This window comes from Pinus tabuliformis, chromosome X (assembly GCF_031772625.1).
Source record: "Pinus tabuliformis cultivar Carrire ecotype Pingquan chromosome X, CPIR1, whole genome shotgun sequence".
In the NCBI taxonomy this organism is placed as follows: Eukaryota; Viridiplantae; Streptophyta; class Pinopsida; order Pinales; family Pinaceae; genus Pinus; species Pinus tabuliformis.
This window is the reverse complement of record NC_142308.1, coordinates 1,593,409,670-1,593,481,758: the sequence shown is the minus strand read 5'-3', so window position 1 is coordinate 1,593,481,758 and position 72,089 is coordinate 1,593,409,670.

Below are 72,089 nucleotides of genomic sequence, written 5' to 3'. Positions count from 1 at the left end.
CAGAGGGTGTGCCAAACTTTTCGCAAAACCACAGAATACATTTTACGGTACGAGTGGTCGATCTTCGTGAATGCTGTGTTCACTGCATTGCGATCAGTAGGGCGGCCGACACGGTTTTCTAAGGATAAAAGATATATGCCTATAGGGGTCTCCCAATATATACGCGACGGTACGTGGGAGCACAAATCCGTACTAGCGCTACCGTCTCTCAGGAGGAATCACCCACCTTCTTAGAGATCGACAGTCACTAGGCTTAACGACGCCGGAACACGTCTCTAGCCTAGACCTCTATGTTGTGCGTTATGTTACAAAGCGTTGTTAGGTTCATTCAGTTTATTTTAGCTTGATCTTTTTAAAGTTTGCCTTTCAAGGTTCACCACGAGATGTATGATACAAATTCCTAAATGCAGTCTAAGATGATAAGCAAGCTTTACAATCTTTCAACTTTGAAAATCCTAGCTACTAAGGGAAAAGAGAGCGACTATCTTTTCTCAAAGAGCAATCAGCACACTCTAATGCACTTTCCCTAAATCCAACATGCAAACTATCAAATGCAAAATGCACAATGCAGGTGTTTGTTTTCACTTTCTTAGTATAAATGCCTACAAATAAAGCTTTTTGCACAACTTTGAATTTGCTTTTACAATGATCAAAATAAACAAGTTCACTTTCTTCGAAATCAACAAGAGTAGAAGAGATTACAATCACTTTTCGATTTTTCGAAATAAAGACTTGTTTTGATACTTTGAAAAGAACAAATTCAAACCAAATAAGCAAAAGTAAAACTATAATCAATCTGAACAAACAGCCAATGAACTCTCTTCTAAGATCACTTTCAATCAGATCTGAATCAAAGGCTACAGAAAGACTACTTTACCCATGCAAAGGAAGACTGTAAATGACGCCACAAACACATTAAAACATTCACAATCTTTTTGTACAAAAATGGGGCGGAATTCAGGCAAAGAAAAGGGTTATCAGGCTAGTACCTATGCTGGTTAAAGGCTGCAAAAAACAGAGATCAAAACAGGGCAACAAAGGACAAAGAACCCCAGTTGCTCAAGGCCACACTGGTTCAGCGTAGGTCCAACACTGTCAGTTTGACATTCAGCGCAGGTAGCCCCTTCGGGACCTACGTTGAAATGCAGACTGCCTTCACAGTGCCTGCGCTGAAGAGAGAAACTCTCGTTTCCCTTGGTTTCTGGGTCACAAAATGCTCAAAAATCAACTGTTTCAGGCCAAATTAGAAACACAAGCAAGGTATAAACAGAAGGATGCTTTGATAGGGTACTAAAGACTATCACAAGGATCAATCAAATCATTTGTGGATCTAGTTTAGATCATAGACAAGTCCAACATACTGGATCAAAGCAGCAACTTTTACTTTGCATCCGGGAAAGATGTAGTTCAAGAGTTGCTGTCAAGTCTATGAAGTAAACAAATGACGGAAACACAAATGAAATGAATAAACAAGTCCTTCCCCAGTATGGTCGCCAATTTGTTGTGGGGAAAAATGCCTATTTAGGACGATCCTATCCACCTAAGGTGTGACAGCGCCTTAGCAACAAACAAACACAGCTATTATGATTTCTTCCTTTATGAAATGTGAAAGAGGGGAGATCGGCAGACTTACCGTTGTCTTCCAGTTGTCCCTCGAACTAGATCCTCTTCTCTTTGTGTGTCCACAGCTACTTGCCTCCTCGCTTGATCAAGAGAACAGCTACTTGAATCCCACGAGATCACAAGAGAACAGCTACCTGTGACAAGAGAACAGCTACTTGCAACAAGAGAAGGACACAATACAAAGGCAAATATACATATTCATAAATGATTCAGGATTAGAAGTAAATCAAATATACTAATGCAATCATACAAAATACACCAGCATATAGGAAAGAATCAAGATATCTTTATTGAAAGTAACAGGGTTCAGGAAGAGATACAACCCATAGGGCTCCAACCCAGCATCTCCTTCCCAGCAGAATGGAATTCCCTCTTCAGCTCCCTTCAAAGCATAACACACCCAATGTTTCTAACCACAAACCAACAGCAATTCTTTGCAAATACTAAATTCCAGCCTCCCCTGACCTCATGGAGAGAGATCTATATATAGGAGTTTTGGAGAGAAGATGAGTCAGCTTCATGCTGGTATAAAACTGACTAGTGTCTTCTCCCACTTCAGTTCTTGAGTCCACTTGGAGGTTCTTGCTTCCACTTGGAGATTTGGAACCTCTTACTCATTACCAGTCGAATTCCCTGATCCAAGTGTCATTTTGGAAGCTTCTTGGGCATTGACACCTTGAGGAATGACTCTGCCACTTGTCCAAACTCGCTCAGCGCAGGTAGCCTTCTTTGCATTTGACATTCAACGCAGGTAGATAGTGGAGCAGTTGACATTCAGCGCAGATGCTCAGTGGAGCAGTTGACATGATCCAGAATTGCCTTGTTTTGAGTGTTTTCAGGTGGAGAACTTTTGTGAATTGCTGTGGTTACTTGGCCTTGTTCCTCTAGGGGTAGGAACAACATGTTTAGGGACTTTGGATCCCTTGATTATTGACATTTCATGCTCAGTGATGCAAGGCACAAAAATGTCTATAACAGTTGCCCCCTAAAGTATGAGGCTGTTTATCGGGTGAAATGCTTTATCAGGGGGATTCGAAGTTCATCCAATGCTGAGAGGAGACCTGTAATAAGATACGATACAATACATTATTTTTCATTCTGCTTTCATGATCTAGCTGAGGTGGGCATTCCCATGCTCAGCTTTATAAATTCATTTTTCTGTACATAGAACAGACAATTGTCTGATGGTAGACTGATAATTTTGATGAAATTATCATCCTTTGAGTAGGATGATTATCTGCTGCAATGATGTACATGTCAATGTCTTTATCTTTCCTGAATATATATCGCAGCCCGGATGGATGAAACTAGATCCGGGGTCTTCAAACTCGTTCGATCTTCACTCTAAGTACAAGTCGATCCATGTGAGAAATGTTCTGAAGTCGAACATGGAAAGACATCGCTTGATTACCGGTCAATGATGTAAACCGTTAACAAGCGCGAGAGGAATCACCGATAATGATAATGACCCTCAAGGTACTGCAGTACAATTCACGTGGTGTGAATAAAGGACTTGGCGTCGAACACCACGCAAAATCTTTCGGTCGAAGGTCATTGATGTATACCTGTCGCCGGAAGTGAGAAACTTGCCATTGAGGCATGCAAGCTTCAAAGTACTGAAGGGGTTGTTCCTAGATCAACTTCTTGGATAATGAGCTGATGTCGACAAGAAGCGATCCGTCACAGGAGGGCCTTAATGAATCCCACATCAGTGACACGGAACGGAGCTAATGATTTTAATGGAGGTGAAAACGATCTGTGACATATGATTCAGGGTGGCGGTCATGAAAGGATGAAGGATAATGTATGGCAGTGGATGGGACATGGTTGACTTTTTCTAAACGACTTCTCTTGAACATGTGGCGACACTGATACGATGGATCGGTAGCATTACCCCAAATATGGATGGTATGGCGAGACCATGGATGTGACCGGTGAATGAAACAACCCAACCCGATTGTGGTACGGAGGAAAAGTGTCATGTTCAAGAGCGACTTGCTACCATCAAAGTTTTCTTTAGTTTCTCCCAATTTTTCCCCAGTCATTGCTGACCAGTACCTCTTTATTTTTGTCAAGCTTGAGGAGGATAACATATGCTTGTTCTATAACCTACACTTCGGGCAAGCCCATCACTATGTTTTAACGAGCCTAGCGATAGTGAAACTCGTTCTCGTCTAAAGACAAGTTTGTCGCTATTTAATGATTTTAACGAGTCTAACAACAAGGAAAACTCGGTCCTTTTCATTTTTAGAGAGTCTGAAAAGGTACATAAAGTTAACTCCAAAAGTCCTTTTTCGTCATCTAATCCCTTAAGTCCGAAAAAGTATAAAACAATACAGAAGGGATGAGTTTTCGATAGTTTTAACGAGCCGAACAAAACAAGCGCTCGATCTTTTTGTGCAATAATCCCTCAGGTCCAAAAAGATTAAAATCTAGAGGAGGGATAGCTCTTCCTGTCCTTTTAACGAGCTGGAAGGCCAAGGACTCGACAATCTTTTCATATTTTACGAGTCAGTTGAAAAGAGCTTAAAGGAGACTCGTCTTTTGAGGAACGAGTGATAAACAGGGTTAGCAGCTGATTCCAGGTACAGGTTGGAATTTTCCAATCACGACAGTGTCACAAGGATGTCTAGGTGAAATCACTCTTCGCAACTGTTCCTCAAAATGGGTAAACAAACATATGGAGGTGAACGATTGGCCAAATGAAAAGTGGAGGTGACGGTGCAAACACGACCAAGGCTTCAATGGCTGATGATATTACATTCACAGTGGTTATTTACCGGGATAGTTCATTTTTTAACGAGCTTAAACGCGGGTGGAAACATTTGCTCGGTCTTGTGTTTATTTTTTAACGAGCATGAACTATGTGCTAAAACTGCTCGAAATTATATGGTCAAATTTTCGATTTTTTCCATAACTAGCTTTGCCCTTTTCAAAGATAGTACTGTATCCTCAATTGCTGCATCAAACTAGTTAGAAATGAATAACATTTGCATGAAAATGAGATTAGAACCCTAATATTTCACTTTGAACTACGTAAAAAGCAATTAAAAGGTGTTTTTACCTCTCATTTTACCATTTCATTTGAACTTGGTTTGTTGGAGCTTTGGAGGTGCCTCTTCCCCCTTGATTTTCACCAGCTGATTCCAGAAGATTTTGCGGACGATTTTCGGCGCCGTCTGGAGTAGGTAGGAGCTAAACTCTAGCTCTTTCTTTTCATGGTTTCCTTTTTCCATTCTGTGCCTGTTTTCCTATTCCCATGAGCCCCTGGGGTTTTGCTAGGGCACTCTGCCATCAGCGCAGGCAGTCCATTCGAAACCTGCGTTGAATGTCAAGTTACATGAAGGCAGTTTGACCTTCAACGTAGGTGGGACACTAGCCAGTTGCGTTGAGCATAGAAAAACAGTTCTATTGCACAGTTTTTGATGAAAGTTTGCCAGTTTCTCATCAAATCCAGGATCTTACTCTTTCTCTTGTTTGTTTTGCAGGGACTTTTGAGCAAAATGACCCTCACATGGCGAGAACGAGAACATGAAGAAGAGGACATGATTGCCCTCCATGACCCTGTCACGGTGAACGCGCTGCGGAACTGTGGCCTGCTGAAGTTCTTTTGTATCTCTAGTATGAGAGCACAGATCTCTTTACTGCAGTATATGCTTGATGCTTGGGATCCTATTAACCAAGTATTTCAGATCAGGAGCAAATCCATCCCTTTGACCGTGGTAGACATTTACTTCTTGACTGGTTTGTCGAGGCGGGGTACCCCCATTTCTTTGTCAGGTTCGGCCCGAGGGAATGACTCCGTGAGAGATTATGTCCGCCAGTATTGCAGGGAAGGATCCCAGCCGAGTAGAGACGGCAAGGTTGTTATCCGTGAGATTACTGACAGGTCTCTCAGGTCCATTCTGTATACTATTGGTAGGATGGCCGGTAGCGCATCTCTTCATGTTGCCAACAGATCTTATGTGCAGCACGCCTTGGAGTGTCTCCAACCGAAAGTATTCAACTGGTGTGATGCAGTACTTCTTCATATGAAAAGTCATTTGAACAAGGTAAAGGACAGGAAGCTGAAGAACTTTGGATTTGGTTCTATTCTGACTGCCTTTGCCTTGGAGAAAATACCACTGATGCAACCTCAGTATATCGCACTCGACTTGCCTTCTCCTACCGAGCCACGCATGCAGAGATGGGTTGATCACATGTCTAGGCATGCTGGTCAATCTCAGATTTCTTTCACTGATACCTTCTTCAGGTGGTTCGAGCGTCAGGAGATGGTCTATTCCGAGTATCCATATGTTGGTATGGATTTCGAGGTGATCCAGACTTGGTACTGACGGATGGCGAACAGTGGGGCGCTATTGGTAAAATCTTTGACCATATTACTGTTTACTGTTCTTGTTTATAATGTCCTTGTGCTTTATTCTATCAAGACTTTAATCAAACTCATGTGTGCATGCAGATGTTGGTCCTGTTCGTCCAGCAGTTCGCCCGAGAGCGCCAGTCGCTGCCCCAGCAGGGGAGACTGCTGGGAGGGTTATTCTCCGCGACCTTGACGTGGCCGAGACCCTTACAGCTGTGCAGGAGCAGGTTGAGAGCCTTACTCTCGGCATTCCCGATGTGAGGATTGATGAGTTACCTTTACAGTTGCAGCGGCATACTACTGGTGTGCCTAGACGATGGACTCGTCTCTTGCGCATGATTGCACAGGTCGTGACATGCTATCATGAGCATCACTAGGCTAGGGTGCCCCCTAGCATTTTTGAGTTTTTGGGTCATATGACCGATTTTTGTCTTGGTTACAGAACATTATGTATAAACGATAAACAGCTTATATATATATTTTGATTTTCGAGTTTTATTCTGGTTGAGTTATATGATCCATATGTACAACATTGATGATGTGTCTCTTTTTATAAATGTCGCAAATGTCTATCTAACACATAGTTTGCTAATGAGTCGGTTAATGTGTTTAAGTTTCTGGAAATATGCTGGTATTGAATTGAATCAAATTGTCTTTCCAAAATCTTAACCCTTAGGAACATGCGATAAATAGCTGGATTGCGAACGGAATATATACCATTGAGTTGTAGTATTACGAGTTGTGAGTCTAGCCTGACAATTAGTCGGCGTATACCATGGGTGATGGCATCAGATAGTAGTTCTATCAACGTGCTATACTCAGCGATGTTATTCGTTGATTGCCCAATATACACACCTCTGAAACTTACTAACTCGCCGCTTGGATCAAAAATGGCCCAGGCTGCGGAGGATAGGTTCCGCGAACTACGACTCGCTCCGTCGGCGTATCCAACACATGTCTCCAGAAGGTTTGACATCTGCAATAAATGTAAAAAGGTGGATTACTCGACCAAAACAAATACTTTAGCGAAAACAAAATACAACAAAAGCATACAGGTTACTATTTAAGCATAGTAACGCTTGAGGTACAACCCATTACGGGGTTGCGCCAGTGGAATTCCGTCATAATCCATTAACTCGTAGGCTCCTTTTGCTAACACTCATTTAACAATATAGGGGCCCATCCATAAAGAATTAAATTTACCTGCTCCCAATTTATCGGATTCTTGGTCATAAAGCAAGACCAAGTCACCTTCTGAGAAGACACGGGGTTTGACATTTTTGTCGAACTGCGCCTTGACTCGTTTCTTATGGGCTTCATTAGCCAAAGCGGCATCACGACGGGTTTCATCCAATTGGATTAATTCCAAGAAACGAGCCTCTTCTTCCGAAGTTCCGGGGAGGAGATCAATTGCGAGTTTAAGCGACGAAATTTCACACTGGATTGGCAAGACTGCTTCTAGGCCATACACCAGTTGGAAAAGTGTGAACCCGGTCGCATTCCCCATCGATGTTCGATAAGCCCACAAGGCTGAGTACAGGATTAGGTGCCACCTTCTTTTGTGAACCCCGATCATCCTTTGCAACATACGCTTCAGGACCTTGTTGATTGCTTCAACTTGTTCGTTGGCTTGCGGATAATACAGGGTAGAGCTGTCGTGAGATAGCCCTAGCTTGGAAGCTAATTCAACCATCATGTGATTGCTAAAATGTGACCCATGATCTGTAACTATGGCCTGTGGTATGCCGAACCCTGGCAACTACATGATTGAAAAAGAAAAGGGCAGTTGTTTCACCAGTGTTATCTAATGTAGGCATCGCCTCGGCCCATTTGGTAAAATAGTCAACATCGACTATAATATACCCATGCCCCCCGGTCGAGGTGGGGTTACATGTCATGAAATCGATGCCCCATTTGGCGAAAGGCCCAACAGCAACTATTGGCTGTAAAGGTGCGGGTGGTCTTCTGGTTTTGCTATCGAAAATTTGACAAGCATGGCAACTTCTGACTGCGGTTATGCAATCTTTGAACATGGTTGGCCAAAAGTATCCTGCTCATAATATTTTATGTGCTGTAGCATATCCAGATTTATGCCCCCCACACGCGCCTGAATGACACTCATTCAGGGCTTTTTCGCCCTCTTCATGGGTGAGGCACCTCCTCAGAACTGTATCGATACCACAACGGTAAAGCGTATCACCGACGATCATGTAGTATTTCACTTGGTATCGTATACGTTTTTGTTCTGAGTGAGAGGTGTCAGGCCTGAATTTTTGGGTTTGGAGACAAATTATTATATCTCCATACCACTCATTGCTTGCAGATATGAGAAACAAACTTTCGTCCACGATTGACTCTTCTGATGTTTCATCGTTGGACGATGATGGGAGATCGCACAATAATTCTGCGAAAACTAAAGCTTTCTTTGATTTGGATTTGACAAATTCCAGATCAAACTCTTGAAGGATCGCTATCCATTTTGAATACTTGCCCCCCAGCAACTGTCGCGACAATATATAAGTCATGGGGTTTCAATCTGATAGAATGTTGGTTTTCCGAAAGAGGACATAATGTCGAAATCTTTGTATCGCTTGAACAGCAACGAGTGCTAGCTTTTCAACATAAGAATATTTGCTTTCTGTATCATTCAAGTTTTTACTTAAATAATATATAGGATGTTCAATTCCATCGACTTCTTGAACTAAAAACATCGCAATGGTCGTATCTGCTGCAACCAGATACAGGTTAAAATCTTTTTGATAGTCCAGGGCATACATTAATGATGCTTTTACTAGAGAATCTTTCAGAGCATCAAAGGAAGCTTGCGCCACCTGATCCCATACGAAAGGTACATCTTTTTTCAAAAGACGAGTATAACCTTTAGCAAGTTCTGCTTAATTTGGAATGAACCTCCTCAGAAAGTTTGCTTTCCCTTGGAGTTTCTGAATCTGAAGCAAATTTGAAGGTGGAGGCAAATTAATGATCGCCTGAACCTTGCAAGGGTCAAGCCGAATCCCATCCTTAGAGACTAGAAAGCCAAGTAAACGACCAGAACCGACGCAAAACACACATTTGTGTGGATTGAGTCTTATCTTGTAGTGTCGGCAACGTAGAAATATCGCTCTTAAATGCTGCGGATGATCAGTCCGCTTTCGCGAATGAGCCGGAAGGTCGTCGAGATAAGGTTGAACGATGTTCTTGATGTCATGGAAGGCATAATTCATTGCCCTCTGAAACGTCGCCCCTGCGTTCTTTAAACCAAAGGGTAATTTTCGATAAGCGAATGTGCCCCATGGACAGATGAATGCAGTCTTTGACTGGTCCTGTGGGCGGATATTTATTTGATTATACCCGGAAAATCCATCCATAAATGAAAAGATTTTACATCCGGCGCATTCATCAATTTTCTGGTCGATGAAGGGTGTAGGGTAGTTGTCCTTCGGACAAGCTTGGTTTACATCCCTATAATCGACACACACTCTAATTGTCCCTTGTTTCTTCATAACAGGGACAATATTCGATACCCAATCGGTTAGAGGAACCGGGTAGATGAAACCAGCATGGAGGAGCTTTTCAACTTCTGCTTTAATGGCAGCGGCTTTCTTGGGGTGCACTTGCCGAAGCCGTTGTCTTACTGGTTTGACATCAGGATACATTTTAATTTCATATTCAACGATACTCGAGTCAATGCCTGGCATTTCATCATATGACCATGCAAAGACATCTCTGAACTCGCGAAAAAGAGCGTTATATATTTCCAGTTCTGAAGGAGAACAACCTTTGCCAACATAAATATTCTCTACAACATTTGTTTTAGTCGAGATATTTATGGCTATAGTCTCTTCAATATTGGATAAGTTTCGCTCGGAATCCACCGTCTTTACAGTATTTGATAGGAATTCAAAAACTGAAGGGTGGTAAAGGTCATGTTGACTGTCTTCTTCATATTCTAGAAGAAGGGAACGATGGTGGCAATCATTCCATGGTGCCCCCTCAATCAACATTGATTGTAGAATTCCTTCGTCAGTCCCATGTACTTTCAACCAAGGATCTAATGGGGTACCATATTCTCTAGACCTATCTACCCAAACGCTTGATGAGCGTTGACTTGGGTTCGCCTCCCATGCCCGAAACATTGATTGCTACAATATTTCTAAAGGGCTTGGGGGCAAAACCATTTCATGATCCATGTTGATATCGTCTTCTGAGATCTTCGTGGAAGATATCATGTTGCAGGCTCTTACCAATGCTACTTCTCCTATATAAAATGGAGGTGGAAGTGCGAAAGTTCCCATTAATGTGGGGTCTTTCAGTAGGCCTACTCCGATGTCTTGAAGCGAGTGGTTGCTTCCATGGATCATGGGAATGCTTCCTGTAACTTGTGAACCATTAGGGAGGAAGTCTTGTTGGTCGACGATCGTAATCCCCCCTTCAAACGGGAATGCGATCTTCCTAAAATAAGTCGACACAACAGCTGCCATGGCATAGATCCATGGTCTTCCTAGTAGGATGTTGTAGTCAAGATTTCCATCGATGACTTCAACATCAATTTCTACTGTTTTTCCTCCCAGTTCAACTTTCAAGTTATTAAGGATACCGCACGGGATATATGTCCTTCCGTCGAATGCTTTTAATGTCGTCGAATATCGCGACAAGGTTGGAGATCCTAAAGTTTTCCAGCAACTCATCGACATAATACATGTAGATGCCCCCTCATCAATAATCGTTCGGTGAACAGTTTTGTTGAGGGCTTTCACTTGAATAAGGAAAGCTAGTTGAGCCGGTAACTGAGGATCGTATCCTTTGTGGTCGAAGGATACAAGATTGGAATCCTTAGGAACAACCCCACCAATAGCCGATAACAACACCTGCCTTTGGGATGGGCAATTTTGTAGTACTTTAAGAGTCAACATAGCGGATGGCGATTGGGCCAAATCTTCCACTATGTTATAATGCTGCGCTGCTCTGGCGCGAGGATTAAATGTCGACTTGTGTACTACTCCCTTTGGCGGTTTTATTGTTAATTCAGGAATGATGGGTGGTACAACTTCTGTCGAAGTTGTTGTCGAACTACTTGGTTGATCTTTACCTTTGTCGTTCGACAGCTGCGGATTCCCGTAATCTTTGTTCCTTTTCGAAATCAAAGCATCATTCTGCTGTTTTGAAACCGACAACATGAGCACTTGCGACGGGGAAGCATTTCCACTATCAACCAGATTTTGACCTGGATTGGGAAACGGATCAGTTAACACAGCTGAGGTTTGCGAACTTTTGAAGAACCTTTTAAGCTCAGCTTTGTATGGACAATTTCCTGTCCGATGATCCTCATCACATATTTGACATGGATATTTCCTATTTCCAGGAGGGTTTGAAGAAGTTTTTCCAGGGGATGACTCACCCTGTTTCTTCTTCTTCCCTTTGTTTTGCTTCTTCTTGCTCCCTGGTTGTTTGGTTTCTTTGCCCTTATCTGCTGATACGGCATTTACTTCCGAAGCAAGAATCTCATCTTTTGCATTTTGATCCGAATTCTTAAGGGCTTTCTTAGACGAAGCCTTTGTCGATTTCGCGTTTGCCGTGCCAATCACACCATCGTCGGCATGAGAGTCACTATTCGATTTAGGAGGAGGAGGAATTGAGAATTCCGGTCTAGGGGCGTCAGGTATTTTGTCGTAGAGCGTGCCAGACTGAGTATAAACTAAGTCTAGATATTGTGCACGAGCAATGACTTGCTCCTCTGTTACGACTCCCCCCTTTGCCACATCTTCTGTTATAGCAGGAAGTAATGACTTTATAAACCATTCAGCTAACAGCTAATCGAGAACGTATGTTTTCACCATCCTACGGCGACGACGCCATTCATGTATATGATCGGATATATGAGTGGTTGTTGTCTGCTTGAAGTTGGTTAATATTTCTGTTCCCGTTTCATACCTTATCGGTAATTGAAAATGGGTTAAGAAAGTCGTGGCTAGGGAGCTGAAATTGTCAAACGAGGCTCTAGGTAATTCAATATACCATTTTGCCGCTGGACCCGTTAACGTCCTCTGGAAAAGGCGAAGCCTTATCGAATCATCATTTAGGGTGTTTGATGAACACCACAGATGAAAAGTCATCACGTGATTCGATGGGTCTTCACCTGGATTTCCATTGAATTTAGGAATGTCAGATGGAAGTTTGTGAGGAATCGCTGGCCACCAAGGGGCATAAGCAATCGGATCGTTGGTTAACCGGTGTAAATCGGGTAACTCTAAAGTTGCCACGAATGGTAACTGTTGATTCAGGTTAGGTGAATCATACCCAGGGTACGATGGAATCGCTTGAGCAGTGGGCCTTTGCATACCAGCATAATGTAATTGATGTTGGTATGACTGATACGGTTGGTGGACTTGACCACTGTAAAGCGGTTGGTTTTGACCGTTTTGAATATATGGTTGTCCACTATTCGCAAAGATCTGCTGCTCAGAACCTTGGTACACTGGCTGGAATTGTGGTTGTTGGTATTGCACCAGCCATGGATGTGAAGCCATGTTCTGTTGTGCTATACTAACTGCTGGACCAAGGGTTGGGGTAATTGTACCCGTTTGGACCTGTGTCGCCCCACCAGTTGGCGATTGTGGTTGTGTCCCAGGGTCAAGGGGCTGTTGCCTTACAACCTGAGAAATCTGAGGTTGACATACAACAAGCAACGTTTGAACTTGCGACACTGTCACAATAGCCGGTGTGCTCGGGATGTTCGACATAGGTACACACTGTTGCATAGAATATACAACCCTTGGTTGTTGAGGTAGCATAGGTACCCAACCACTTGATGTAATTCCAGTATAACCTGAATACTATTGTGAACTCCCGTATGGATACCCTCCCGGAGGGGGTAATGAAAGGGCATACTGCCCCCCATACGGTAGCAATCCGGAACTCAAGGGGATTGTTTGTCCTTGGGGACTGGATTGCCCAAATTGACCTCCAAATGGATCAATCTGGCGAGTCTCAACATAAGAGTTGCCGGATATTATTCCGGATGAACAAACTGGAATGGACCACACTGTCGAAATAGTCCCTTGGTGGACTCCTTCTAGCGGTTGTGAGCTAGTCGGGACAGATGGTATGCCGGCAAACATTGTCGGAGTGACGGCAGGGGCTTCTGCTGTCGCTGTGTCATTCGACACAGTCCTAGATGTTGACGGTTGTTCATACATTTTGAGTCTATCCAATAGATTGCCTAGCGATTCTACAGGAACTTCCACTTGTGGTGGATTAACTTCTGATGAAGGAAATAGAGTGACCCCGACTCCAAAATGGGTTGGAGTACTTGCTTGCGGATCCTCTACAATTTCCTCTATCGCAATCAAACCCGGTGGAAGAGGAAGACCGTCAAGTCTGTAAAACATTTCTGGTGCCGAAGAAGGGGTTGAATCGACAGCGACAGTTGTTTGAGGAGCAAGACTCTCTGAACCGGTCACAGATGGGACTGGTTCAGTAAGGCAAGTATTTGCCCCCAGACTAGGATCAGTGTTACTGTCCCTCTGTGGCTGTTGAACTTCTTCTATAGAGGCAGGGTTTCCAGAAATGTTTGGAGTAACCGGAATCTCAGATGTTGTTGGAACACTTGTTCTAACTTTGATAGGAGATTTCGAACCGGTTAAACGAGTTCGCTTTGTCCGTACTGTTTTCGATTCTGGAGACAAAGACGGTTGACTCGTAAGCCTCCGCGAATGACGGGGTTTCAATTGACTTTCTTCCACGATTACGGATTACTCGATCAACCAAAATACAAAAAAGGGAAAGTGTGTTTCTGAATTAAATGAATTTTTTAGACGCTTTTAGACACAACTTGCTTTTTCAGTTTTAAAGAGTCGAGAAAAAGCTAAAGATGACTCTAGTCTCCTTCGATGTTTTAACGAGCCCGAAGTGACAAATGCTCGGATGGACTTTTTCTGTTATAGAGTCTGAAAAAGGCCAAATGGAACTGCTCTGGAGTTCTAGGCAGAGGGTGTGCCAAACTTTTCGCAAAACCGCAGAATGCTTTTTAGGGTACGGGCGGTCGATCTTCCTGAATGCTGTGTTCAGTGCATTGCGATCAGTAGGGTACCCACCAATCCACGAGATCGACAGTCACCAGGCTTAACGACGCCGGAACACATCTCTAGCCTAGACCTCTATGTTGTGCGTTATGTTGCAAAGCGTTGTTAAGTTAATTCAATTTATTTTAGGTTGATCTTTTTAGAAGTTTGCCTTTCAAGGTTCACCACGAGATGTATGATACAATTCCTAAATGCAGTCTAAAGATGATAAGCAAGCTTTATATCTTTTCAACTTTGAAAATCCTAGCTACTAAGGGAAAAGAAAGACACCATCTTTTCTCAAAGAGCAATCAGCACACTCTAATGTACTTTTCCTAAATCAATCATGCAAACTATCAAATGCAAATGCACAATGCAGGTGTTTGTTTTCCGCTTTCTTAGTATTGATGCCTACAAAGAAAGCTTTTTGTACAACTTTGAATTTGCTTTTAAATGATCAATACAAACAAGTTTACTTTTTCGAAATTAGAGAGGGTAGAAGAGATTACAACACTTAACGATTTTCGAAATGAAGACTTGTTTCGACACTTAAAAGAGACAAACTCAAACCAATAAGCAAAAGCAAATGTATAATCAATCTGTAAACAGCCAATGAACTCTCTTCTAAGATCACAATCAACAGATCTGAATCAAGGGCTACAGGATGACTATTTCACTCATGCAAAGGAAAACTGTAAATGACGCCACAAACACATAAAAACACTCACAGTATTTTTGTACAAAAGGAGTCGGAATCTAAGCAGAGAAAAGGAGTTATCAGACTGGTACCTATGCTGGTTACAGGCTGCAAAAATCAGAGATCAAAACAAGGCAAAATAGAGCAGAGAACCCCAGCTGCACAAGGGAAAACTGGTTCAGCGCAACCTCAACACAGGGGTTTTGACATTCAGCGCAGGTAGCCTTCACGGGACCTGCGTTGAAATGCAGAATCCCTTCACTGGGTCTGCGCTGAAGGAGAAACTCTCATTTCCCACAGGTTCTGGGTCACAGATTGCTATTTAATTCACTATTTTAGGCCAAATAAAAGCAACAAGCAAGGTGTAATCAAAGGGATGCTTTGAGGGGGTACTAAGATCTATCACAAAGGATCATCAAATCATTTTTGAGTCCATTGTTCAGATCATAGACAAGTCCAGTGATTGGATCAAAGCAGCAACTGTCTACTTTGCATCCGGGAATAACAGATGCAGTTCGATTGTTGCTGTCAAGTCTATGAAACAAACAATGATAGAAACACAAATAAAATGACTAAACAAATCTCCCCAGCGGAGTCGCCAATTTGTTGTGGGGAAAAATGCCTATGCAGGACAATCCTATCCACCTAAGGTGTGACAGTGCCTTAGCAACAAACAGAGACAGCTATTCTAGTATTCTTCCTTTATGAATTAAGAATGAAGAGATAGATAGATGGACTAACCGATGTCTTCCGTTTGTCCCTCGATCCGGCTTCTCTTCTCTTGGAGAGTTCCCAGCTACTTGCCTTCTCGCTCGCCCAGCTTCAAGAGGTTTCTGCAAGATCAGAAGAAGAGAACACTACATAAGACATGGATTCATATTCATAACTAGTTCAGGATTAGAAGTAAACTAAACATACTAATGCATTCATACATCAAAAATACATCAGCATATAGGAGAAACCAAAATAGATTTATTGATGAATAACAAGGTTCAGGAAGAGATACAACCCAGAGGGCTCCAATCCAGCATCTCCTTCCCAGCAAATGGAATTCCTATCTTCACCCCCTTCAAAGCATTAAGCACCCAATGATTCCAATCTCAAACCAACAGCAATTCTTTGCAGTAACAAAATTCCAGCCTCCTAGATCTCATGGAGGAGAGATCCATATATAGATGTTTGGAGAGAGGATGAGTCAGCTTGAGATCTGACTAGTGTCCTCTCCCTCTATCAGTTCTTGAGTCCACTTGGAGGTTCTTGCTTCCACTTGGAGATTTGGAACCTCTTACTCATCACCAGTCGAATTCCCTGAGGCAAGTGTCATTTTGGAAGCTTCCTGGGTTTTGACACCTTGAGAAATGAGCCTACCACATGTCCACTCTCGTTCAGCGCAGGTAGCCAGTGTTCCATTTGACATTCAACGCAGGTAGCCAGTGTTGGCTTTGACATTCAGCGCAAACAGCTAGTGTAGCCACTGAAATGATCCTGAATTGACTTGTTTTTGAGCAGTTTCTGGTGGAGAACTTCTGTGAATTGCTGTGGTTTGTTAGCCTTGTTCCTCTAGGAGTAGGAACAACATGTTTAGGGACTTTGGATCCCTTAGATTATGGACATTTCATGCTCAATGCTGTAAGGCACAAAAATGTCTATAACACAAAGAGGAAGTCCTCAAGGCCAGATTGGGGCCTTGGTTGGATGAGGCATATGTTATCCCTACCTCCATTGAAGAGAAGCTGGCAAACCTACAAAGGACACAGCAAAACGTCAAAGAAGACAATGCAGGACCAGTGACCGAGCAGCTGGTCGAGCACATCAAGCAGGTAGCCACGCAGAGCGCGGTCGAGGGAGTAGTAGCACAAGTCGAGTTGGGAGGTCTTCACAGCAAGATCTCCATGCCCTCAAAGTGACTCAAGGGCGAGTCACAATATTTGTGTTGGGGGCCTGTTGGGACAGGGTCCCCTACAGTCAATTTTGGGGCAAAAACCCAAGTTTTGGGGCAGAAATCCCAAGTTTTTGTGATGTAAAGTGTAAATTCTCTGCAAGTTATGGTCGCAGAGTGCGTAGATAGTAAGTGTCATAAAGGGATTTTCCCTTCTTTTATGTAAGTTGTGTCGGCTTGTATAGACCTACCCATGGTCCGCGAACCATGGGATTGTATAAAAAGGAGTCTCAAAGAGTCTAAGTTAAGTTAAATCAAGTTGATGATGAATGTAATGGGTAGTTAGAAGTGAAGAGCAAAGAGTCTTATAGTAGAAGAGAGGCTCTACAACTATGTGTGCAGAGGCCTAGAGTAGAGCCCGCAGCTGAGTGTGCAGACCCCTACAGCTGAGTGCACAGGGTAGTCTTGAGTTTATAAGAAAATCTGAAGCATCAATAAAGAGATTATTCTAGAAATATATGTGTTTTTCCCATTTACTTCTATTATGAATGAATGTGTTTATGTTATGATGAATATTGGGTTTATGATTTAATATTGTATTGATGCACGATTCTGCATGGTTTACATTATTATATGAATGCAAGTAATAATATCTTTTTACGCGAATAATATCTTAATGCATGATAAAGATATCAGACACTTAAGTCAATCTGGGTAAGAACAGACTTAGGAGTGATTACAGAGGTGTCACACGGAATAAGTCGATCTTGCAGACAAGATAGACCTTCCTAGAATCTAAAGAAGACCTAATGACAAGCAAACCAAACAGACACTATCTTTCTCTAAATATGCTTTAATAAACAATGGAAAAAAAGTGTTTTTTAGGGCCTACCTTAGGTCCAACGCAAGCTTGTGGATGCCCTCGCTCCTTTGATCCAAATGAGCTCCTTTTTGCGAATCTGCAAACACAAACAAGGCAAACAAATTAAATAGCACCTGAAAAGCCAATTGCATAAAACATATTTAACATGAAAGTCAAGGAGTCCATGAAACAAATAACATGAGATACTTGTTGAGAAAAATGAGTTTGATTGTATTAATTCAAAAGAAGAAGAACTTTACAACCTTTGCCTTGACGTTGTACAAGCTCCTCCCAGGGTCCAGCAAGAAGTCTCCTCTACTTTGACAAGTTTCACTCACTCCCCAATGAAGCCAAAAAGGTATGTGATCTCTCCTCTTAAGCTCAACTAGGAAGTCTTGATTTCACCAGCATTTACCCTAAAAAATGTTCAGCTTCTAACCCCTTTAGAAACCAGCCCAATGCCTGTATTTATAGTGCAATGGAGGGAGGTTACTAGGTCCTTCTTCAAAGGGATAAAGCCCTCCTTCAAAGGGATAGCTCCTCTCATCAAGGGATTAGCTCCTTCTCTTTTGGGATGCATGAACCACCTCAGAGCGAACAATCCACGTCAAAATTCCTTCTAGAAACCTCTAGAATTAACCCAAAGTGAGTTTTTTTAAGATAAAACTTGCGCCTTTTGACTTTCACAGGGGTCCGCACCTACACCGTTAGGGACAGAGCGGGCAGGTCCACAGTTTTTGTACACAGAAGGTGCGGGACCGCAGGTGACAGTGAGAGAAAGTGTGGAACCAGAGTTACATTGATTTTTAATGTCTTTCTCTCATTTCCAAAGCTTGATTTGAAGAGCTGAGGTCTGAGACTTGCTTAGGAGGACAGTACAAGTGATGATAGACCCATACTGACTGCAAATAATCATGGTGACGATATTTTTGTAGTAGATGAGGATTTCATTTATCATTTAGGAAGAGTGAAGTACTTTATCATTTCAAGGATCATCTTGTGGAGAGCCCGGTTGGAACCTGTAAAAACATTCAATGCAAGATATATAGATGAGATCATATCATCGCTGAGGTAGGCATTCCCATACTCAGATCAAAACTGACTAGAAAACTAACTACTGCTCTGATATAGGAATGATCTTGTAAAACATCACAAGTATAGACTCATGTGGACATAGTATGGACGCAGCCATCTGTTTATGAATAGTCCATTATATAATGAATACAAAATTCCTCGCAGCCTGGATTGTGGAAACTAGATCCAGGGTCTTCATTTCTACTTCCCGAAACAGTACGATTCTATCCATGCGAATGAATGTGTTGATGTCGAACATGGTAGAAACCACTTGATTACCAGTCAATGATGTAAACTGTTAACAAGTGTGAGAGAAACCACCAGTGATGTCAATGGCTCTCAAAGTACCCAGTACAATCCATGAGATGCGAATAAATATGTTAATGTCGAACATGTCACGGAATCCTTTGATCGAACGTCAATGATGTAAACTGTCGTCAAAGGCGAGAAACCTGCCATTGAGGCATGAAGATTTCAAGGTACTGATGATTCTAGATCATCTTTCTAGATAATGAGTTGATGTCGATAGAAAGCGATCCGTCGTAGGCAAGCCCACAACACGAAATCATAGATCAAGTTGAAGAAATTTATTTGCAAGGACTGACTCAGGGATGGTCAAGATGGATGACAGATATTTTGCAGATGAATGGCTTATTGGCAGTGACCTCTTGAACACATAACGACACGGCAGATGGTTTGGTGACAATTGACCCAAAGTTAATACCCAGAAACCGGCTGAAGACTTTCAATGTGGTTTGATCAACTGTTAGGCAAAGGATTTCCCAACCCAGGTGAATGAAAGTGTCATGTTCAAGAGTGGTTACAAAGTATGACAAACAGACTCATTTTTCTCTCTTTTCCCCCACCATTTCTGGCAAGTACCTCTTTATTTTTGACAAGCTTGAGGAGGATAACATTTGCTTGATTATAAGCTCATCCTTCAGATGAGTCCAACTTAGTTTAAATTCGAACCCTAAGAAGGAGTGGTTCGTTCCTGTTTGTAATTGAACAGGTCCTTTACTGTGAAATTTTAACGAGTCCAGTATAGGAGAAACTCGGCGTTTTTCAATTTTAGAGAGTCTGAAAAAACTTAAGAAGACTCCAGGGTTGACCTTTTTCGTAAATTTGTGTCTCCCAAGCCCGAAAAAGTATAAAATAATACTTGAGAGAACCGCTTGATCTTTTACGACCAAGGAGTGTTATAGACATTTTTGTGCCTTACAGCATGAAGCATGAAATGTCAATAATCTAAGGGATCCAAAGTCCCTAAACATGTTGTTCCTACCCCTAGAGGAACAAGGTCAGCAAACCACAGCACTAAATATCAGTTCTCCACCTGAAAACACTCAAAAACAAGCAAATTCTGGATCATGTCAACTGCTCCACTGAGCATCTGCGCTGAATGTCAACTGCTCCACTTTGTACCTGCGCTGAATGTCAACTGTAATGAAGGCTACCTGCGCTGGGCGAGATTGGCCAAGTGGCACAGTCATTCCTCAAGGTGTCAATGCCCAGGGAGCTTCCAAAATGACACTTGGATCAGGGAATTCGCCTAGTGATGAGTAAGAGGATCTAGATCTCCAAGTGGAAGCAAGAACCTCCAAGTGGACTCAGGAACTGAAGAATAACTGAAGTGGGAGAGGACACTATTCAACTTCATGCCAGCCTCAAGCTGACTCATCCTTTCTCCAAAACTCCTATATATAGAGCTCTCTCATGAGGTCTAGGGAGGCTGGAATCTTGTGAATGTAAGGAAGTGCTGTTGGTTTGAGTATAGAACTATTGGGTGATTTGCTTGAAGGAGGTGAAGAGGAGATTTCTTTCTGCTGGGAGGTGTTGCTGGATTGGGCCTCTTATGGTTGTAACACTCTCAGAACTTTACTTCTTCCATTAATAAAGCATTTGAGGTTCTTCTATATGCATGTGTCTCAATGGTGAATTGTTATACTTGTGTATTTGATTTATTCTAATCCTTGAATCAATTATGAATGTATGCTTCTTGTAGTTTCCCTCTCTTGCCCTTTTGCAGGATCTTTGTGTAGCTGGGCCAGTGAAAGAGCAAGGAGCTGGGAGCAAGCAGCAAAGAGAGAAGATTGGATCAATCATTAGCAGAAGACAACGGTTAGTGGATCTCTTTCTCCCCTCTCTTACATCTCATAAAGAAGTAATCTCGAATAGCTTTGCATTCGGTTGTTGCTGAGGTACTATCACCCTTAGAGTGGGATAGGGTCATTCCGTATTGGATACTTTTCCCAACAACAAATTGGCGACTCCACTGGGGATCGTATCTTGTTGGTTGTTTGTGTTTTTGCTATTCATTTCATAAACACAAGGAGTACCGAATCGAACTGCATTTGGATCTTTCAAATGCAAAGTAGAGGGCAGCTACTCTAGCTCAGTTGCTGGGCAAGTTTATGATTTGAAGAGCTGATCCACAAGGACTCTAAACAGCTCTTAGTGATAGCTTTTCATCCTCCTTTTCATCCCTTAGTGTGTACTTGACTGATAGCTTCTGATTTGGCCAAAAACTGTGAATTTTTTAGCAATCTGTGACCCGGAAACCAAGAGAAACGAACGTTTCGTTCTTCAGTGCAGGCTGTGTGAAGGCTGTCTGCATTTCAGCGCAGTTCCCGAAGGGGCTACCTGCGGTGAATGTCAAACTGACAGTGTACCACCTGCGCTGAACCAGTCTTGCCTTGTGCTACTGGGGTTCCCTACTGTTTCTTGCCCTGTTTTCACCCTTGTTTTTGCAGCCTGTTACCAGTCAATGTACCTATCTGAAACCAACTTTCCTTGCCACTATTCCGCCTTGGTTGTATAAAGAAACTGTGTTTGTTCTTTGTGTATTTCTTGTATCATTTACAGTTTCCCATAACGAAAGTGAACTAGTCTTGTTGTGGCCTCTTAGATCTATACCTGTGATAAGTGTCATTCTGATCTTAAGAGTTAGTTTATTTGCTGTTCATAGCTGATTGAGCTTTTGCTTTCGTCATATGGTTTGAATTTGTATATTTCTAGTGTCGAAACAAGTAAATCTTAAGGTGTCTTTTGGTTTTGGACAAGCTTGTTTGCTTTCACTTGAAATTGAATTCAAAGTTATACAACAACTTTCTTTTTGTATCGCACCAACATTAAGAAAGAGAAAAGAAATACCTGCATTGTGCATGTGCATTATGACAGCTTGCATGTTGATTTAGGAAAAAGTGCATTAGTGTGTGCTCTATGATCTGTGTGAAAAGATGTTGTCTTTCTTTTCGCTCAGTAGTTAAGATTTTCAAAGTTGAAAGATTGAAAAGCTTGCTTATCATCTTAGACTGCATTTAGGAGTGTTACTATACATCTCGTGGTGATCCATAAAGGCAAACTGCTAAACAAGATCAACCTTAAAATAAATTGAATTTACATAACAACGCTTTGAAACATAACGCAAACACATAGAGGTCTAAGCTAGAGACGTGTTCCGGCGTCGTTAAACGTGATATCTTAGCGTTGAGTGGTTGGGTGATTCCTCCACGGTGAAGCGATAAGTATCAATACGGACTTGTGCTCCCACGTACCGTCGCGTATATATTGGGAGACCCCTATAGGAACAAAGCCTTTATCCATAGGAAACCGTGTCGGCCGCCCTACTGATCGCAATGCAGTGAACACAGCATTCACGAAGATCGACCACTCGTACCGTAAAACGTATTCTGTTGTTTTGCGAAAAGTTTGGCACACCCTCTGCCTAGAACTCCAGAGCAGTTTCTTTTGGCCTTTTTCAAACTCTATAACTGAAAAAGTCCATCCGAGCATTTGTCACTTCGGGCTCGTTAAAACATCGAAGGAGACTAGAGTCATCTTTAGCTTTTTCTCGACTCTTAAAAAGTGAAAAAGCAAGTTGTGTCTAAAGCGTCGTTATAAAATTTATTTTAAACGGAACATAATCACCTCCTATTCCTGCGTTGATCTGTAGGTTGAGAACATGGAACGCCCCAACCAAGGAATTCCACATGATGGAAATCCTAGTCCTTTCTCCTCTTGGGGAGAAGTTGGTGCGCCCCACATGGCCACATTGTCGCTTCCAGGACTGACAATTGGCCTGCCTATTTGGCTATTCTCAACCAATGTAGTTCAGAACACCATGGTTCCTGAACAGTCGAGTCAACAGTTAGATCAGTCTAGAGCTGCCCACCAGCCTTCTACTTCCTATAACTCTTCCTCCGATCCTTCATCTTCGCAAGGTAGAGCCGGCAAAAGCCAAGCTCCCATGAAGAAGAAGGAGAAGAAGGAGAGAGAGAAGAAGAAGAAGGAACCTAAGGCGACTGGGGGCAAGCAAAAGACATCTGACAAAAATCCACACACAGCACAAATTGGGCCTAAATCGCCATGTGTCATATGTAGAGGAGACCACTTCCATAGAGATTGTCCCTGTATTCCCCGGATACTAAGGGACTGGTCACCTCGTTTGCACAATTCGGGAGCATCAACCTCTGATAGCCATGTTGAATGCTTACCGTCAACCAGCGAAAGTGAAGGTTCAAGACAAAGAGGGGGAGCAAAATCCCCCTGCAAACTGTGTAAAGGCGATCACGCCATCCACCGTTGTCCCTTCTTAGACGAAGCGAAGAGAGTTTTGGAAGATCGTCCGGTTTCACCGTTGAGACTTCCTCCTGGATACAAAAAACTCGTGCCAAGTCCTTCGTTGGTTGAAAATACAGCTGGCCCACTCAAGTGGTCAGCTGAAGCGTCAGTCATTGAAAATGAACCTACTGAATCCAGACCAGACGAAAGTCTAAAGGTCGATACGGCAGTTGACCCGGTTCTTCCTTCAGAGGTTTCATCCTCAAATGACACCGTCACTGAAGATTCATCTTCAAATGACACCCTCACTGAAGAGAATAAGGATGACACCATCCAGATTCTTTTCATCAACACAGACTCTGATGAGCATCAGGGCAATGCGCCCATTCCTTTATCGCAGGAAGGAACATCGTCAGGGTCATATCCGGCCGTGTATTCGGTCCCACCACCAAGCAACCTGGTTGTATCCTTTGATTGGAACCAACTAGGCTGATCCGGATTTAAACAGGAACGCAATAGATTACAGAGATAACCATAAATACAGAGAAGCGATAACCATAAATACAGAGATGCGATAACCATAAATACAGAGATGCAGTGGAAATAATACTTCATTTCATTACTGTAAAATACTGAAATATGCTTACAAACAGAAATGGAAAGAAGCTAGCTAGGGCGATGGTAGCTTATCTCTGAGAAGAGATGTGGCGGCTACATGCCTCTGAACTATTCTGAACTGTATTACAATGAGGCTCGAAGGCCTATTTATTGTTGAGAAACAATGGAAAACCCTTCACATTCCAAAACCTAGCCCTAGAAGATGAAACGCCAAATTGTGGGCCCCGTTTGGGTAAATTGGTACATCAATTTCCCGGGGTCGTAACTTTGGCATACGATCTCTGTTTGACGCGCACGATAGCTCGTTAGAAAGATCTATCCGAGTACTACCACTTTGGGAGGCAACATCAGTCCATGGACCCATGTTGCCCCAGAATCCCAAAAAAAACGTCGTTTAGGGCCTCAAAACGGCTCCGGAAGTTCAGGACCCGAAAAACTGCTAAAAATAGTAAATTGTGCTGCAATTTAGGAAACGTAAAAGACTGAAAGAGACAGTTGTGGGGGTCCAAATGGGTTGGTGGGTGGCCACCAACATCCACCTGGATCATTCCTCCCCCCTTAGGAAGCAATGGTCCCCATTGCATTGAGTTCCTTCATCTGCTGAACTTGTCCTGCAATCTCTGATGTGTCCAGTGATGGTGGGAAGCATGGTCGACGATGGTCCACATTGAACATTTGATGCAGGCGAAGGAATGGAGGAATGATGTGCTCCAAAGCATTGTTCCCCATAGCCTTGGTACTGCTGTAAGGACCATGTCGGAGTGATCTGAGCTTCTGATGGGTTCTGGTAAGACGTTCTTTCTGTCGATGCAACCAGACTTTGTTGCCCACCTGAAACTTTTGTGGTACCCATGTGGGTGAGGAGAAGTTGTTCCTGTGTTTTGTCATGACCGTATCCTTTTGCTACTGCTGCTGCGTGGAGGAACCCTTTGCAGGGGTCATGGATGTAGCAACGATCTTCTCCTTACTTTGGGAGTGAACCAGACAGATGAATTTCCTGGTCTGTGATATGAGCTTGCTGCCTTTTTTGGTAGTGATCAAAGATGTGGCAGTAGGTGGGGCTACCTCTGGTATCCTGTATAATGAATTATTCAAAGAAATAATGACAGCACGAGGCCTTGACTCATACACAGCATGTCGCCTCCACAAGTATGGCTGGCCTAATAATACATCACAAACATCCAGAGGTGTAACATCACACAATACCTCGTCTGTGAAGGGTTTGATGCTGTAGGGAAGGCGGCACTGCTGGCGAACTTTCAGATCTCGTCCTTCATGAAGCCACCCGATACTGTACGGCTGTGGGTGTGGTGTAGTCGATAGGCCCAACCGCTTCACGACCTCTGCTGAAACGAGGTTCTTTTGGCTGCCACTGTCAACAATGAATTGTAGCGGCGAACCCTTCACCCACATCTGTGAGTGGAAAAGACGCTCCCCTTCCTCTAGATTTTCGGGCTCATCTTTCTGGATCTTGGCGGTGGCAACAGTGGCGCTGGGATCCGCATCAATGATCTGCTTCCCTTTGCAATTCCCCTTGTCGGGTTCTGGCTCAGGGTCGGAACATGCATCTGATTCGGAATCCTTCAACTCAGCCACCAGTGACTGCTTGGTCCGACACTCACTTGTGTTATGAGTGGGACTCTTGTGGAACTCACACCACTTTCCTGTGTCCTTCTTCGGCTTCGTGGTGTTGTTCTTTTCTTGTGGCTTCGACGGGTTGTCTTGGGTCACCCTGCCTTGGCTTTGTCCTTTGGTCTTCGGATTTGCAGATCCAAAGTCTCGCTTCTTCTGTTTGAACTTTTGCTCGATTTTGACAGCGTATCGGTATGCTGTGCCGAGTGAGGAAATGTTCAAGAACACCATCTCTTCCTGGATGTATCTGTGCAGGCAGCCACGGTATTTGAGTACCAGATGCAGCTGAGAATCTTTGATACCCAACTGTGTGCGAAGGGTATGAAAAATGTTTGTGAACTCCGGCACATCTTGGTCTCGTCCCTGCCGCAGTGTGGTCCATTTGATGTATTTGTCCTCATAGGTTCCGACAGGGTAGTACTGCTGCTTGATGGCATCCCGAAAGTCATTCCAAGTGGGTGCGGCTGAAAATAGTGAGCCTGTACTTTCATCCTTCTGCTCGCAGTAGGTTTCCCACCAGTCCTTGACGTGGGGGGCTGCTTTGAGAAGAGCAAAAACAATCTTTTCCCGACTTGAAAATTCGTGAACAGAAAAATACCCATCTAGCAGATTTAACCATTTATCTACGGCATCTGCATCTATTTGACCCTCGAAGATGGGGATTTCAAAATTAACTTGTACCTTGAAGGGTGTGGCATTTCCAGAGTCGCTGTTGGAAGTCGATGCGTCGCCTCTGGGTAGCCGCTGAAGGATTTGCGCAAAGCTATCCATCATCGCGTTCCTTTGCCGCTCGAGCGCTTCTTCGAGCAAGATTTTGATAGGATCTCCTGCCCCCTCGTCTTTCTTCTCATCCGCCATGGGAGGCCGTCGGGATTTGCGAGGCTGGTCTTGCAAAGGTTCGACCAGTTCAAGCCCTAACTCCTTATATCCCGACCTCGTTGGGGACATGCAAAGAAAAACAGAGAAAAAGCAGACCGCTCTGATACCACTGATCCAGATTTAAACAGGAACGCAATAGATTACAGAGATAACCATAAATACAGAGAAGCGATAACCATAAATACAGAGATGCGATAACCATAAATACATAGATGCAGTGGAAATAATACTTCATTTCATTACTGTAAAATACTGAAATATGCTTACAAACAGAAATGGAAAGAAGCCAGCTAGGGCGATGGTAGCTTATCTCTGAGAAGAGATGTGGCGGCTACATGCCTCTGAACTGTTCCGAACTGTATTACAATGAGGCTCGAAGGCCTATTTATTGTTGAGAAACAATGGAAAACCCTTCACATTCCAAAACCTAGCCCTAGAAGATGAAACGCCAAATTGTGGGCCCCGTTTGGGTAAATTGGTACATCAATTTCCCGGGGTCGTAACTTTGGCATACGATCTCCGTTTGACGCGCACGATAGCTCGTTAGAAAGATCTATCCGAGTACTACCACTTTGGGAGGCAACATCGGTCCATGGACCCATGTTGCCCCAGAATCCCAAAAAAACGTCGTTTAGGGCCTCAAAACGGCTCCGGAAGTTCAGGACCCGAAAAACTGCTAAAAATAGTAAATTGTGCTGCAATTTAGGAAACGTAAAAGACTGAAAGAGACAGTTGTGGGGGTCCAAATGGGTTGGTGGGTGGCCACCAACATCCACCTGGATCATAGGCAGACCCCGGTTGCCAGCCAGTGTACCATTCAGAATCATAGTCCAAATTTATAGAATGGTAATGGCTGGAACTATCATTGATGAAGGGGCATCTGTGAGTATCCTTTCCTCTATTGCTTGGAAAGCACTGGGTTCCCCGGAGATTTTGCCTGAGATAAGAAATATCTCGGGTTTTGATAAAGGAACCAGTCGACCATTAGGGATCCTCCCCAATGTACCTGTTACATTGAAAGGGAAGACCGTTCAAATGAACGTGATGGTCGTTCAAGGACCCTTGGATTATAACCTACTCCTTGGACGAGACTATATATATTGCATGGGAGCTATAGTCTCCTCACTCTTTAGAGTAATGTGTTTTCCACACGAAGGAAGAATGGTCAAGCTCGTAGACCAACTTTCATTTCCGGGATCACGCATCGCAAATAGTCACATACCAACCCTCAATGGTCTATTCACTCAAGAAATGTCTCCACCCCCAGTCCTCCTTCCCGATGAATGCGAGTGATTCGGAAAGATGGGACTGGAACCCAGGGGGCATGCATCCTGGTCTGCTTCGGGCAGAGGAAACCTTGGGTATAAGGTAGAATTTCCGCGAAGGAATATGACTAGTCCGTACCCCGTCCGTGGATGGAAGAGGGGTTGTTCTAGAACAGGATTCTTTTGTTAAGGTTACTTGTTTGACAAGGGTCATTCACCATTGTCTACTTTGGTAGACAGTGCCGAGGAAATGTTTTCGTTTGATGGTGTTAACTAAACAATCTTTGGGTAACCAGAAAGAGGTATGCCTCTCTCGGTGAAACGAAATTTTTGGCGAAAAGAAGTAGGGGTAACCTTGAAACTCTGTCTTATACCTAGGGGCATGCAACCTTTTGGAGTGCAAGCAAGGGACGACTATTTATTTTTTAAATTTTTAGGTCCTCCCTTTAAACCTGTAGGTCTAACCCTTTAAACTCGTAGGATTAGCCGTTTCCAAACTTGCATAAAGAAAGGATATGAGGAGCATAGCTTCGTGAGATAAAGCTCCATAAAAAATAGCTATCTCACAGGAGACATTTCTTATCTTATGACTGGTATATCGAGCAGTTTTACCGCGGAATTTATGCTCGTTAAAAAATAGAAAAGCGAGATCCGAGCAGTTTTAACGCGGAATTCATGCTCGTTAAAAAATAAACATAAGCATTGAGCAGTATTTTGGCGCATTCAAGCTCATTAAAAAATGAACCCATCTTGGTAAATAACCACTGTGATCGTAAATTTATTAGCCATAAAAAGCCTTGGTCGTGTTTGCACCCGCCACCTCCATTCCATTTGGCCAATCGTTCACCTCCATATGATTGTTTACCCATTTTGAGGAACATCTGCGAAGAGTGATTTCACCTAGCCATCCTTGTGACACTGCCGTGATTGGAAAATTCCAACCTGTACCTGGAATCTGCTGCTATCCCTGTTTATCACTCGTTCCTCAAAAGACGAGTCTTCTTTGAGCTCTTTTCTCCTGACTCGTAAAATATGAAAAGTTTGCCGAGTTTTGGCCTTCCAGCTCGTTAAAAGGACCAGAAGAGCTATCCCTCCTCTAGATTTTAATCTTTTTGGACCTGAGGGATTATTACACAAAAAGGTCGAGCGCTTGTTTTATTCGGCTCGTTAAAGTTATCGAAAACTCATCCCTTCTGTATTGTTTTATACTTTTTCGGACTTAAGGGATTAGATGACGAGAAAGGAATTTTGGAGTTAACTTTCTGTACCTTTTCAGACTCTCTAAAAATGAAAAGGACCGAGTTTTCCTTGTCGTTAGACTCGTTAAAATGATTAAATAGCGACAAACTTGTCTTTAGACGAGAACGAGTTTCCCTATCACTAGGCTCATTAAAACATAGCGATGGGCTTGCCCGAAGGGCAGGTTATAGAACAAGCATATGTTATCCTCCTCAATCTTGACAAAAATAAAGAGGTACTGGTCAGAAATGACTGGGGAAAAATTGGGAGAACCTCAAAGCTTTAATGGTAGCAAGTCACTCTTGAACATGACACTTTTCCTCCGTATCACATCGGGTTGGGTTGTTTCATTCACCGGTCTCATCACCATGGTCTTCGCCAAACCATCCACATTTGGGGTAATGCTATCGATCCGTCGCATCAATGTCATTATATGTTCAAGAGATGTAGTTCAAAAAGAGTCAACCGTGTCCCATCCACTGCCATACATTATCCTTCATCCACCCATGATCGCCACCCTGAATCATATTTCACAGATTGTTTTCACCTCCACTAAAATCATTAGCTCCGTTCCGTGTCACTGATGTGGGATTCATTAAGGCCCTCCTTTGACGGATCGCTTCTTGTCAACTTCAGCTCATTATCCAAGAAGTTGATCTAGGAACAACCCCCTCAGTACTTTGAAGCTTGCATGCCTCAATGGCAAGTTTCTCACTTCCGGCGACAGGTATACATCAATGACCTTCGACCAGAAGATTTTGCGTGGTGTTCGACGCCAAGTCCTTTATTCACACCACGTGAATTGTACTGCAGTACCTTGAGGGTCATTATCATTATCGGTGATTCCTCTCGCGCTTGTTAACGGTTTACATTATTGACCGGTAATCAAGCGATGTCTTTCCATGTTCGACTTCAGCGCAATTCTCACATGGATCGACTTGTACTTAGAGTGAAGATCGAACGAGTTTGAAGACCCTGAATCTAGTTTCATCCATCCGGGCTGCAATATATATTCAGGAAACATAAAGACATTTGACATGTACATCATTACAGCAGATGATCATCCTACTCAAAGGATGATAATTTCAGCAGAGAATTATCAGTCTACTATCAGAGATCGTCTGTTCTATGTACCAAAATGAATTAAAGCTGAGCATGGGAATGCCCGCCTTAGCTAGATCATGAAAGGAGAATGAAAAATAATGTATTGTATTGTATTTTATTACAGGTCACCTCTCAGCGATTGAATGAACTTCGGATCCTCCTGATAAAGCATTTCACCCGATAAACGACCTCATACTTTAGGGGGCAACTGTTATAGACATTTTTGTGCCTTACAGCATGAAGCATGAAATGTCAATAATCTAAGGGATCCAAAGTCCCTAAACATGTTGTTCCTACCCCTAGAGGAACAAGGTCAGCAAACCACAGCACTAAATATCAGTTCTCCACCTGAAAACACTCAAAAACAAGCAAATTCTGGATCATGTCAACTTCTCCACTGAGCATCTGCGCTGAATGTCAACTGCTCCACTCTGTACCTGCGCTGAATGTCAACTGTAATGAAGGCTACCTGCGCTGGGCGAGATTGGCCAAGTGGCACAGTCATTCCTCAAGGTGTCAATGCCCAGGAAGCTTCCAAAATGACACTTGGATCAGGGAATTTGCCTAGTGATGAGTAAGAGGATCTAGATCTCCAAGTGGAAGCAAGAACCTCCAAGTGGACTCAAGAATTGAAGAATAACTGAAGTGGGAGAGGACACTAGTCAGCTTCATGCCAGCCTCAAGTTGACTCATCCTTTCTCCAAAACTCCTATATATAGAGCTCTCTCATGAGGTCTAGGGAGGCTGGAATCTTGTGAATGTAAGGAAGTGCTGTTGGTTTGAGTATAGAACTATTGGGTGATTTTCTTGAAGGAGGTGAAGAGGAGATTTCTTTCTGCTGGGAGGTGTTGCTGGATTGGGCCTCTTATGGTTGTAACACTCTCAGAACTTTACTTCTTCCATTAATAAAGCATTTGAGGTTCTTCTATATGCATGTGTCTCAATGGTGAATTGTTATACTTGTGTATTTGATTTATTCTAATCCTTGAATCAATTATGAATGTATGCTTCTTGTAGTTTCCCTCTCTTGCCCTTTTGCAGGATCTTTGTGTAGCTGGGCCAGTGAAAGAGCAAGGAGCTGGGAGCAAGCAGCAAAGAGAGAAGATTGGATCAATCATTAGCGGAAGACAACGGTTAGTGGATCTCTTTCTCCCCTCTCTTACATCTCATAAAGAAGTAATCTCGAATAGCTTTGCATTCGGTTGTTGCTGAGGTACTATCACCCTTAGAGTGGGATAGGGTCATTCCGTATTGGATACTTTTCCCAACAACAAGGAGTACTTTTCATTATTAGTGCCCTTGACCTGAAAAAGTAAAAAAACGATCAATGACACGTCGTTTTATAACCAATATCGAATTTGAAACGACAAAATCCGACAATCTTTTCATGTTTTTACGGTCGAAAAAGAGCTGTAAGTGGACCGTCTTTTAATTCCGTTTTAACGAGTTTAAAAGAAACACTCGGCAATCTTTTCATGTTTCAGGAGTCAGAAAAGAGCTTAAAGGTGACTCTAAATGTTTTTTCGTTGAAAATGATAGATTTCGCCTGAATAATTCTTTATTCTATACAAAAACACAAACATTACTCATACCTGTTTGAAATGGATAAAAATGTCGCAAAAATACCTTTTCAAAGTGAAACATAAACAAATTTGCAATTTATTTACTCAAAAAACTTATAAAAAGGGTCTTTGTCAATTCATTTTTACCGTTTGAGTTTGGGTGAGAAAATAGTGCTTTTGCTCAGAAAACTTCCCGTGAAGATTACGGAATATCCAACCGCCAGAATCGAATGCCGTCTTCTCCAGGTAATCCACATCATCCTACTCTTCATTTTTAACCATTTCATTTCTTGTTTTAGTCATTTATTTCATTTTTGGGAGGGTTTTTAGGCATAAAACCCGCGCGTGGGGGCCCGCAGGTTTACCACTGCTGGCCTGCAGACCCCGACTTTTTCTCCATTGGGAAAAAGCTCGAGGTCCGCACCTTCCATGTAGACAAAGTGCGGTCCCACGCACTGTGTCTAACCCGGAGGGTGCGGTCCCCGCCGCAAGGGTTTTTAACCCAAAAATTCTCAAAATTGGACCAAACAAAATAATTTCTAGCAATTTAATTTATCCTTATACTTGATGCAGAGAGTACATCATGCTAGATTGGCGTGAACAAGAGCATGAGGACGTGGATGCTGCCGCATGGAATCATCAGCCTTCACTTGATGCTTTGAGGGCGTGCGGCTTGTACAAATTCTGGGCCATTCCTGGCATGAGGGCTCAGGTGGATTTCTTACAATGGCTAGTTGACAGATGGAGCGTACAGGACCAGTGCTTCTTCATTGGCGGCCACCAGCTCGAAATCGAGCTGGCGGACATATATTTCTTGACTGGTTTGCCTAAGAGAGGCGAAGACTTGACTCTGTTTGGGGCTAGGGCAGGTGGCCAGTCTGTCGATAGCCTCAGGCTAGAGTACTACAACAGCCAGGCTAGAGACAAAGGGATAGACATAAAGACCATATCCCGTCCTGAACTCATGGTGATTGCGTTTACTGTCACCAAACATTGCGGAGCTACCGCATTACATATTGCCACCGGATCCCAGATGCGTATGGCAGTTGATTGCTTTCGAGGCAACATCTTCAACTGGTGCGATTTTGTGTTGGCCAATGTGAAAGGCCAACTGACCAGGGCCAAGAACGGACGACTAAAGACCTTTGGTTATGGGGCTTTGGTTGTGAGTTTTGGCCTGGAGAGGGTTCCTATGCTGATCCCCCAGCACCTTACCGTTGGAGCTAGGCTTCCTCGAGAGCCCAAACTGATGCGATGGGTCGCAGTTATGGCCCGCCACCTGGACGAGAGGACAGAGGTTGCTCGATTCAAACCTGAGTATTTCCAATGGCTGGTGTTATCACTGAAACAATTCTCAAAGAAAAAAGGAGATCAGAAATCTTCATCAAATTCAAGCGAGGCAGCTCCTCAATTAAGCAAGGAATTTCTTTCCAGGTTGATTTATCTAAAGCAATTTAAAAGGAGAAAATGTCCAAAGAAAGGGAGATATCATAAGAGCTGAAACAGGACTTAGCCCTAGGGCTAAGGAAACATCATCACAGCTGCATAAAGATGATAGAAGTAAGGCTAAGTCCTAATTTTTGACAAATTACCTTTTGATACTTACCTTGAAGAATGGTGTCTAGATATTCAATGTTGAACAATTTCATGTCAAATGGAAAAGTCATTGCAGAAAAAGGAAAGACACAAGAAAGTTAGATTTTGATCCTAAGCTGTGTTTTTGAAATTACACAGCAGTTTCGTAGCGTGCTACGAAACTGCTGTAGGTGATGCCTAATGCACAGCAGTTTCGTAGCGCGCTACGAAACTGCTGTAGCTGCATATTGTGACTTGATGGACCAATTTTGAGAAACAAAAAGCAAATATTTGCGAATAAGGATTTATGAAAGGGATTATTTACAAGGTTTAAACATCCAGCAAGGGAAAAACAAGTAGCAGAAGGTCGAAGAGAAGAACAAAAAAGAAACTCTAGAAAAGAGGAACTTTCTCTCCTAGTTTCTACTAGTCAACTTCTAGAAGCGTTTCTGAGTAGTGGAAAACTACTCTCTAAAAAGTGAAAGAGGTTTTCATTCCTAAGATAATGAAGTACAAAAACCTCTTCTACTTTCTTCAAATCCATTATGATCTGCGAGAAATGAAGGACCAAAGTTGCGCTACGAAACTGCTGTAGGTGCAGTTTTTCATCTCCTGTTTTACACCTGTTTTTCAAAGACTCATTCTGGGCGGTAGAAAAGATGTTTCAAAAATCCAAGAGAGGTTTTTGTTAAGCATGGATTGGTTCACAAAATCCTCCTTCAGTTTTTCCAAATATATTTTTTACGAGAAGTTATGAGCTCTGTCCCAAGACCTATTTTTCAGCCAGAACAGAGCAAGGGACAGTCTCCTAGTTTCTAGGAACAGCAAAAGGATCAGTCATCAAGGGCCAGCTGGAAGGTTATGAGCACCATCAAATTCGACTTCATGGAGTTTTAGGTGTCAAATAATGTTTTAAATGTTTAGATAAGGTTGTTGTAATCATAATAAGGAGTTACACTCCTAGTTGTATTAGGTCTCTAGGACTCCTAGTTAGCTGTCCTTTGTATTAAATAGTTAGTTTTAAGTGTCAATAGGTGTCAAATTAGGAGGAATTCGAATTCCCCTCATGCTGGAGGAAGGAATCTACATGAACTCTATATATGGGAGAAGAAATAATGTATTAGGGGTTGGAAAATGTTAGAGAAAAAGACTACTTTTGTAAATGATATACAGGGATTGATATATACAGAAGCAGTTGGACTTTTCTGAAGCTGAGATTCTTAGTGTACTTCAGTGAGCTTCATCTTTTATCTTTGAAATGCTTTACTTCCATAGTCTTAATGCTTACTTCTCAGGATTCATGAAGGATTTTTTATGTTCAGAATATGTGATGTTGTCCTTTCCTTAATTCTTACAGTGGTATGGATGTATAATCACTCAGAATTCACTGAATGTGCTCTGACTTCCTGTATACATTCATAAACTGTGTGGTCCCATATGATTTTATGTTCTGAATGTTTAAATGCTAAATTCCCTGACTTCCATGTAGGTATTAAACTTTGATCTATCACTTTAAATTCTTTCCTTTTGAATACCTTGATGTATCATTACTCAGAATTCATGCCCACATGCTCTGACTCCTATGAACTTCAAGTTATTGAGACTTTCTTGAATGTGTCACTCTTTCATTGAAGTATATACAAGCCTCAGTTTTATAAGAAGAGCTATTTGTTATCCTTATCTCTGTCACTGACTCCATAGCCCAATGGTAGCAAGTCTCCATCTTCCAATCTACAAACATATAAAATCACAAACCATAGAGTTAGCCATCTATCTATATCTTTAATCAATATCATTAGCCCTTTGAGAGAGCCCTCTCAGGCTAAGGAGGCTAAGCCTTAGCTAAAAGATTGGTTTGAAATAGTTACACTGAGATAGTCTGATCAGCAGCCTATCAGGGTCCTATTTTGGTGATAACATTTTGGTGCATCTGCCGGGAGCCTGAAGTCTATTCATTCCCGAAATTAAGAGACTGAACTTCTGAAGGTAGCAGGAGCTCAAACATCTTTTTGAGGCTGCAAAAATACCTTGGCGACTCCACACATCGAATAAGAAATTGGAAGGTGACTCCACTGCTAGAAGATCAGTAGCTTGATGAAGTTTCAAGATGAGTTCCACTGCAAGAATGAATGCCAGGTATGCTCCTATGAATCGATCTCATATCCCTGGCTTTCCAAATCCTATGCCAAAGGTTGATTGGTTAGATGATCTTCCAATATTCAAAGATGAAAAGAAGGACAATGTTGCTCTTCATTTGGTTAGGTTCCATATGCATGTACGCAGTCTTAAGGTTCATTTTCCTGAGGATTGTCTCATGAGGATGTTTATGACCACTTTAGTAGGAAAATCATGGTCTTGGTATAAAAGTTTGGAAAATGGTTCATTATATTCTCTTGCTGATTTCCATGATGTGTTCTATGACATGTATAAAGAGTGTCATCCCTCCTTATTGTTGGTCAAAGATTGTTGTAAACATTCTACGAGTTTTATTCAATATTTGGAGGATTGTTATGATGATGATGAATTTATGGATGAAGAAATTTTAGAGGCTCTTCATAACAATGCATTTCAACACCAAGAAGAAAGTATAACATCTCATGAAACGCAGCATGAAGATCAACAGGGGTTTATTTGTGAAAACCATGTTTCATCCTTTGATATGAATGAAACGATGCAGCAGATTTGTTAGTCTTTTGATCATAATGAAGATGAAAATGATTACACACAACAAGAAGAAATACTGAAAGAAATTTTTTATGACCCTCAGGCAGAGGAAAAGGTTGTTCATTTTTGTGATTCCTTGCAACAGCTTGCATCAATGAATGATCACAATAGTGAAGAAAATTACATTGTTTGTGGGCATCATTCAGAAAGGCAGTTGGATAGCATATCAAATAAATTTGGTGTGGCTGAAGATAAGTTGTTTGAAGATATAGAATGTTATGAGAATCATCAAACTAACCATGTATTTTTTGACCCTATAGCTGACTACATGGAAAAGATTTACTGTTCAGGCTTCCAATTATATGTTCATCTTGAAGAACAGTTACACCTCATGCTTCCTTGGTTATTTTAGTATCTGGTTTATTTATGCTTCAAGCACAGTAAGGAGATCCAAGTTTCAGATCAGATTGATGATTGGCTTCATTGGAAGTTTCATGTTCCTTGAGCTACAATTGGAGAATGCAGCTGATAGGGTAGGTAGGAATGTGCAAATAAGCTCAGGGTAGGTTGACTGAGCATCATTTTTAGTAGATGCAGATTTCTTTTTCTTACAGTGATCATCAAGCTTAAGCCCGAGGTGAAGACCCAAGAAGCTTGAAGGGGATGCTTTTCAAGCAAATGTCCATTTATCATAAGAGGATAAAGCACTGGACCTGCGAGTTCTTAGTGTACTACAGGAGCACACTATTCCAAGTGGAGCCACTATTATCACTGAAACAATTCTCAAAGAAAAAAGGAGATCAGAAATCTTCATCAAATTCAAGCGAGGCAGCTCCTCAATTAAGCAAGGAATTTCTTTCCAGGTTGATTTATCTAAAGCAATTTAAAAGGAGAAAATGTCCAAAGAAAGGGAGATATCATAAGAGCTGAAACAGGACTTAGCCCTAGGGCTAAGGAAACATCATCACAACTGCATAAAGATGATAGAAGTAAGGCTAAGTCCTAATTTTTGACAAATTACCTTTTGATACTTACCTTGAAGAATGGTGTCTAGATATTCAATGTTGAACAATTTCATGTCAAATGGAAAAGTCATTGCAGAAAAAGGAAAGACACAAGAAAGTTAGATTTTGATCCTAAGCTGTGTTTTTGAAATTACACAGCAGTTTCGTAGCGCGCTACGAAACTGCTGTAGGTGATGCCTAATGCACAGCAGTTTCGTAGCGCGCTACGAAACTGCTGTAGCTGCATATTATGACTTGATGGACCAATTTTGAGAAACAAAAAGCAAATATTTGCGAAGAAGGATTTCTGAAAGGGATTATTTACAAGGTTTAAACATCCAGCAAGGGAAAAACAAGTAGCAGAAGGTCGAAGAGAAGAACAAAAAAGAAACTCTAGAAAAGAGGAACTTTCTCTCCTAGTTTCTACCAGTCAACTTCTAGAAGAGTTTCTGAGCAGTGGAAAACTACTCTCTGAAAAGTGAAAGAGGTTTTCATTCCTAAGATACTGAAGTACAAAAACCTCTTCTACTTTCTTCAAATCCATTATGATCTGGGAGAAATGAAGGACCAAAGTTGCGCTACGAAACTGCTGTAGGTGCAGTTTTTCATCTCCTGTTTTACACCTGTTTTTCGAAGACTCATTCTGGGCGGTAGAAAAGATGTTTCAAAAATCCAAGAGTGGTTTTTGTTAAGAATGGATTGGTTCACAAAAGCCTCCTTCAGTTTTTCCAAATACATTTTGTACGAGAAGTTATGAGCTCTATCCGAAGACCTATTTTTCAGCCAGAACAGAGCAAGGGACAGTCTCCTAGTTTCTAGGAATAGCAAAAGGATCAGTCATCAAGGGCCAGCTGGAAGGTTATGAGCACCATCAAATTCGACTTCATGGATTTTTAGGTGTCAAATAATGTTTTAAATGTTTAGATAAGGTTGTTGTAATCATAATAAGGAGTTACACTCCTAGTTGTATTAGGTCTCTAGGACTCCTAGTTAGCTGTCCTTTGTATTAAATAGTTAGTTTTAAGTGTCAATAGGTGTCAAATTAGGAGGAATTCGAATTCCACTCATGCTGGAGGAAGGAATCTACATGAACTCTATATATGGGATAAGAAATAATGTATTAGGGGTTGGAAAATGTTAGAGAAAAAGACTACTTTTGTAAATGATATACAGGGATTGATATATACAGAAGCAGTTGGACTTTTCTGAAGCTGAGATTCTTAGTGTACTTCAGTGAGCTTCATCTTTTATCTTTGAAATGCTTTACTTCCATAGTCTTAATGCTTACTTCTCAGGATTCATGAAGGATTTTTTATGTTCAGAATATGTGATGTTGTCCTTTCCTTAATTCTTACAGTGGTATGGATGTATAATCACTCAGAATTCACTGAATGTGCTCTGACTTCCTGTATACATTCATAAACGGTGTGGTCCCATATGAGTTTATGTTCTGAATGTTTAAATGTTGAATGCCCTGACTTCCATGTAGGTATTAAACTTTTATCTATCACTTTAAATTCTTTCCTTTTGAATACCTTGATGTATCATTACTCGGAATTCATGCCCACATGCTCTGACTCCTATGAACTTCAAGTTATTGAGACTTTCTTGAATGTGTCACTCTTTCATTGAAGTATATACAAGCCTTAGTTTTATAAGAAGAGCTATTTGTTATCCTTATCTCTATCACTGACTCCATAGCCCAATGGTAGCAAGTCTCCATCTTCCAATCTACAAACATATAAAATCACAAACCATAGAGTTAGCCATCTATATATATCTTTAATCAATATCATTAACCCTTTGAGAGAACCCTCTCAGGCTAAGGAGGCTAAGCCTTAGCTAAAAGATTGGTTTGAAATAGTTACACTGAGATAGTCTGATCAGTAGCCTATCAGGGTCCTATTTTGGTGATAACAGCTGGAAAACCAGGTCTTTTCTATTCAGGACTTCCCTTACGCTGGGCTAGATTTTCATGGTGACCCAGACATGGTTCTTCCACCAGGAGAGCAGTGGGACGAGTCAGGTAAAATCCTTTTCAACATTTTTCCTATTTTAATTTTTTTTGTTATTTTTTCATCGTCTCAAAACTGATAGTAAAAATTTCAAATGCAGATGTGGGTCCACAGCGACCAGCCGCTCTCCGGCCTTACGAGAGGAAGCAACCAGTTGCACCTGTGCCAGCCCCACAGGACGAATCAGTAGAGGTTTTGGCTGAGTTGGAGGGTCATCTCGAGCGCTTGACAGGAGATATTCCCGAGACCACTATAGATGACATTCCTCGTCGACTTCAGTGCTATGTGATTGGAGTCCCGGGACCTTTTAGGAGGTTCCTTTGCAAGGTGGCCCGTGCAGTGGTTTCTTATAGAGATCATCACCAGTGATAGGATGATCGCCTATTGTGGGCACATACGACATTTTTGTTTTTTGTACTTATCATTTTTGCCGATCATAAGGTGTTTTTCAACCTATGATTGAAGACGATGTATTTTTTGACACACTCCTATATATATATATCATTATTACTGGCTTATCTTGTAAATCATGTTATGGAATGGTTTTAAATTTACATGTATGATTATTGCAAATGTCTATTTAACATTCGAGAAGCAATTGCATCTGCTAATGTATTTAAAGATCTTGGAATATGCTGATATTCAATATAATCAAATTCACGTTCCAAGAGACACACTCTCAAAAATAATCTTAATAACACTGGATTTCTAATGGCATACACTCTATTAAGTTGTAATACAACGAGTTCAGAACCTAACCTCACTATCAAACTCTGAATCCCAAATGAAATAGATTCAGATAATAACTCAATCACTGCACTATACTCGGCAATGTTGTTCGTTGTTTGACCGAGGCTTACCCCATGCATAGATACTAACTCGTCAGAGGGCGAATAGATAACCCAAGCTGCGGAAGAGATGTTCCGTGTATTACGACAAGCACCATCAGTGAAACCAATGTATGTTTGGAGAGGCATCGACATCTGCAGTATCAAGAGTAAAACCAAGATAAGAAGGAATAATGACGAAAAACACTCTCTAAGATAAGCACACTGTTTAAACTAAAACACACCAGCTGGAAAGAAAAACTAATCTAACTAAAAATCTCCATACCCATTCTTTAAGCATAATACCTCTTCAAGTAAAGACCATTTCTGGTTTACCCAAAGAGTCCCCGTCAAAGTCTACCAATTCATAGGCCCCTTTGGCTAGCTTTCGCTTGACAACATAGGGACCATGCCACATAGGAACGAATTTTCCAGCGCCTAATTTATCATTAGCTTGATCGTAAACTAAGACTAGATCTCCTTCCAAAAAATTTCGAGGGGTCACATTTTGATCATACTGAGATTTCATGCGTTTTGCGTGAGTCTCGATCGCCAATGCAGCATCACGTCGATTCTCATCTAATTGAGCCAAGTATAACAAACGCTTTTCCTCTTCGGAAGTGGCTGGAAGTAACTCGATGGCCATTTGCAGTGACGGGATTTCGCATTTAATGGGTAACACAGCTTCCAAACCATAGACTAGTTGGAAAGGAGTTAACCCTATTGATGTTTTTACTGAAGTTCGGTACGCCCAAAGTGCTGAAAATAGCATGTTGTGCCAATTCGACTGATGAATCCCAATGATTCGTCGGATCATGATAACTAAAACTTTGTTGATGGATTCATCCAGACCATTCGCTTGTGGATAATAAGGGGTTGAACTATCGTGCCGTAAACCAAGTTGGCCTGTAAGTTCGGTAATCATAACGTTTCGAAAATGACGCCCATGATTAGTGATTATCGCTTGTGGGACACCAAACCTAGCAATTATATGATTGAACACGAAAATGTCAGATGTCTTGCCGTCTGCCTCAAATGTAAGCATCGCCTCAGCCCACTTAGTAAAATAATCTACCGCAAGGATGATATACGCATACCCCCCGGCCGAGTGAGGGTTACATGTAATAAAATCGATACCCCATTTGGCAAAAGGACCAACGGAAATTATAGGGTGGAGAGGAGCAGGTGGAGTGCGCATTTTTTGATAAAAAATTTGGCAGTGGTGCCATTTTCAGACCGCCGTAATACAATCTTTAAATAAAGACGGCCAGAAGTAGCCAGCGCGCAATATCTTTTGGGCTGTGGCATACCCAGACATATGACCGCCACACGCTCCAGAGTGACAGTCATTTAGAACCCTTTCAGCTTCCTCGTGAGTTAAGCAATGTCGAAAAACAGAGTCCGCCCCACAGCGATAAAGAGTATCTCCAATAATCCTGAATTGTTGGGACTGGAATCGAATTTTTCGACGTTCTGACCTTGAAATTTCTGGCCGAAAGGATTGAGTCTGGAGATAAATGATGATATCCCCATACCATGGATCTAAAGTGCTGATTATAAACAAGGATTCGTCCGCAATGGGCTCCTCCGCCACAGTTTCCGTGTCAGCACGTGGGAAGTCACACATTAATTCCGCAAAAACTAAAGATTTCTTAGACTTGGATTTCTCAAATTCCAAGTCGAACTCCTGCAGGATAACGATCCATTTAGAGTACTTGCCCCCTAGCAATTGCTTGGTCAAAATGTAGATCATAGGGTTGCAATCCGAAATTACCATAGTTTTACATAATAAAATGTAGTGACGAAAACGTTGGACAGCTTGAACGGCTGCCAATGCCAATTTCTCCACATGTGAGTATTTTAGCTCAGTTGGATTTAAAGTTCGACTAAGGTAATATATCACATGTTCAGTTCCTGATTCATCTTCCTGAACTAAGACCATTCCAATGGTGGAATGAGAGGCGGCGAGATACAAGAAGTAATCCTGGTTGTAGTTGGGAGGATGCAACAACGGTGCATGGGTCAACGCGTGTTTGAGTGCATCAAAAGATTTCTGAGCTATCTCATCCCAATAGAATGGAGTATTCTGCTTCAACAACCGGGTAAAACCCTTTGTAACCTCGGCGTAGTTAGGAATGAATCTTCGTAAAAAGTTTGCTTTCCCTTGCAAACTTTGGAGTTGGCGAAGACTCGAAGGAGGAGGCAATTTGATGATAGCTTCGACCTTCGAGGGATCAACGCGAATGCCGGCTTTCGAAACTACAAACCGCAGTAATCGACCCGTTTCTATACAGAAGACACATTTGTGTGGCTTCAACCGAAACGATAATGCCTACACCTCATAAAGATTGCTCGTAAATGGACGAGGTGATCAGCTCGATGTAATGAATGAGCAGGCAAATCATCGAGATACGGTTGCACAATGTGCTTGATGTCATGAAACGCATAAGACATCGCCCTTTGAAAATTTGCTCCGACATTCTTAAGCCCAAAAGGTAACTTGCAATAAGCAAATGTCCCCCATGGACAAATGAAAGCCGTTTTTGGTTGATCGGCAGGTAGAATGTTGATTTGATTGTATCCAGAAAAACCGTCCATAAAGGAGAATATTTCGCTGTCGGCACAATCATCAATGATTTGATCGATATAGGGAGTTGGGTAATTGTCCTTTGGACAGGCTCGATTAATGTCCCTATAATCGATGCATATTATTATTGTTCCCTGCTTTTTGTTAACCAGAACAATATTCGATACCCAATCCGTTAATGGGATCGGATAAATGAAACCTGCTTTCAATAATTTTTTAACTTCTGCTTTAGTTGCAGCAGCTTTTCGTGGGTGAATCTGACGCAAACGTTGCCGGACGGGTTTAGCATCCGGGTAAGTCTTGATCTCATGAACAACAATCGCGGGATCAATTCCTGGCATTTCCTCATAGGACCAGGCAAACACGTCGTGGAATTCTTGAAATAGGGCCTTATATAGCTGAATTTCGTCATCTGTACACGAGGCACCTATATGAATGTTCTCAACAATTCCAGGCTTAACCGAAATGTCAATAGGAATAGTTTGAGAGATGTTTCCCAAATTTAACTCTGAATCAGGATGTTTCATTGGATTCTGAGGTTCCTTGACATATTCAGTCGTAAAAATTGATGAGAAATCCTTTTCAAAACGATCATTCTCGGGTAAAAACGAAGATCTGTGATGGAGATCTTCCCATGGTAAATCATCTACACATAGGATTTTGCGAATTTTCTCATCATAGTGAACAAGTTCAGAAAACGTGATTAAATCCGAGTTTGATGTGAAAAGTGATTCCTCACGGACCACATTCATGAAGTCAATTTCAGTTGAAGATGGGTCGGCAAATGACTACACGGCTTCATAGGCAATTTCATATGGACTCAAAGGCATGGCATTACCAAATAAGTCTATCTCAGATTCAGAAGGAACGATCCAAGGATCATCATAAACAATGGTGTCTGATGTAATCATATGAATGGTTGCGAATGAAGACGATGCATTGGTTGGAGGAAAAGGAAAAGTTCCCAGTAAACCGGCATCTTTAACTAGTCCTACTCCAACATCCTTATACGGGATAGTCGTTTTACCGACATGTTGAATACTCTCAGAAGAGGCTGGGTCAGATGAAAAGTAATCCAGCTGGTCTATGGTTACGATCTTTCCATTATGTGGGAATTTTATTACTCGAAAGACCGATGAAACGACCGCTGTCATAGCGTAAGACCAACTTCGACCCAAGAGAAGGTTGTAATCTAGAGGGGCATCAACCACCTCCACATCTAGACAAACGGTTTTTCCTTCAACCCCTATAGGCAAATCCTGTAGAATGCCAAAAGGATGAAACCCACGGCCATCAAAGACCTTTAGAATCGTCGAGGATTGATTTAGCGAAGGAGAACCAAGCGATCTCCAACACTGTATCGACATAATACACGTTGAGGCTCCCTCATCAATTACAGTCCGATGAATAGGCCTGTTTTTGACTATCACTGGAATCTGGAAAGCCATTTGATGAGGCAAACGCGGTGTACTATTTTCTAGATCGAAAATTATTAGGTTCGGGTCCTAAACGTCAACAGCTCCTATAGCCGACAAAAGTCATTTACGTTGTGCTGGACATGATTGCAACACTTCCAAAGCCGACATTGCTGAGGGTGAAACAGCTAAATCCTCAACAATGTTATAATTCTGAGCCGCTCTCGCATGTGGATTGAACGCTGACTTTCGAAGTATACCCTTGGCGGGCGGTTTGATTACTAAGTCTGGATTAGGTTTCTCGATCTGTAGTGGATCGGAACCGGGAGCTGAGGTTGATGGATTAGAATGAGAAGATTCTGCTTCTTTACCATCAACAGGACTTTTACTACCATAATCTTGTGATCGAGTCGCAATCCTTACATGGGACATCATCAGTATGGGTTCTTCATTGGCATTCGAGGATGAACCTATCATCTTACTGTCTTGAGCCGGAAAAGGATCCTTCAAAACAGCAGGAGTTTGGGAACCCTTGACAATTTTCGCAACCTCTGCATGATGAGGGCAGTCGCTTGTAAAATGTTCATCGTCACAAATGAGATAAGGATAACGAGGTTTGCGCTTTTAATCATTGGATTCTGCCTTTTCAGGTTTCTCCTTTGAACTTTTGTCCATTTTATTCTTCTTCTTTCCTTTCTTCTTCCCACCGGATTTTGATTTGGCTGTAGATGACTCTACAATGTGAATATCAGCGGAAATCTCTTCAGAAGAATCTCCTGTTGGGGAATCAGGCAAGGTTATGATGGGAGAAGAATTCTTGGAAGATTTCTTCTTACTTTTAGTGTTAACGTGCCAATCATACCATCGGCAGCATGAGATCCCGAAGGAGCTGCAGCGATTTGATTTTGCTTGGGAAGATCGGGGATTTTCTCGTGTAACGTAACTGACTGAGTATAGACCAAGTCAAGGTACTGTGCTTGAGCAATCACTTGCTCCTCAGTAACAACTCCGGCTTTAGCTACATCTTCAGTGATCTTTGGTAACAAAGATTTTACGAACCACTCGGCCAAGATCTGATCCGGAATAAACACCTTCACTAAACATCGTCGACGTCTCCACTCATGAATATGAGCTAAAATGTAAGTGGATGTCAATTGCTTTAACGAAGTTAACAATTCCGTGCCATTGTCATATCGGACTGGCAACTGAAAATGAGTTAAAAACGAGGTAGCTAACTGACTAAAATTATAAAAAGTGCCTCGCGGTAACTCAATGTACCACTTGGCCGCGAGACCAATTAGAGTGCGCTGGAAAAGTCTAAGACAGATCGAATCATCTGAAATGGAGTTAGACGCACACCAGAGGTGGTAAGTCATCACGTGGTTCGATGGGTCCTCTCCTGATTTACCTTCGAACTTGGGAATGTCACTGGGCAACTTATTCGGCATTGGCGGCCAAAACGGAAGATAATTAATGGGATCGTTCGTTAGGCGCGACAAGTCAGGCAAGTCCAAAGTTGCGATAAACGGTAACTGTCGATTAGGATCCCTAAAACTCTGGGTCATGAGACCAGCCCCAGGAGGAGGATATGCAGGATAACTAGGAATAGGAATTGCATTTGGGATATAGTATCCTCCCGGAAAACCAGGATTAACCGGACCGTACTGGGGTTGTTGAGGTTGTTGATAAGTGTACCCAGGGTACGATTGATACTGATAGACTGGCTGCTGCACAGCAGGACCGAATTGGTACTATCCCTGGTACGGTTGATAAGTGAATTGTGGTTGACTTGTGACAACCGTACTTAAACCAGGTTGTCCTACAGGCATCTGAACCGAAGTTTGAATCGTAGATCCAGACGATGGTAAAGATGTCTGAGGAGTAGATACAGGAACAGTAGAAACCAGAGCTGTTGATACTCCAGAAGTAGGTGGCGTAGATTGAACAGATGTTGCGGCAGTTGTAGCAGTCGTTTGGGGCGGAGTACGAGGCGTACTAGGCCCAGGCTGAGAAACTACCGAAGGTACAGAAGTTTGAATGTTAGACTGGACTGGTTGCTGAGGTGTACCAGAAACTAAGGGTTATCTAGTTTGAGATGACAACTGTACACTTGGCTGCAACACTTGTTGAGTTTGCGATGGATCCCACACTATGTTCATTCCGGGGTACTCACCCATAACAGGTTGAGAATATTGAGGACCATAAACGGGTTGAGGGTAGGATTGATAATTGAAAGGTACATTTCCCGTTCCTTGAACATACGTTTGACCTGAGGGTGGTTGGAAACCTTGGTTCGAGTACTGACCTTGGGGTTGATACCCTTGAGGCACGTACTGATACTGTGGTCGACCTTGAGGTATAAATTGATACTGGGGTTGACCTTGGGGTAGATATTGAGTCTGGGGTTGACCTTGAGGAACGTACTATCCCGTAGGTATGTACTGTCCTTGAGGTTGCCCCCCAGATGCAAATTGTGTACCTTGAGGTTGCCCCCCAGGCGTTAATTGAGGCTGCCCCCCAGGCGGTAACTAGCCACCTTGAGGTTGAGGATTGGGAATAGAACCTGACATCATAAGAATGTCTTCTACGCTCAATGGTTTAGTACCATTGCTTCCAGTTAATAACCCTTGCTCAATGGGTTGAGGAGATGCTCCCGAAAAAGTACCAGAAAGGGACTGATACCCGGAGGGAACAGAAGGACCGCCGTACAAAAAAGATTCAGGCGATTGAGTAAACATGGATGACTGTCCTGACATATTTACGGGAGTATAAAAACCTCTAGGTGTTGGGTGATAAGGAGCACGAGGTGGTGAAAAACTTAACCCTGAGTTTTCTAAAAAATTAGTCAAAGAAAGATACCAAGAACTACTCCTAGGTGGACTGTAAAAAATTGATTCACGCTCCCTTAGCTCAATAACAGGTTGATTTTCAGGGATAGGGATGCCTACTTCTTCTTCCGGAGCAAGTTCTTCAATGGCAATAAGTCCAGAAGGAAGATCTTGGGTGATTACTCTTTCTACCCTAGGTGAACCAGGACCACTAGAAGTTGGAGAAACAAACCTCGATGTCGGAGTAGCAGCAAATTCACTTTCAGGCTCGGATATTTCAGGTTCCTCACCTATATCACTAGTAGATGAAAAGCTACCAGCAATTTCGGAAACAGACACTGACTGTGGATTATAATCTGCTACTAACGGTTGAAAATCAAGATGTACTATCAAAGAAGATTCTCCTTCTTCAAGTGACCCAACTCTACTATCTCTAGGAGTTGTGAGGACTTTCAAGCCTTCAAGCTGGCTCGGTACTTCCTCAGGAGGTTGGCCCCGAAGTCTACGGGACTTCCTCAGTAACTCAGCCACGTTTACAAACTCAGGAGACTGGCCCCGAAGTCTATGGGACTGCCTTGGTAATTCAGCCACAGTTGAAAACTTTTAACTACTTCACACGCAAACAAAGTAAAATCTCAATGAAAAGCACCTAAAGTCTCTAAAGAACCAAACAAATTTGAATCACACGCCTAAAGAATCTAGGAGATCAAACACACGCAAACAGTAACTTTCCGTACTAAAAACACTAGTTGGTGATGAAATCCAACATTGCAGAGTTCAATACAGAAATAGCGGTTGGAACAGTTACCCCGGCAACCTGCTTAATGAATAGACTGGCACAAGTTCCTCCACTTAACCATCTCGAGTGAAGAGAACCCCCCAGAAAATCCAAGTGAGTCTAGCCGACGTCTGCTCCAGGTACAGTGGGATCTTCCCACCACTGTCACCTCAGGAAGAGTCCTAAAGAATATGGCCACTAAGGTTACCAACTGAGACAAATACACCTTGGGGAACAGTCTACGATCCGATACGCACGCAAGGGCAGAGTAGCAAGCTCAATCCCCTTGAAGGCTCCTTGACATAATCCAAGGTTTGCCAACAAGTGACCCCAGGCTCCTCGACAATGGTTAATCCGAGGTTTACCGTTTTTAATACGTGAATATCTGGCGTCGTTCCCAATGAGGAAGGATTGATTCCCACACTAGTTCAGACACAATCTTGTGCTTCTCCTTTAAGAGGAGCTTTCCCAGAGCATAAATGCAACAATTGGATTTCTTCCCTACCACAAGATACAACTACTTGTTTGTTTTTACTGTCTTGGAGAGTTAATTACTCTCCTACTCCAAGACACTAGCCTAAGCTAAGTTGGTGTATCAGAGCCCTAGAAATAAAAAAGTTACTAGATGAATTTTACTTTAAGCGTTAATTTTTGTTGGTTTTTGTTTAAGTCAAAAGGTGCGGAGATGAAACTCGTGGTATGAAGACTCGACTCAAAATCACTAAAAATGCACCTAAGATGATTTAAACAATCTTTTTCTCTTCGATGAACTTCTAACTAAGAAAGAGTTTGAGAATGCAAATACTTTGTAAACACAAATATTTCTCAATCAAACAAATTAAAAGAAGAGTTTTTTCCTTTCCAAAGCACTCAAAACGAGACAACTAGTTATTTCACAAAAATTTCCCTTTTTCGTTTCAAAGCACTCAATCACTACAAAACAAACTTTTTTTCCAAAAGAGATTTTTTATATTTTTTATAAAACACTCAAAACTAATGAAAATGAATAACTTTGAGATCTACAAATTATAAAAACCTATTTGAAGTCAAAGCCTACTAAAAGTCTTTTTTAAGGATGTTTTACTTAGCTAGATGTAAGCTAAGGACTAATTTATGCATAATCACAAATCAGTCAAGAACAACCAATTTTGTTTTCTTTTTGAAAATGAAAATCCAAACTTTCAAACACAAGCTTTTTGAAGTTTTGTAAAGAGAAAACTCAAAGTGGATTCCTCAACAAGGGGAGATTTCATAAATGGTCAGACTCATAAGAAGGCTGGTAGACACAAGGTGATCTGAAGTCCCTACAGCTTCTAAGCTCAGAGCAACTACACAACCAAAATGAAAAAACAAACCCAACAAACAAAACTCCTAGGAATTTCACCTAAAACCCTAGCACTAACGAAATCAACCAAAGGAAAGCTTCTGACAAGTTATATGCAGGTCTGGGCAGTGGATAACAATTTCTAAACAAAATCTAAACTGACTAACAGAGGAAATCTTAGGTTTTTCAAAATTTTGACAGGGTCCGCAGGCCCACAGTTGACACAGGTGCGGTCCCGCTCTGTGCTAAAAGCCAAGCTGCGGGTAGGTACGCACTGTTTCAAATGGCTAGGGTGCGGTCCTCTCCCAAAGCTATGAAAAACGAAAAATAACCCTGGATCTACAAACTCTACCCACTTTTACACACAACAAGCCAAAAATAGAAACAAAAACACAGTTTCTCAGGTCAAAGTAAAAACAAGGAAAACAATCAAGTCCCCAGTGGAGTCGTCATTTTGTCACGCGGAATAAGTCGATCTTGCGGACAAGATAGACCTTCCTAGAATCTAAAGAAGACCTAATGACAAGCAAACCAACCAGACACTATCTTTCTCTAAATATGCTTTAATAAACAATGGCAAACAAGTGTTTTTTAGGGCCTACCTTAGGTCCAACGCAAGCTTGTGGATGCCCTCACTCCTTTGATCCAAATGAGCTCCTTTTGTGAATCTGCAAACACAAACAAGGCAAACAAATTAAATAGCACCTGAAAAGCCAATTGCATAAAACATATTTAACATCAAAGTCAAGGAGTCCATGAAACAAATAACATGAGATACTTGTTGAGAAAAATGAGTTTGATTGTATTAATTCAAAAGAAGAAGAACTTTACAACCTTTGCCTTGATGCTGTACAAGCTCCTCCCAGGGTCCAGCAAGAAGTCTCCTCTACTTTGACAAGTTTCACTCACTCCCCAATGAAGCCAAAAAGGTATGTGATCTCTCCTCTTAAGCTCAACTAGGAAGTCTTGATTTCACCAGCATTTACCCTAAAAAATGTTCAGCTTCTAACCCCTTCAGCAACCAGCCCAATGCCTGTATTTATAGTGCAATGGAGGGAGGTTACTAGGTCCTTCTTCAAAGGGATAAAGCCCTCCTTCAAAGGGATAGCTCCTCTCATCAAGGGATTAGCTCCTTCTCTTTTGGGATGCATGAACCACCTCAAAGCGAACAATCCACGTCAAAATTCCTTCTAGAAACCTCTAGAATTAACCCAAAGTGAGTTTTTTTAAGATAAAACTTGTGCCTTTTGACTTTTACAGGGGTCCGCACCTACACCGTTAGGGACAGAGCGGGTAGGTCCGCAGTTTTTGTACACAGAAGGTGCGGGAACGCAGGTGACAGTGAGAGAAAGTGCGGAACCAGAGTTACATTGATTTTTAATGTCTTTCTCTCATTTCTAAAGCTTGATTTGAAGAGCTGAGGTCTAAGACTTGCTTAGGAGGACAGTACAAGTGATGATAGACCCATACTGACTGCAAATAATCATGGTGACGATATTTTTGTGTAACAAGAGGAGTGTAAGTGGTTGATTCACCTGTTTAGGGTACACAAAAGATAGTTGTAGACCTTTGCAAAGGTCTAGAGGCTGGTAAGAGGAAGTTATATCGATAAGCCTCAAGGGCTTATCGATCTGTGTGAAGACAAGGTTAGAGCATAAAATGACATCATAACCATCTCTAGGTGCATAAACTTGGTTCTAGCATCCCCCCATACTACTTCGGGTGAGACTTCAGTCCACGTTCCACGGGTTGATACCAAAAGGGCCAGTAGTGTAGGGATTTTTTTGGAAAACTTAACTCTGAACCTAGGTTAGGACCCACTAAGCCAACAAGGATAGTGATGGATTCTAGATGGCATTCCACGTTCGAATTGGTTGTGATCGGAGCACCGATTTTGGTGTGACCATGGTTTGATGAGGGTGGAGGTGGTTTAACCTTTGGATTCCCTTGATTATTCTTGGATTGGTTGTTCTATGAGATCCAACATTCATGCTTAGAATATGGCACGGGGGTAACTGGCTAGAAGAAAGATTTGGTTCAGCCATGTCTATGGTTGGGTGGTACGTAGAAGTCCCAAACCTGGTCAGATTTTCCTATGATTAATAAAAACTAAGTTCTCTTACTTTTGCACTTGTTAATATGTGGAATTAATGGCTTTCATATCTCTGGTATTTATATGGTTTTGTGTTGGTTGTGAGCATGGTTATATGGTTGGTTCATGTTATGGTTATTTCATGTATTTACTTGTAATTGTTAAAATGATAGATGAAAGACCTATTTGATGTTGTAACAGTTCAATGAGAAGGTGTGTTATAGACATTTTTGTGCCTTACAGCATGAAGCATGAAATGTCGATAATCTGAGGGATCTAAAGTCCCTAAACATGTTGTTCCTACCCCTAGAGGAATAAGGTCAGCAAACCACAGCACTGAAAATCAGTTCTCCACCTGAAAACACTCAAAAACAAGCTGTTTCTGGATCATGTCAGCTGCTCCACTGAGCATCTGCGCTGAATGTCAACTGCTCCACTCTGTACCTGCGCTGAATGTCAAAAGCAATGAAGGCTACCTGCACTGGGCGAGATTGGCCAAGTGGCACAGTCATTCTGCAAGGTGTCAATTGCCCAGGAAGCTTCCAAACTGACACTTGGGTCAAGGAATTCGCCTTGTGATGAGTCAGAGGGTCTTGATCTCCAAGTGGAAGCAAGAATCTCCAAGTGGACTCAAGAACTGAAGTTTAACTAAAGTGGGAGGGGACACTAGTCAGCTTCATGTCAGTCTCAAGCTGACTCATCCTTTCTCCAAATGTCCTATATATAGAGCTCTCTCATGAGGTCTAGAGAGGCTGGAATTTTGTGCAAGTAAGGAAGTGCTGTTGGTTTGTGTATAGAACTATTGGGTGATTGCTTTGAAGGAGGTGAAGAGGAGATTTCTTTCTGCTGGGAGGTGTTGTTGGATTGGGCCTATTATGGTTGTAACACTCTCAGAACTTTACTTCTTCCATTAATAAAGTATTTGAGGTTCTTCTATATGCATGTGTCTCTATGGTGAATTGATGCTTGTATATTTGATTTATTCTAATCCTTGAATCAGTTATGGATGTATGCTTCTTGTAGTTTCCTTCCTTTGTGCTTTTACAGGATCTTTGTATAGCTGGGCCAGTGAAAGAGCAAGGAGCTAGGAGCAAGCAGCAAGAGGGAAGATTGGATCAACCATTAGCGGAAGATAACGGTTAGTGGATCCCTTCTCTCTTCTCTATCTCATCTCATAAAGAAGTAATCTTGAATAGCTTTGTATTCAGTTGTTGCTGAGGTACTATCACCCTTAGAGTGGGATAGGGTCATTCCGTATTGGATACTTTTCCCAACAACAAATTGGCGACTCCACTGGGGATCGTATCTTGTTGGTTGTTTGTGTTTTTGCTATTCATTTCATAAACAAAGGGAGTACCGAATCGAACTGTGTTTGAATCTTTCAAATACAAAGTAGAGGGCAGCTACTCTAGCTCAGTTTCTGGGCAAGTTTATGATTTGAAGAGTTGATCCACAAGGACTCTAATAAGCTCTTAGTGATAGCTTTTCATCCTCCTTGTCATCCCTTGGTGTGTCCTTGACTGATAGCTTCTGATTTGAGCGAAACCTGTGAATTTTTGAGCAATCTGTGACCCGAAAACCACCAGAAACGAAAGTTTCGTTCTTCAGTGCAGGCTGTACAAAGGCTGTTTGCATTTCAGCGCAGTTCCCGAAGGGGCTACCTACGCTGAAGGTCAAACAGGCAGTGTTCCACCTGCGCTGGACCAGTCCTGCCTTGTGCTGCTGGGGTTTCCTGCTATTTCTTGCCCTGTTTTCACTCTTGTTTTTGCTGTTTGTTACCAGTCAGTGGGCCTATCTGAAACCAACTTTCCTTGTCACTATTCCGCCTCAGTTGTATAAAGAAACTGTGTTTGTTCTTTATGTATTTCTTGTACATTTACAGTTTCCCATAACGAAAGTGAACTAGTCTTGCTGTGGCCTCTTAGATCTAGACCTGTGATAAAGTGTCGTTTTGATCTTAAGAGTTAGTTTGTTTGCTGTTCATAACTGATTGAGCTTTTGCTTTCGTCATTTGGTTTGAATTTATATATTTCTAGTGTCGAAACAAGTAAATCTTAAGGTGTCTTTTGATTTTGGACAAGCTTGTTTGCTTTCACTTGAAATTGAATTCAAAATTATACAACAGCTTTTTTTTTGCATTTCACCAACATTAAGAAAGAGAAAAGAAATACTTGCATTGTGCATGTGCATTATGACAGTTTGCATGTTGATTTAGGGGAAAATGCATTAGTGTGTGCTCTATGATCTGTGTGAAAAGGTGTTATCTTTCTTTTCCCTCAGTAGTTTTTCAAAGTTGAAAGATTGAAAAGCTTGCTTATCATCTTAGACTGCATTTAGGAGTGTTATCATACATCTCGTGGTGATCCATAAAGGCAAACTGCTAAACAAGATCAACCTTAAAATAAATTGAATTTACATAACAACGCATTGAAACATAACGCAAACACATAGAGGTCTAAGCTAGAGACGTGTTCCGGCGTCGTTAAACGTAGTGACTGTCGATCTCGACGAAGGTGGGTGATTCCTCCTGAGAGTCGGTGGCACTAATACGGACTTGTGCTCCCACGTACCGTCGCGTATATATTGGGAGACCCCTATAGGAATAAAGCCTTTATCCAATAGGAAACCGTGTCGGCCGCCCTACTGATCGCAATGCAGTGAACACAGCATTCACGAAGATCGACCACTCGTACCGTAAAACGTATTCTGTGGTTTTGCGAAAGGTTTGGCACACCCTCTGCCTAGAACTCCAGAGCAGTTTCTTTTGGCCTTTTTCAAACTCTATAACTGAAAAAGTCCATCCGAGCATTTGTCACTTCGGGCTCGTAAAAACATCGAAGGAGACTAGAGTCATCTTTAGCTTTTTCTCGACCCTTAAAAAGTGAAAAAGCAAGTTGTGTCTAAGCGTCGTTATAAAATTTATTTTAAACAGAACATAATCACCTCCTATTCCTGCGTTGATCTTAAAGTTGAGAACATGGAACGCCCCAACCAAGGAATTCCACATGATGGAAATCCTAGTCCATTCTCCTCTTGGGGAGAAGTTGGTGCGCCCCACATGGCCACATTGTCGCTTCCAGGACTGACAATTGGCCTGCCTATCTGGCTATTCTCAACTAATGTAGTTCAGACCACCATGGTTCCTGAGCAGTCGAGTCAACAGTTAGATCAGTCTAGAGCTGTCCACCAGCCTTCTACTTCTTATAACTCTTCCTCTAATCCTTCATCTTCACAAGGTAGGGCTGGCAAAAGCCAAGCTCCCATGGAAAAGAAGGAGAAGAAGAAGAAGGAGCCTAAGGCGACTGGGGGCAAGCAAAAGATATCTGACAAAAACCCACACACAGCACAGACCGGGCCTAAATCGCCATGTGTCATATGTAGAGGAGACCACTTCCATAGAGATTGTCCCTATATTCCCCGGATACTAAGGGACTGGTCCCCTCGGTTGCACGATTCGGGAGCATCAACCTTTGATAGCCATGTTGATTGCTTACCGTCAACCAGCGAAAGTGAAGGTTCAAGACGAAGAGGGGGAGCAAGATCCCCCTGCAGACTGTGTGAAGGCGGTCACGCCATCCACCGTTTTCCCTTCTTAGACGAAGCGAAGAGAGTTTTGGAAGATCGTCCGGTTTCACCGGTAATACTTCCTCCTGGATACAAAAAACTCGCGCCGAGTCCTTCGTTGGTTGAAAATACAGCTGGCCTGCTCAAGTGGTCAGCTGAAGCGTCAGTCATTGAAAATGAACCTACTGAATCCAGACCAGACGAAAGTCTAAAGGTCGATACGGCAGTTGACCCGGTTCTTCCTTCAGAGGTTTCATCCTCAAATGACACCGTCACTGAAGATTCATCTTCAAATGACACCCTCACTGAAGAGAATAAGGATGACACCATCCAGATTCTTTTCATCAACACAGATTCTGATGAGCATCAGGGCAATGCGCCCATTCCTTTATCGCAGGAAGGAACACCGTCAGGATCGTATCCGGCCGTGTATTCGGTCCCACCACCAAGCAACCTGGTTGTGTCCTTTGATTGGAACCAACTAGGCAGACCCCGGTTACCAGCCAGTATACCATTCAGAATCATAGTCCAAATTTACAGAATGGTAATGGCTGGAACTATCATTGATGAAGGGGCATCTGTGAGTATCCTTTCCTCTATTGCTTGGAAAGCACTGGGTTCCCCAGAGCTTTTACCTGAGATAAGAAATCTCTCGGGTTTTGATAAAGGAACCAGTTGACCGTTAGGGATCCTCCCCAATGTGCCTGTTACATTGAAAGGGAAGACCATTCAAATGAACGTGATGGTCGTTCAAGGACCCTTGGATTATAACCTACTCCTTGGACGAGATTATATATATTGCATGGGAGCTATAGTCTCCCCACTCTTTAGAGTAATGTGTTTTCCACACGAAGGAATAATGGTCAAGCTCGTAGACCAACTTTCATTTCCGGGATCACGCATCGCAAATAGTCAAATACCAACCCTCAATGGTCTATTCGCCCAAGAAATGTCTCCACCCCCAGTCCTCCTTCCCGATGAGTGCGAGTGATTCGGAAAGATGGGATTGGAACCCAGGGGGCATGCATCCTGGTCTGCTTCGGGCAGAAGAAACCCTGGGTATAAGGTAGAATTTCCGCGAAAGAATATGACTAGTCCGTACCCCGTCCGAAAGAAGGAAGAGGGGTTGTTCTGGAACAAGATTCTTTTGTCAAGGTTACTTGTTTGACAAAGGTCATTCACCTTTGTCTAAATAAGTAGGCAATACCAAAGAAAGAGATTCCTTTGCGGTAGCAAATTGTAACCATCTTTGGGTAAAAGGCAAGCCTCACCCGTTAAAACAAATATTTTAAAGGATAAGTAGGGGCAGCCTCCGAAGAAAGAGATTCCTTTGCTGCAACAAATTGTAACCATCTTTGAGTAACCTAATGATAGACATCGCCGAAGAAAGAGTTTCATTTGCGGCAGCAAATAAAACCATTCTTTGGGTAACCAGAAAGAGGCAAGCCTCCCTCAATAACATTAATATTTTATCTTTGAGTTGTGTTCTTCTCTTGTCGCAAGTAGCTGCTCTCTTGTCGCAAGTAGCTGTTCTCTTGCGATCTTGCAAAAGATCTGTTAAAAGTGGGGCCGACGGGAAGACAAGTACCGCGTAAGACCCGTTAAAAATAACGAGAAGACAAGTATCGTTAACATTAGACTAGCAAGACGACAAGTAGCTGTGAACACCCAAAGAAAAACAAAGGTGGGGGAGAGGAGGGGCAGCCTTGAAATTGTATTTTATACCTGGGGGCATGCGAACCTTTTGGAGTGCAAGCAAAGAGCGGTTATTTATCTGTTTTTTGGATTAGTCGTTTCCGAACTTGCATAAAGAAAGGATGTGGGGCAAAGGTCAAAATTTGCCAAATGAGGAGCATAGCTTCGTGAGATAAAGCTCCATAAAAAATAGCTATCTCACAGGAGACATTTCTTATCTTATGACTGGTATATCGAGCAGTTTTACCGCGGAATTTATGCTCGTTAAAAAATAGAAAAGCGAGATCTGAGCAGTTTTAGCGTCATAGTTCATGCTCGTTAAAAAATAAACATAAGCTTTTGAGCAGTGTTTTGGCGCATTCAAGCTCTTTAAAAAATGAACCCAGTACCGGTAAATAACCATTGTGATCGTAAATTTATTAGCCATAAAAGCCTTGGTCGTGTTTGCACCTGCCACCTCCATTCCATTTGGCCAATCGTTCACCTCGATATGATTGTTTACCCATTTTGAGGAACAGTTGCGAAGAGTGATTTCACTTAGCCATCCTTGTGACACTGCCGTGATTGGAAAATTCCAACCTGTACCTGGAATCTGCTGCTATCCCTGTTTATCACTCGTTCCTCAAAAGACGAGTCTTCTTTGAGCTCTTTTCTCCTGACTCGTAAAATATGAAAAGTTTGCCGAGTTTTGGCCTTCCAGCTCGTTAAAGTGACCGGAAGAGCGATCCCTCCTCTAGATTTTAATCTTTTTGGACCTGAGGGATTATTACACAAAAAGGTCGAGCGCTTGTTTTATTCGGCTCGTTAAAATTATCGAAAACTCATCCCTCCTGTATTGTTTTATACTTTTTCGGACTTAAGGGATTAGATGACGAAAAAGGAACTTTGGAGTTAACTTTCTGTACCTTTTTAGACTCTCTAAAAATGAAAAGGACCGAGTTTTCCTTGTCGTTAGACTCGTTAAAATGATTAAATAGCGACAAACTTGTCTTTAGACGAGAACGAGTTTCCCTATCGCTAGGCTCGTTAAAACATAGCGATGGGCTTGCCCGAAGGGCAGGTTATAGAACAAGCATATGTTATCCTCCTCAAGCTTGACAAAAATAAAGAGGTACTGGTCAGAAATGACTGGGGAAAAATTGGGAGAACCTCAAAGCTTTAATGGTAGCAAGTCGCTCTTGAACATGACACTTTGTCCTCCGTATCACATCGGGTTGGGTTGTCTCATTCACCGGTCTCATCACCATGGTCCTTGCCAAACCATCCACATTTGGGGTAATGCTACCGATCCATCACATCAGTGTCATTATATGTTCAAGAGATGTGTTCAGAAAGAGTCAACCGTGTCCCATCCACTGCCATACATTATCCTTCATCCACCCATGATAGCCACCCTGAATCATATTTCACAGATTGTTTTCACCTCCACTAAAATCATTAGCTCCGTTCCGTGTCACTGATGTAGGATTCATTAAGGCCCTCCTTTGACGGATCGCTTCTTGTCGACTTCAGCTCATTATCCAAGAAGTTGATCTAGGAACACCCCCCTCAGTACTTTGAAGCTTGCATGCCTCAATGGCAAGTTTCTCACTTCCGGCGATAGGTATACATCAATGACCTTCGACCAGAAGATTTTGCGTGGTGTTCGATGCCAAGTCTTTTATTCACACCACATGAATTGTACTGCAGTACCTTGAGGGTCATTGTCATTATTGGTGATTCCTCTCGCGCTTGTTAACGGTTTACATTATTGACCGGTAATCAAGCGATGTCTTTCCATGTTCGACTTCAGCGCAATTCTCACATGGATCGACTTGTACTTAGAGTGAAGATCGAACGAGTTTGAAGACCCCGGATCTAGTTTCATCCATCCGGGCTGCGATATATATTCAGGATATAAAGACATTTGTTATGTACATCATTGCAGCAGATGATCATCCTACTCAAAGGATGATAATTTCAGCAGAGAATTATGAGTCTACCATCAGACGATCGTCTGTTCTATGTACCAAAATGAATTTATAAAGCTGAGCATGGGAATGCCCGCCTCAGCTAGATCATGAAAGCAGAATGAAAAATAATGAATTGTATTGTATTTTATTACAGGGCACCTCTCAGCGATTGAATGAACTTCGGATCCTCCTGATAAAGCATTTCATCCGATAAACGACCTCATACTTTAGGGGGCAACTGTTATAGACATTTTTGTGCCTTACAGCATGAAGCATGAAATGTCGATAATCTGAGGGATCCAAAGTCCCTAAACATGTTGTTCCTACCCCTAGAGGAACAAGGTCAGCAAACCACAGCACTGAAAATCAGTTCTCCACCTGAAAACACTCAAAAACAAGTTGTTTCTGGATCATGTCAGCTGCTCCACTGAGCATCTGCGCTGAATGTCAACTGCTCCACTCTGTACCTGCGCTGAATGTCAAAAGCAATGAAGGCTACCTGCACTGGGCGAGATTGGCCAAGTGGCACAGTCATTCTGCAAGGTGTCAATTGCCCAGGAAGCTTCCAAACTGACACTTGGGTCAAGGAATTCGCCTTGTGATGAGTCAGAGGGTCTTGATCTCCAAGTGGAAGCAAGAATCTCCAAGTGGACTCAAGAACTGAAGTTTAACTAAAGTGGGAGGGGACACTAGTCAGCTTCATGTCAGTCTCAAGCTGACTCATCCTTTCTCCAAATCTCCTATATATAGAGCTCTCTCATGAGGTCTAGAGAGGCTGGAATTTTGTGCAAGTAAGGAAGTGTTGTTGGTTTGTGTATAGAACTATTGGGTGATTGCTTTGAAGGAGGTGAAGAGGAGATTTCTTTCTGCTGGGAGGTGTTGCTGGATTGGGCCTATTATGGTTGTAACACTCTCAGAACTTTACTTCTTCCATTAATAAAGTATTTGAGGTTCTTCTATATGCATGTGTCTCTATGGTGAATTGATGCTTGTATATTTGATTTATTCTAATCCTTGAATCAGTTATGGATGTAAGCTTCTTGTAGTTTCCTTCCTTTGTGCTTTTACAGGATCTTTGTATAGCTGGGCCGGTGAAAGAGCAAGGAGCTAGGAGCAAGCAGCAAGAGGGAAGATTGGATCAACCATTAGCGGAAGATAACGGTTAGTGGATCCCTTCTCTCTTCTCTCTCTCATCTCATAAAGAAGTAATCTTGAATAGCTTTGTATTCAGTTGTTGTTGAGGTACTATCACCCTTAGAGTGGGATAGGGTCATTCCGTATTGGATACTTTTCCCAACAACAAGGTGGTGATCCTTATGGTTATGTTTCATAAGTTCTTTCAGTCATTCATGATCTCTCTTGTATCCTAGACCTATAGGTTGCATTGATGCCAAGTGTTTGACAAAATGCCAGTCCCAGTTGGGTTGCTTAGGCCTAGTCCTGAGGTTGAATTTTGATTTGTTTATATTGTTATCATGTCTTTGATAGATTCTAGAGGTTTTAACAAGTTCTAGGTAGAGACTGAGAGTCTAGGCTATAAAAGTGGCTCAAATCTCGGGGACGTTGGCACAGGTCTGTTGAAAAGATTTCAGGGACATTGGCACATAGGGCTGTGAAAGAGACTTTGGATTTTGGATGTTGTCATTCCAATAGTATGAGAGAGAACAGGGGTTAAAAGGCTTAAAACATCATTGGGACTCAGGGGCAGGATGTCTGAGTGGTTGATATGTCCCCTGAGGGTGTTATTGCTGATGTGGATGGGTTTGTTTGATATGTTCTGTCGTTTCTGTTTCCTCAAGGTCACCAAGGAGGTTGAATCCCTTATAGTGACCTCTCTCATCGCATGTTTACCCCGACTGGTCGATTTCTTAGGTAGACCTAGGAGGAGGGGGTGTTACAATAGCCTCTATCATTCTATTTGTTTCATTCAATCATGGTCTATAGAAATGTAACAATTCATGTTTGTTTGTTACTAGATTTCTCTGGAGTCTAGGGAGATCTCTCTTGTTCACAAGATCGATAAGTCCACATAACAAATTGGCAACTCCATTGGGAACTCGTCTCACTCTCCATTATTTTTCTTGTTTGACCTTTTGAACCTTCTGTACAAGCCTTCCTTGAATGTCTGGAAATCTTAAAATTTTGGATTTTGGGTTGGATTTGACTTGTTTTTTATTTTTTCCAAAATTCCCCGTTGTGTGCACTTAGACTTCAGGCACAGTGCATATTTCTATGCAGTTATCTTTTTGCAAAAGAGCGTATACACACTGGTTTTCTGTAGGATCGATGTACATACCTGGAATTTTTAAAAATTTCAGTTTTATCCTCATCAAGTCCACACTTTTTGTCTTTTCCTATTAGTTTACACTTGTTTTTACCTTCTTTGAGTGTTTTTCAGTATGGCCGAGTGTTATGAGAAGATTTTCTTGTGGTTGTCTTGTTTTTGCAAATTAGGGTAAAGTATCATCTGATGAATGGTCGATCTATCAAAAGAGAGATATGTTGGTCTTGTCTTGTTGACTGACTATCTTTCTTCTTTCGATTAGATTAGGTTTTGAGTCCAGTTTTCTCTTTTGCGAAAGATTGTTTGTGTGTCAAATCAATTATTTACAAGATTAGGTATTGTTTGTGAAAAATAATTCTTATGCTTGTTTCGAAATGAAAAGTCATTTTTCCTTCCATTGTTGAAGTGTTCATGAACTGTATGTTTTACTACAAGTGAATTCATAGCATTCAATTAGGAAAAAATCATTTTTAGGGATTATTGGTTTCTTATTTCATTTTGAGAATTTCTGAGTGATTGTATGAAAAGAGAAGTTTCTTGATTTTTTGTGTTATTGGGAAAAGTGAAAATTTGAAGTTATTTTCAATATTTGGGTGATTTGAAATTGGATATCTCCATCTTAGGAAAAGGAATATATTGGGATTTAGATTTTTTGTTTACATTTTCGTTGAAAAAGTGAAATACTATTTCCTTACTTTACATAGATTTTCATTGAAACGAAAAGATTACATTTTCATTTTTGACAACATTAGGATTGTGTCAAGTCATAATCTCATCAATTTCACATCCATTACCTTGGATTAAATAATAGCTCTTAAAATCAATGCTAATAAATCAATCTAGAAAATTTTATTTTTTAGGGCTCTTTTCCACCTACAGTAGATCAGGTTGTAGGGATTTGGAATAGGGAAGTGAGTTAACTTTCCAAAGCTGCAAACAAACATTATCATCTTATGATAGGGAGAAAAATCTGTTTACTGCATTTTTTCTCTAGGAAGATCCCCTTATAAATGAGTCAAGCATGAGATCATGTCGGACCCTGTGAAGTGATCAACCCCACTTCATTAGCTACAATAGAGTGATTTACATGTACTAAAAATGGTGTCGAAAGGTACTTGGGAATCACATGAAAGTAAACCTCAGATTAACCATGTTGAGGAATTTTCAAGGGGATTGAGCTTTGTTACTCTTCCGTTGCGTTTACATCTGATTTGCGATTGTCTCCCCAGGTTGAATTGCTTTACATGGTAACCTTAGTGACCATATTATTATGGATTTTACCAGAGGTGACGGTGAAGGGGAAGTCTCTACTATACCTGGAATAGAATTTGACTAATAATGTTCATTAGAGTTCTCTCTTGCATTATTTTACCCTTTTCAGGCTTGAGGGACTAAATGTATGAAAAAGAACACTGTGGAGTTTACTTATGTTTTTCTCCTTGCTCCCTAAAATTGAAAAACACTGAGTTTTACTTTCTTCGGGCTCATTAAAATTTACATTGAAAGAACTGAACAAGTTTTCTTTTGTGTCTTTTCAAACTCTTTAAACATTAAAACAACATCAAGTTACCCTTCACTGGACTCATAAAACTTAAACGGTGTAGCACTCGTTAAGCATGATGACACTGAACCACTCCTTCTTAGGGTTTGTTAAAAATACTTCGAAGGGCTCATCTAAAGGATGAGCTTACAGTGTTAAAAAATGTGTAACTAGGTTTGGTCTTCATAAGTATGAAATGTATTCTAGTAAATATAAAATGAAAAGAAGTTATTATTATTATTGGAGCATGAGTTTCATGCTCAAGTTTTTTTATTTTATAGGTCAAGCACCCATTGAGTGCTTCTAGAATTTGTCCTAGGTATAAGGGTCATTGTCATATATTGAAGACCATATGGGAACATTGTAAATTGTAAATAAAAAAAAAAAAAAAAAAAAAAATTCTTTAAAGTGTCAAAATACCTCCAAGATCAAGTTGGCCTAAAGAGTTATCAAGTCAGCCTACATGAAGAGCCACGTCCACCCTTGAAGAAGCCTATACATAGAGAGGAACCTGTCCTCCATTTGGATCACTCACTCATCTCTCGATATGCAATGAAGCAGAAGAAGAAAAAGTCAAAGAAGGAAGTGTACAGAAGAGGAAGTCGAAGTGTTTCTGGGGATTATCTATCACTCTTAGGAAGACCGAATTTAGGGTTTCTATTTTGGGATCTTCTTGTAGAAATTCTGCAAATTCTCGACAAATATCGCTCTGAGACCCATGTAGAAAATCTGACTGTAGGTTAACCCGATAATGCAATATAACTAAAGAAAAATACTATAACCTACTTCTGCTATCAATTTGCAGAAGCTTAAATATTGAGTAAGACCGAGCTAAACACATATAACCAGAAGAAGAATCATTGCACAATACTCATGAGAATACTTTGGGGAAAGCCTCAGCTAAAAACCCCACTATCTGTATTATCATACAAGGTGGAAAAACATCAGAATTATACAAAGCCTTATCTCTCACAGCTAGCCAGCTCTCAGTACAATCCTCATGGATGCTCACAGACAAACTTGGCTTCTCACAAGCCTTCCTCTCTGCCCTCCAAGCTCCTATTTCCTTGCGCTGTTCCTAGTGGATGATTCTCCTCCACCCAGTGGAACACTGCTCTCACACACTGCTCTAACACACTGTCAGAACTGTGCAATCCTCAAGGAACCTTATTCCTTCTACATGCATGAGTTTCCTTTATAAGAGAAAACATGCAACTAATAGTACATTGTCCTTGACTTTAATCTCAACTGGGTCTTTCTCAGAATAGACATGCATGATTTTATGATGAGGGAATCTTCAGTTATCTGAAGTACACTAGTTGAGTGCATGCATGCATCAACTGACTGATAACTCACAATTAGTTCCTCAAATAGTTTGGAACTAATTTAACTGGACTTAACTTAGTAAACTGAGCTAACTAATTACAACTCAAATATAACTCAATCTTATCTCCTTAATTAAGGGATAATCTCATTAATTTATGGGATAATTGTTGCATGACTTCAGAAAGACTTATAACTTGAATTTCTCCAACTAATTAATCCATAATGAATTAATTAATTATTTCCAAGTAGTTGGCGAGACTAAATTCGATTTTAATTCACAATTTTAATTCAAGGACAAATTAAAATTGGAATTTTTGGATTCTATTCTTATCATTTCTTGTTGCTATTTTCAACACTCCCTCTCAACAACAAAGGAATTCAACTCAATCCCGATCGTGAACATTTGGAATGTTATGCATGAAACACTTCTCTCTAGTGTTGTTTCTCCAGCAACTCCAGAAACAAAAAAAAACATCCAACCTGAATCAGTATGATGCATCTGTCATCAAAGTCTCTAACTGCTATTTCCTCTGTCAACTGAAAACTTTGCGCTTCAGTTGACTCTGCCTTTCTGCATTATTGCCAATCCTTCTCTGCGCTCTTCAGTATCTGATTGCTCTAGCCTCTGTCACTTTGAACTCTGACTGCATCAATCCCACTGATTCCTCCCGCTACTATGTACTTTGGGCTCCTGTAGCAAGGTACGATCCATGAGATAAAACCTCTCAATGGACCCTACCCAATTTCAGCCTTCTTGAGACTATCACTTCACATTGCCCCACCTCACACCTGGAGGTATGGCTACATGTGATCCCTCTGCCCACTTCTCCAATTGTGGCTCCTCCACAATTGTCTGAGACTTCTTCTGGGACTGCATGTTGGGAGGTAATTTACTCTCCCTCTCAACCACCAAGTCCCTAAAATTTGCCTTTCTCCTCAAGGCTTTGCATGCATATTTAACCTCATGAGCATACAGGTTCTTAACTCATGAACCAATCTGTTTCACCTATCTCATGGTGATGTGTCTAAGGAACATCTTTCCTTTACTGAAGACAACATCATAGCCTTTGTCCTCCAACATCGCAACCGATACCAAGTTCTTCTTCAGTCCAAGCACATACTTCACATCTGTCAAGGTGATAGGAGCTCCATTCTCCCTCTAAAAAGCAACTGTGCCCACTCCTGAAACACTATGCCTTTCATCGTCACTCATCTCGATGTGCATCTTGAGGTCTTTCTCCTCCAAGGCACTAAATAAACTTTTAGGTCAGTCATGTGGAATGAGGTTCCACTGTCAATATACCAAACACAACCCATCATCGATGACACCATGCATGAGATGAGAGTAAAGTTCATTTCAAACTGAGAGGCTAATGCCTCACCTTCCGATCCATCCGAGGATCCCTTCATGGTCTTCTTCGATGGGCAATTAGTCACATAATGTCCCATCTCAATTTGAAGTATGATATGAATTCGATTTGCACCTGAAACCCTGAACTTCAAACTTCGAATTCTCTTATTAACAGCTCCATTAAACTTAGCTCTGATAGCATGTATAAATTCTACAAATTCTCTACAAATCTCACTCTGAGAGCTATGTAGAAAATATGCCTGTAGGTTAACCCGATAATGCAATATAACTAAAGCAAAATACTATAACCTACTTCTACTATCAATTTGTAGAAGCTTAAAGATTGAGAAAGATCGAGTTGAACACATATAACCAAAAGAAGAATCAATGCAAAATACACATGAAAATACTTTGGGGAAAGCCTCAGCTAAAAACCCCACTATATGTATTATCATACAAGGTGGCACTTTATCAGAACTATACAACGCCTTAGCTCTCATAGCTAGCCAGCTCTTAGTACAATCCTCCTGGATGCTCATAGGAAAACTTGGCTTCTCACAAGCCTTCCTCTCTGCCCTCCAAGCTCCTATTTCCTTGCGATGTTCCTAGTGGATGATTCTCCTCCACCTAGTGGAACACATATCTCACACACTGCTCTAACACACTGTCAGAACTACGCAATCCTCAAGGAAACTTATTCCTTCTACATGCATGAGTTTCCTTTATAAGAGAAAACATGCCACTGATAGTACATTGTCCTTGACTTTAATCTCAACTGGGTCTTTGTCAGAATAGACATGCATGAGTTTCTGATGAGGGAATCTTCAATTATCTGGAGTACACTAGTTGAGTGCATGCATGCATCAACTGATTGATAACTCACAATTAGTTCCTCAAACAATTTGGAACTAATTTAACTGGACTTAACTCAGTAAACTGAGCTAACTAATTACAACTCAAATATAACTCAATCTTATCTCCTTAATTTAAGGGATAACTGTTGCATGACTTCAGAAAGACTTCTAACTTGAATTTCTCCAACTAATTAATCCATAATGAATTAATTAATTATTTCCAAGCAGCTGGTGAGACTAAATTCAATTTTAATTCACAATTTTAATTCAAGGACAAATTAAAATTGGAATTTCTGGATTCTATTCTTATCATTTCTTTTTGTTATTTTCAACACTTCTGTGGTTCGATCTTGGAATCAGAAGAGAAGGGAAGGCAAGCGAAGGTCCCTTAAGGCATATTATTAGCCCTAAGACTCAAGACAAGACAAGCGAAGTCAATAGGAATGCTATTAGAGGTAGATCAAAGTCTCCAAAAGAAGCAACAACAGTTGCCACAGTTGTTGGGGAGCAGAATTTTGGATCTATTGGGAGGTCAAATATATTGCAGCAAGTTGTTGTGGTAGACTTGATCTTGGAGGGTATTTGTCTAAGTCTCTAGGTCATGGTATTCGTCAATTGAAAGATCTAAAAGATAAGAAGATATTTATGGGTTTTCCCCTCAAGAGGAGGGGTTTTGGCTCTGGCTTGCAGCCTATGTACTATGTCACTATTCTTATTGTTTTGGTAGTTGTTTGATGTATTGCACATTGGAATAATAATGAACAAAGATAATAAGTAAAAGGTAACACAAACAATTATCAAGTTAAGAGAATTATCATATTCGTTGCCTTATTGAATTCTCAACATACAAGAAAAGCATATGTTATCCTCCTCAATCTTGTAAAAAATAAAGAGGTACTTGCAAGTAATGGTGGGGGGAAAGTGAGAAAGAAAAATTGTTTTGTATTTTTAAAAGGTAGTATGTCACTCTTGAACATGACACTCTGTCACTTTTGTGTTCGGGTTGGGAAATCCATTTTCCTCTTAGTTGGCCATACCTCATTAAAGTCTTCATTTGGTTTGGGTACTATTTTTTAGTCAAATGCTACCAATTCAAAATGTCGTGTCGCTAATATGTTCAAGAGAAGTCCAACCTCAATCAAGTTACTTTTCCATTCATAGCCTTCAGTGGCATCGACCATTCCTAAGTCAATCCTAGATTACTCCAAACTTATGTTCTTCAAAACTTGACATAAGTTTCATGTCATAGGCCCTCCTGTGACGGGTCACTTCCTATCGAATTTAGCTCATTATCTAGGAATTTGATCTAGAAACCTTCACTACCTTGGAGCCTACATGCCTTAATGGAAAGTTCCTCACCTTCAACAAAAATTTCTCGTCATTTACCTTCAATTAAATGATTCTATGAGTGTTCGACATTAACACATCTATTTGTACTTCATAGGTTGTACTGGAAGTACCTTGAGATTCATTTTCATTATTGGTGGTTTCTCTCGCACTTGTTAACAGTTCACATCATTGACTGGTAATCAAGTGGTTTCTACCATGTTTGACTTCGAGACATTCACTCGCATGGCTAGATTCATACTACGGATCGAGAGATGGAGATCAAGACCCTGGATCTAGTTTCATCCATCCAGGCTGCATGGAGTTATTAAATATTCATGATTGTAAACATAGATCCATTGATGGTTGCATCCATACTATGTCTTTTGTTGACATGGATCTTCATATGTATTTTCGTACTGGTTCTTTGAGACATTTATACTCTGAGTATGGGAATTCCTACCTCAGCGATGATTATATATTGCATTGTAACATTTTTTTATTGTTTTAGGTCTTTGAATGTAGTCTCTAACCCAAACCTTGGCATGATAAAGCACTTCAGTCATCAAATATCTCTTCTGACTTTGCACTTTAGGGGGAAATCTGTTACATGTCATTTTGTCGCATTAGGCAAATGACCATCGGTTTGGATCTTTTGCTATCCATAAATGTGTCCCAAAGAATTCCCCTACAAAGTTAGAATCTAAATTATCCCAAAGAAAGTAGAATTCTTAGATCCCATGGTTCAAAACCCTATTTTTGGCTTCCTGTGCAGTTCCCTAGTCAAATTTTACGCATACGCAGAAGAGTCCATTAGGAATTGTGCATAAGTATGCATTTTCTTACACTATGACCTACAAACATGACTTAACACATGTAAAAATAAAAATTAAGTCTAGAAGCATTGTTGGTAGCATATGTTATCACTGCAAAATTTCTTGTAAGTTGTTCAGAAAAAGAAATGATAGAGGTAACCACAAACCAACTTTGGAGATCAAGATCTAGCCTTCCTGATCTCAGAGAGGGCTCTCTCTTTATGATTTAACTTTGTTTTAATTAATTGTTTTTAGGCTAGTTATGCTTTTGTTGGGGTTTTTTATTTGAATTCGGGTGGTGGGATCACTTACTTAGATGAAAAAGGATTGTCTTTTACCATTGGGATATGGGGTTGAATGTTAGACAAACTGGATTGGATCAAGCTCTAAAAACAGTGTCTACAGGGCAAGATAGGTGAGTTATTATAAATTTCAAAGGCTGGATGGTGAAATGGTTTCTAACCGGATCCAAGGAGCAATTAAGGGTTCCTTAGGCCAGATTATGAAGAGAATGAAAGAGGTCAACCGGGATGGGAGAGCAATTAAGGGTTCTCAAATCCGGATATCAGAGGAAAACATATAAATGACTAACTGTGCAAAACAGAGTGTACTTAAAAGAATTCTGAGTTATATTTCCAGTTAATTCATTCAAATTTGAATAAAATTTAAGTTTATGAAACACATAAGAAAGTAACAAAATCAGACAAAGAAGATACTTCACTGCAAATAGCTCATCTCATGAATCCTGTAGTGAAATATTTTTATTACTTGCTCTAGTCTATTGACTTGAAAATTGGTACAATCACCCTCAGGTTTAAGATCAAAATAACTCTACAAATGTATAGAAATCCACACCCAATACTTCGAATTATGAAGTATTTATACAAAAAGAATTTACAAAATATCTCAAACTGCATTAAGAACTAATCTAGGAAAAGGAAATATCTTCATGCAAGAAGATAGAGACAACTATTGAACTGTTGTTTGCTATCCCTGTTATTTAGGTTCTGTTGTCTTTTAGTCTTTGATATTTTTCCCTTTAAGTTGCTTGGTTGTTTGGTCTTCACGCTGGATGTCATATTTACTTATGACCTTTCATCTAATACTCTTTGACTTTGCTGACCTGTCAATATCCTTTTACTGTGATTTTTTACTTTTTACTATACATTTATATTTTTATTTTCTATTTCCTACAGCAAATCATTGAATTTTTCCCATGCCTCAGCATCTGGTAATTGGATACTGAGAATTTTTCGGTATATCTCATATGCATCTATATACTTGGAAAAAGTACGCTTATTGAAAAAAAGGTGTTTTACCTCATGCCGGAGGTAAAACAACTTTTCAAAAGTTTGGTATAATACTTTGCCTGTTGGTATACCCTTCATGGATGAAGTGTTTACCTGATCTCTAGCCACTTCCCTGATCTTCTTATTGTAATCTTCCTGTGTCATTAGTTTATCATTTATAACTGAGGGATTTGGTAATCCAACTTTTGCCTCAAAAGTTCGAACTTAACCATGACCCTGTCAATGGACATTTGCATGGTTTGACACTTATCCTCCAAGTTCAACATCAAATTTCTCTTAGTGAGGACTCTTTTGACTTCCAAAATTGTACCTGTCCTGTCAGGTATCTCTAGTTCTTGCAGCTCATACTTGTTCTTGGAGTTGATGAAATGGATGATTCTTGCAGCTTCCTCTGGCATATCTCCAAGTTCTGCTTTAACTCTTTAAATGGATTTTGTAGCCTGCTTTATCAAATCATTTTGTTCAAAAATAACCTGAATGGATGGCCAAATATCATTGACAGAGTCAATGATATTGGCCCACAGTTGCTCCTTAGCCTGACCTAGAGGTTCATTGAGTGTCAGTTCCTTCTCCGGGCTTTTGATTCTTTCGGTCATCCTTGTAGCCTTTTGTTGTTCTTCTCTGTGCATGATTTGGGCCAATTTGTAATCTGTTTCTAGGCTAGTGACTTTCTCCTTAAGCCTATTCATCTCCGTGGTCTGAATGGACATTTCTTCCATTGCTTTGACCAGCCTGTTTGCTTCATTACCTATGGAACCTGTGGTTATTGATCCTGTCACTGATGTAGTTGGTGTAGATGTTGGTAGTGCAATGGCCATTGGAGCAATGGGAGCTAAGGATGTTGCCAATGTAGAAGGTACAGCAGTGGTAACTATTGGAATGACAGTTGCAGGAGCATCATGAAGACTAGCTTGTTTGAGCTGCATCAAGCTATCCAGTTCTTTCTCCATCTCCTTCAACTGATCATTTAGTTGCAGCACTAGGTCCATCATCTCTTCATGATTTCTCTAACTTTCCAGGACCTCCTTTGTCTATGGGTGTTGTAAATGAGGTAGCTTAAGCTGTTTCTTGAGGGCTGCTATGTCCTCATTCTTCTTCTTGATTAATTTCTCTGTGGCCTTAATATCACTTGGGTCATGGCCTAGTTCAATGACCAAGTCCTCCAATGATTTTATCCTGTTATCTTTGGCCTGTGAGGAGGCCTTTTCCAATTTGTATTGGGTTGTCACATTATCCAATGAATCTTGCAGCTTATAGGCATCCATGGCCTTTCCTGTGAGGGTGGAGTAAATCATTTCTCCAGCCTACTTATGGAACTCTATCTGATCAATGGGATGAACATCCCTAGCCAACACCTCAAAATTTTTCTTTTTATAGACAGCAGAGGCCTTTGGTCGCTGAACAGTGGGCTGCAAAAATGACACCTCCATCTTGCCTGCTTTGATGTCAAAGGCTCACATCAATCTGTTCTGGTTTGGTGGTGTAAACTTGAGGTATTAGGCATATGTCTCTGCCTTCAACTTTTCATTCCTCATCTTTATTTCTTTAAATCTATCTTTGATATCCTTTTCCCTATCAACTGGTCTGACAAAGGAAGAAACCTCAACACTCTGTTGTCTCTCTATCATTTGTGTGTTGGAGGTTGATGGTTGCTGTGTTTCACCTGATGTAGTTGCTTCTTTACTTCTCTGCCTCATTGTCTTAGTGTCAGTCATTTCCACTAATTCAATGTTGTCCTCCTGTTCAAACACAGGATTTAACTTGGGCCTTTTGCTTAGCTCAAACAGCTCATCTGTAGTCTCCATGGCAGAGCTGAATTCCTCTTCCTTGTTCCTCTTTGGATTCTTCTCCTCATTGGTTGGGGTCTGAAGCATAGGATGAACATTCATTGTTTCTCATAATTCTGGAACATACAGGAAAGAGCTCTGGTCAAATTGATTTTCTAAATCAATCAGTGTGTTCTCAACATCCACAACTATGTTGTCCATATCAATCAATGTGTTCTCCACCCACTCAGATTGGTTAGAAAACTGTTCAATGTCTGGTATCAGGTGGTGGATGTATGGTCCTGTTGACATGGCTAATGTACACTATGCCAACAAGGGGAACTAACCTGATCGCAAGCCCTAATTAGACCTGCTTTCTTTTGGGTTGGCCAGCTCCGAAGGGTTTTAAGGGACCCCGTAAACTGCTTGAACATGTCGAAAGATTGCTTCCGGGAAGAAGACTTAAATTAAATCAACAAAATGAAACAGCTAACCTCTATGTATTAAATCCTATTTATACTACTTCTAACTACTCTAATCTATCCTGCAAAAGCATGATACAGAGGTTTAAACATCATATATATGTTCAGCAGGAGCATGATAAATAAGGTTAAACATCATGCATAAATTCAAGTCCAAATGAATTAATCATTGAATTCATAGCTGGACAAGATTGTATTAAAGCTAAATTGCAATCCAATCACTCATATAGGAATCCACATTCTTCTATGGAATTAAAACTGCAACTGATGTTTAATTTAGTTTCAAATCAGAGACCATTCACAAGTTAACCATGAAACTGAATCACATTCAATTTAACAAGACTAATAGTGAACTGTAAGTCATCAATATGCATAAATATAAATCATATTTACAATCACGCCGATAACAACACTCTGATCCAAAACAATACAATGAGTCTGAAACTAATCCTTCTTCCCTCAAAAACAATCCTCCTCATTCACAATAAAGCAACACTGTTATTCTCCAGAATCAAAAGCCCCTTCTCCTCTTCGGAGGTAATATTTATGCTAAAAGCCTCTCGCTCTTGGTCTACCCTGCCTCTTCACCTTCCCTCTCCTTCCTTCATTATGCCGATCAGAAGAAACAAGTGAAAATAGCCAATGTCACTGCTGACATGTAAAGGGCATTTCTTGTCATTAGGGCGCTTCATTTCCTGGGCACGAAATGGTTATTGATTAGAGAGGATGGTTTTGTGTCTTGTTCATGATGCAATCTAGAGTGGTTTCACTTTCGTAACATGCAAGCAACACTTGGAAACCAACTGAAAATGTCAAAGGCCGGCTCTTTCGACAAAACACCTCTGCATATAAGAGTTTTCCAGATTTGCTTATGCATTCGTTACTTCTGGCCTGTAGAAATAAGAGACACCAGTCATACTTATAAAAATATAACAAAAATGATTTAAAACATGAATATTGCCTCTATTAAACGTTTATCCCATCAAAAGCGAAAGAATCAGCCCCTGGTTTTTAGCTTTATGCATAGATTAAGCCTAGCAAGCCAAAATCGATTTACACTGAAAACTGTCGCAAAACATGCAGCCGCATCCAAATTGTGGACTTGAAAATTTATATGCTAGGCTTTGTAATCATTGGCGGGTCCAGGAGGTTATGGTGCGCTATATATGAAACTTTGGACCGGGCCGATTGCGATATGCAAACTGCTTCGGACCCAAGATATATATATATATATATATATATATATATATATATATATATATTGATTGTGGTTGATAAAACCATTGGTCTAGTAGATG